Below are 60,948 nucleotides of genomic sequence, written 5' to 3'. Positions count from 1 at the left end.
CGTAGAAGATCTGGCACTATCCTACTTTTGGTCGCAATCGGTTTATTCAAGCTTCAGTTGACAACATTGGAAGCTTTTGTCAGAAACTTTCCAGACTGAGAATATCAACTTCGTAGCAGCTAATCGCCACGTCAAATGGATTGTTAATTCTTTAACTTAATTCAAATAAAAAAAAGCTGTTCAAGAAGGAAAGTATTCGTTTGATGAAGTTTGTTACTTCCAGGACTTGAGTCCTGGAAGTACAAAAAACTACTCCTTTAAAGGCATAACGTTGGACCAGTTCAAAGCTCGACGTAGGCCTAGAAACTGTCCTTCTTTTGGCCGCAATCGGTTTATTCAAGCTTCAGTTGACAACATTGGAAGCAGGATGGTTGACACCAACAATGAAAATTCTGTGAAGAGCTTGGAAATTATTGTACCAGAGTTATGGCCGCTGTAATTGAAGTTCCATGGCAAAAAGGGGAGCAGATATTACGGAAAAGAGGAGAGATTTCATGTCACCACTCTTATTTCCGATTTTCGATTGTACGTTAACAATCCTTGCCATATAGCCTACCAGATACGATAAAGTTGCTCAAGAATGTACTGTAGTACTAAACATGATTGATATAAGTTCTGCTGAAGCCGAACGTGGATTTTCGCAAATGAACTTGGTCATCACACCGCTACGATCACGGCTGACCAAATCACTTGTTTCAGTAATGTTGTTCATCAGCATCAATGGACCACCTCCTCATATATGGAATGGCACTGCGGCAACTCAGAAGTGGTTGCGGACTCATCGTCCGGCTGTAAATACTCAAGTTAAGCATTCTAAGCTGCCCACATTGAATGAACTGAGATCTGTGCAAAAACTATTGGCTATGCTGGCTAAAATCAAAGACTGTCGTGGTGTTTATAACTTAGCCCATAAAACCAAAGACCAAAGTTAAGCATTCTAAGCTGCCCACATTGAATGAACTGAGATCTGTGCAAAAACTATTGGCTATGCTGGCTAAAATCAAAGACTGTCGTGGTGTTTATAACTTAGCCCATAAAACCAAAGACCTGGCAGATAGGCTATTTGTTTTGTAGCCCATGATCTTGTTTGTACCAACTTGGAATATGCTTTTTCTGTATTTGGAGTTGTACTGTTCGTTAATAGCTAAATGAGATTTTAGTGTAACTGTCACATTGGCAGCTTATTGGTTCTTACTCGCAAAGCTGCAAACACAAGCGCTCATTGCAGGAGATGCATTTCCTCACTTTCCTACATTCAATTTTTTTGCAAGTTTGCTTAAAATTGGCTCATTCAAATAAGTAGCTTGCGATTGGAATTCGCTCACATAAAAAGCGAGTTTCAAGTGTAAGCCTACGCACTAAAGCAGGGGCGAGTTAAATTATGATTAAAAGAGCGAGTTTTGCCAATAGCCTACCAAACATCTCAGCCAGGAATTAACAACAAGAAAACATAGAGACTTAGCTTTATTTCCGAAAAATGCCGAAGAAAACATGATCTTATCCTTTTGCTATGCCACCTGACAGCACCATTTTACAGGAATATTCATACTCACATTTTTGTTGAAAATGCTCTCAGAATGCACCAAACTCAAAGTAATTTTTCAAAATTTTCTGGGGGAGGCCCCCCAGACCCCCCGCCGCTGGGTGTCGTCTTAAGCGAAAACGCCGTCGGGCTTCGCCCGCCGGTCGTCAAAAACTCTCCTTTCAAAATTCCTGGCTACGCTACACTCAATGCCCCCCCCCCCCTTGAGAAAATCCTGCGTACGCCACTGACGGAATGGTACTTTCTTTTTTGTGCTGAATTCGTAGGGAAAAAGCGTTATATGGGGGAGGGGAGGATTGAAAAAAGCGTTACGTTGGCGTTACATGGGGGAGGGGGGGTTCAAAAATTCGAAAAAAAAGCGTTACGTAATATTTGAACGTTCCCTAAGGCTAAATAAACAACTTAATTGAAATATTTTTTTGTAAATGCCATTTAACGATCAAGCATAATAAAAAATAATTTAACACAGTCAGAGCATAATGACCGGTTCGTTTGCATAATCTGTTTAATAAATAATTACTGTAGTAGCAGAAAAACTAGAAACCATCACCACTTTAATTCATCATCAGTATAGGCTATGCCTTACTTACTGTATACTTACTCATTTTCAATACTTGAATAGGCTATACCTTAACCTTTCAAAAAAATGATTAAAATATAACTGTTTCTGATAAAATTGGTTCTTTCTATTATTATTACCCTATAATCAGCAGGTCTATGAAGTTTTTAGATGGTTTACAGAATCAGTTGCTTACACCGTAGGCTACTATGCTGTTGGTACTATGTACTGACTAAGCTAAAAGACTTCACTAATTAGGCTACTCGGCAATAGTCCCGAAACCCGGTTCAACTCATAGAACCACCCTGTCTAGTGTCTACAGCTAACACATTCTCTACTTAGTAATTAAAACGGATATAGTTCAAGCTTTAAGTGATACTTTTATTTGCAATTTACTTAAAATAATACCTTCTAAACCGGTCAAAATTTGCAGCCATAAAAAGGGCCAAATAAGGCCAGATTTTCTGGCCTCACATCACAGCAAGCTTTGTGATGTAAGAATGCTGCCTTGCAATTTCGCAATGCGAGGTTTTAAGCACTTACTACCTGCATGGAATTACGGAAATTACAGTACCGTAGTTGTTACTTGATGAAGATTTTGTTGGATATGATTTCAGCTTAATTTAGTATCCAAACGACAATACCAGTCAGCACAACTAAACTACCGTACTCGTAAGCGTTACGTAACGTTTTGCTTGAACCCCCTCCCCCCCGATGTGACGCTAACGTAACGCTTTTCATAAACCCCCCCTCCCCCTCGATAGCGCTACGTAATATTTGAACGGTCCCTAAGTTCGTAATTCACTTCCAAATTTACAAACACAGCTTTGAAATATTGATACTCACCAAATTTTTTTTTTATTGCAAACTAGAAAACTTTCTTAGAGGCAACACTCGCGAGGTGCATCTTCAGATCACACCAAACGATATTATCAATCGACGTGTTCTTTGCCACTCATACCTACCGACGGATCCTTTGAAGATATAATGTACCACAAGAACAAAAAACGCAATGTGAAAATAACACTCAAACCGATTCGACAAATCGAAATTCGCCTTCACTGTTCACAGGAGGAATAACATTTATTGTTGTCTTGTAAAGTAAAGCTCCTCTTGGAAATCCAGTTACAGTTTCTGCCAATTCTTCGCCTTTCTCTGGGATTAATATTTCTTTGGTGAAGCGAACAGTTCCAGTGCATGCAGCAGTGAGCGATCGTTTCCTCCCGCAAAGGACCTGCAATCACAAGACACACGCTTTATACTGTATATAACACTGATGCTTTGGCGCTAATAGAAAGCAGCCAATGACAGCTCTGCTTGATATCAAAAGATTTGCAGCATGATTTGCTGCATCAGCATGGAATCTAGGAATGTGTTGAATGTTTCATGGAACCTGTGTTGTCATCGGCGGGATGCAGATTTCAAATTAGGAAAAGATATTGTTTTCTTCAAACATAGATCTAAACAAATGATGATTGTGTGAATCTGCATTCGCGGACTCCCGGATTCGCGTATTTAGTGGCCTTGAACAAATGACAATAATGCTCTTTCCTAAAGCGTACACCCCGAGAGTTAACCCGTCGTTCCACGATCTTGACATTGCTTCGTTTATAATCGGTCACTTAAAAGAATGAGCTATCGGAGATAATTAATAGTTGTCAACCGCTGAGTATTTTTGTTTTTGGCGAATCACAATATAGCCTACCTAGGTCTACGTACAAGCACTGATAATAAGTGATAATAATAATAATAATAATCAGCCTTTCAGCGTTTTTACTTAGCAACAAAGGTAGTAGCTTAATTAGGTTATTAAATATTGTCAACATTTTTGTTAACTACGGTATAGCCTAATAGGTCAGGTACATGTAAAGAGGAATATGCACTTGCAACATACACCATTTATCAAAGGGATTATTCAAACTAACACGCATCAGTAGCTTACAGACAGAGAAATCAACTGCACTCTAGCCCACGTGGAGTGGCGTAGTCAGGAGAGGTTGTAAGCTAAGATGTGTCAAATGTTGTGAGAACTATATTTACGATGGAGCTGTGACGTTGGCTTTCTCAATCAAGTAAAAACAATTGCATTAGAAAATATTCCAGGGCAGGAAGAAAATGTTCAACAAAGCAACAAATCACTTTTATAAATTCCTGACCATACCACTCACACATGTTTATTCTACCCAACAAGATCAATGATTGACTGCATTGTGAAGTGTTTGGCAAAGATTTTATAGCCGCATGCACTTGCTGACGCCAACCCCAGTTATAAGCCGGAATGGCCCGTTTCGGTGAGTCCGATTCGGCGAGTTCCCTATTCGGCGACAGCCTTTTTCGGCGAGTTCTCTATTCGGCGAGTTTTTGAAACTCCAACGACGCCTTCTGTTTATTTAGAGAATTTTGTATTTCATTCCACAATATCGTTTCTTTGGCATTCCGACAAAGAAAAATAAATTAAAATGATATTTAGCAAAAAATGTTTGAACTATTAAATTAAAATGTTTGCTCACATAAAATTGACATGTATCCTACATCATCCACCTTCTTTGCGTCATGTTTATGTTATTAGTCATGTCATTCATTTTTTAAATAAGCTATTTGTTGATTTTATATGATATTTCAAATATATTTTTCATCAAAACAACCTTTTTCACAAAACGATGCTGTAACTCAAAACAGTCAAAGAATTTTTGATGTCAACAAAAACTTTTGAATGTAATGTAAAGGCAATTACATCGTTTTAACGTCGCCAGACGTTGAAATCGTGTACAAAAGGGAACTTTTGCTGACCAGGCATAGGTTGTACCTGAGAAACATTTACAAAAGCGATTCGATTTGTTGAAAGAACCCAATTAGCCTAACAGTTTGTATTTACATTGATTCAATGTCTGAATATTGAATAATATTCAATCGTTGGATTTACATAAGGCGTCGTTGGATTTTCAAAAAATCGCCGAATAGGGAACTCGTCGAAAAAGGCAGTCGCCGAATAGGGAACTCGCCAAATCGGATTCGTCGAATAGTAGCAGACCCGTTATCTGAGGACCTAGCCTTAGCCTCAAGAGACAAGTCCTTCAAGGCAGAAGGTTGAATGGTTACTTTTCTTAGGGTGCCCATCACTCGACCGAAGTCAGAGCCTCGTTAGTGTAAATAGATTGGGTCCAACTTGAAGGTGAGGTTAACTTGGCAGGTAGAAGCTACATCTTACGCTCACAGCTTGTGTGGTTTTAACACACGCGTCACACATGCCCTTCCCAATCCTATTCTACCCAACAAGATTAAATAATAAACGTTTTTGCTCATTTTACATACATTAGCTCCTGGAAACCAACGGTAACGATGAATTTGTAGTGCAAGTACATAACCGGCATGGACTGTGTCACCTGTCAACAAAAATAGGTTATTGTAATAGTAAAACCATACAATGCAGCCCTATTATCTAATAAACAGAATGTCTGATTTGACTTTGAAAATTTTCAATAGCGGCATTTATATACACAGCTTACAGCAAATAACCAACAAGTATGGAGATTCACAGTTGAAAATAGAAACTTTGGGATCAAGTGCTCATTTTAATCAATAGCAGTTTATGTTAGCACTGGAAAATCAAGATTGAAAGAAATGGCATAAACAATAGCTCCTCAGATTGCAGTTATATCAAGATAGCAATACCCATTTGCATTTACTGTCCTCTCCAAGCAAAAACGATCTTGACAAGCAAATATAAATATTTGATTAATCAGACATATTTCTATTCGTGTCAAAAGTGATTTTAATTGTGTTGGACTGGACTACTACTACTTGGACAAGTTAGGAAGTGTTTTTAGACTGATATATGTTTGAAATTTAAAAAAATGCTTGCAATTAGATTAGCAGTGCAATAAAGTAGACTAGACTCTAGAGCAGTGGTTCCCAACCTTCTTATCCGGTGGACCCTTTTAGTTAATACTCAAATCTAAATTCCCCCCTATAAATTTAGTTTATTAAAAACTCGTTTACATTAATATTTTAATCTAAGTCTTGTAAGATAAACTAAACTTTTACTAGTAATAAGCTTTTTAGACTGTAATATTCCTTTTCATACTAAAATAATTTAATTAATGAAGAACGTTGCTGAAAAGTAATTTATTCAAAGTAGAGATGTACCGATACCAATATTGTGGCTGATACCGATCCCGATACCGATATCACTTTTTTAGGCCGATACCGATACTGATACCGATATTTTGGCCGATACTTTGGTGTTACAAAAAGATGCAATTTTGGTATTTGCAAGGTATTATATCAAATGCTAAGTTTTACCTTATTTGCATAAAACTATTAAAAAAAGCTTTCAATTGGTATAATTTATTAAAGATTCAAGAATCCAATCTCAACCGCATTTTTGTGTCATAATAGTAGGTTTTAGTAATGAAAGGCCACCATAATTGAGGACTAGGGTATAAGGGAAGAAACATTACATCATAATTGGGGTTTCTGAAAAATTAAATAAAGTGTTTGCGCAAACTCTCCAAATAGGCTATCATAATTGATAATAAGATGTAAAATATAAACCAAGTGATTTGTGTAGTCGTACAAAACTATTCGACAAGTAATATGCAACCTAAGGGCGCTTGTCGTTTGGTTGAAAAGCTTTTGCCAGGCCAAGACCACCCAGGCAGCAAAAATGCACAATCCCGCATCGCCCCCACGCTGCTAAACGTTCAAAAAAACTATGCAACCCGGCTGCCCCCAGCAAGCCGGCTCCACCAGTCCGCGACCCAACTTCCACCCCTCGCTGCAACATACCCACCAAGCCCAAACAATTCCACGGCAGAACTAGCAGGCCCAACACGAAAGCAATGGGACCACGAATCCTCACTAAACCAATCAAAACGGTCCTGCCGCGCCCAAGACGACAACCCCATTGCGAAGAAAGGAGCGCCCCTCCCGGCCACCAGCACAAGGCCGAGCACCCACCAGCACAGCGAGCAGCTGCGACTCGCCAACCACAACGGTGCAGCTTCCACACTAGCCATTTCAATTCTTGTCGATGTCAATTCTTGCTGCAAAACGGCTGCCGAGAAACATATAGTTGATTGGATGGTCTAAATGGCTAGCGTGGAAGCCACACCGCTATGGCCAGCGAATTGCAATTTAGCCCGCCACACCAGTGAGTGCCCAGCACCGCGCCGACAGCCGAGAAGAACGCTCCCCCCACAACGAGGCCGCCATCCCAGGTGCAACAAGACCACTTATTGACCAGCCCAGCGAGGACTCGTAGTCTCACCGCTCCCACCCACTCCGCCATGACATTGCCCAAGCTTGGCGAGTCCACCATAACTAAATGCGGAAACCAAATCACAAACCGACAGAACCAGCCCATCAAAAAGAACCAAGTTACACGAGTTACACGAGTCCCCCAAACGTCCAGCAACGCAAAAACGATGCAAAATTATACACATTTCCGCCACCTGGGCAGTCCTGGCCTGGTTTTATCTTCTGTTGAGAGTAAAAAAGAAACACAAACGATAAATATTGGAGAAATTGAGTCTCCTTTACAACTTAAGAATCGAACAACGCAAAACTTCTGAAACAAAACGTTTTGTTTTAGTGAAAGAATTACTGTAAGCAAACAATGCCAAAAGGTGTGCGCATGAAGTCATGGGAGTGTGAGGTATCAAAAATTTGAACAGGTTTTTATTTTTCTACATCAATGTGACGTTAGTTACTACTTTAAAAAATCTATATCTTTGCTTCTGCAGAAAATTCGCAGCAAACGCCTTTTTATTACATGTTTAGTATCGGCCACAGTATCGGCCAAATTTTGCCGATACCGATGCCGATACCGATACTCAAAAAATGGCCGATATCACCGATACCGATGCCAATACCGATATATCGGTACATCTCTAATTCAAAGACAAAAAACAAAAATGAGATACAAAGACTAGCTGAAAGTCTCCCTCAACCATGCAAACATTGATCTGGATTCATGGGAACAACTTGCTAGTGACGAATCACTCTGGAGAAAAAAGAACTAGAGAAGGCACAAAAAATTTCTAAAAAACAGGATACAAAAGGCATATGAAAAACGAAACCCTAGAAAAGAAAGCTAAAACTACCACGTCTCCAACCATCCACAGGCCTCGAAACTGAAGGCGGCCATCGCGGCCATGGCCGCGATTAACCTACAAAAACCGACATTTTGTCCGCCGGGTCTCGCCCTTCCGTCGGCCGCATTTGTCCGCCATGAAGTTCCGAGAAAATTTACGCAAGCGGCCTTGTGAATAAAGTACTTTGCCACTTATAATCACAAAAGATTAGAAAGCAGTCAAAGTATTCGATAAATCACAATACACCCTGTCTATGCTTGAATTGTTAACATTATTGAGTGACCAAGCAGCTGATGTCTGACCTCCGCAGAATGCAAGTGACATCACAATACATTTTATTGATGCGATATATTCAGTCTTCGAAATTAGCGTCGGCAAATGGCGCATTAGCGTCGGCAATAAAAATGCCGAGGCTACACGAGCGCTTGTAAGGTTAGGGTTAGACATTCCTTCCAGTCGTTATGGCACAGCCATAGATTTGTTCCTTAGTCAACACCATGATGGATCTCTATGAAAAAGAAAGAGGCGTGTGGATTGGTATCAAAGCCCGAAAGCCGCAAAACGTGGACGCTTCATTGCGAACGGCAAAGGCGTGATGACGCGACAACCTCGTGCTCCGATACAGCATCTGATGATTCCGATTCTGACAGGTAGTTCTTTATCAAACAGACTTTGTGTTGTTCGCAGTAGCCTATCCCAATTGTGCCGAAATTATGTTAGTGTATAGTATATACGTAAATCGATGCAAACTTCTCGTAGGGAGCTATTAATTTGTTACCGGTACCTGGTTGAGCAATTGACATTATTTTATGATAGTTCAACGTTGCTAGATGTCGAATTAATGTAAAACAAACGTAACTTTCTTATTGGGCATTGTTGTTACGCAATATAACCTGCCGGGAAAATTAAATCGATTTGTGCTGACTCGAACGTTGAATCAACCCAAAATTAACTTACTTTCCCCCGTGAGTTATTTAACGTGAATTACTATAACAGCGTGCGACGTGCGTATCTTGTTGCTCGCTTTATCGCTACTTTTGGCATTATTACATCACAACAAATCAAACAGTGCGGTTGTGATAGACTACTCTAGTATATTTTTCGCTTCTGCCGAAGTGAAAATGTGCTAATTTCGAAGACTGTATGTTGATTGTTGATGCGTGTCGAAGTTCCGATGGCCGCCACGTGCTTGTGATTGGCCGCCGAACAGCTTGCTTCAGTCGGACACGTTTGGCCGCCGGAAAAAAAAAGTTGTTTCGAGGCCTGATCCATACAATGTGATATTTTTCCCACGTCCTTCCCATCATAGACTGAGTCTCTAAAGCCACATATGACATCACCCACCATCCAAAACCAAATTCGATCGGACACGAGCTGGAGCCAACGACATTCAAAATATAAGAGTCAACGCATTTAACAGTCTGTGTGAAGCTTGTGATTTTTTTTGTTTTGACAACTCATGAATGTGGTGGAAGAGTATTGGAAAGAGCACAACGAATATCATTCTTCACGTCTACTCGGTTTCTCTGTTTTTATTTCATCTGCAAAAGTTGAAAAACCTGATTTGCATAGATAAGTGGAAGCAAACGGAAGGATACTTCGAATAGCTTTCTCTGCCACTTTGGGATAGGAATTAAACGTTAATGGCCAAAATCCAGTGATTGATTTTTTCTCTGAATAAATCTCTTGTGCAAGAATCCGTTTTGAGTTCTAAAAGTTCATTCTGCAATTTATCGGGAAGTTTTTCCATCAGCAGTGTGAATAAAGTTCATATTAAATCAAGCTCATCGTCATAAATTTCAGGAATATATTGAATGAATTCCAGTTCTAATGCTGTGAGATGTTGCAAAATCAATTCTTTTTCCAACTCTGGAGAACTTGTTCTTTGCCGTCAACAACCAGCACCGAGGATAGTTCTTTAAATATGGTGATATGTTCAATTGTTCATTCTAACTTTTCTCTTTCAATCATCAAGCTTGCAAGTGAAAGCTTCCAAAGCATCTTTAAATGCTGAGCGGTACTGGCATCTGCTCCTGGAAGGGCCACCAAAGCCAGGCTGGTCGAAGGCGCAGGCCTCGAAATTCCGGCGGTCATGGCGGACATGACCTCCGGAATGACCTCGAATGTCTGCCGAAGCCGACTCATTGGTCGGTCATAAATGACCGCCGCAAAATTCTTGACAAAAATAGAGCTAATGCAGCAAAAATATATTTTAAATTTGAATTGTTACAATTGTTTGTTTAACGCGAACAAATACGGAGCTGAAGCAATAATAGTAGGCTACAGGCAATTGCTTTAAAGATCACATTAGAGTGGCGTGGTTAACGAGCTGATGGCAAAAGTAGCGATTTTTACATCATTTCAACGCCTTGCAATGTTGCCTTGAAGGGTCTGCTGCTATTCGGTGAGTCCGATTCGGTGAGTTCCTAACCTCTAACCCTAACTCCTAACCCCTAACCCTAAAACGGCAATGATAATTAGGCTACGGTACCCGATAATTAAAAAAAAAAATTGAAAAAATCCCCCGTTGAGGGATCGGACTCACCGAATCGGACTCACCGAAACGGGCCATTCCGTGCCTTGAAATACAGTTGTCCGAACTTTTCGGCAGGATATGTATTCTAATTTTAACAATGAAGATTATTGCGTTACATTGATCGTTTGTTAAAAAGAAACGTCACAGAGAAGCAAGTCTCAGCTGGGTTCCGCACGTGCTCAGGCGAATGTGGCGACCTTATTCACGCTGATACTGATAGAAATAGAATTTCTGCACAGAAGGGAGGGTGTTAAACTAACACTATTGTGTTAGTTAGTTAACACTAACACTATTGAGGGCTAACACTATTGAGTCACTAATGCGCATTTGTCTGGACAGTCCTGACATGGAGATTTACGACCCCGCGCTGGCAGTAATCGCTTGGCACAACGATTCTATAACGCAAAAACCACGGAATAAGTGATCGTAGTTGCTTTTGTAATAAGGAAATTTGGATTGTTGTTTTCAATTGTGTTTATTGCGTCATTACACGACTGTCATTAACGCACTGATTTATTTGCAAGCAATCTGCTCCAGTATACTTCAGGGTCGGTTAATTAAGCCATGAACCATTGCAGAGTTATTCTGTTGTAGAAAATCTTCTACAAACACGACTACACAATACTGTAGTGTGATTTTGTGCAAAATCTTCATGCAAAAAATATGTCCGGTTGAGATATTAAATGTCCGCTGAAAGGGCCAGTCCGGTAGGACATGCTTGACCGCTGGAAAAAAGTACAAATTTCGAGGCCTGAAGGCGGAATGGCCCGTTTCAGTGAGTCCGATCCCTTAACGAGGAATTTTTTCAATTTTTTTTTTTTAATTATCGGGTACCGTAGCCTAATTATCATTGCCGTTTTAGGGTTAGGGGTTTGGGGTTAGAGGTTAGGAACTCACCGAATCGGACTCACCGAATAGTAGAAGACCCGGTCGAAGGGTAGGGGCCAGACAAAACATAGTCCCCCGCAATCAGGACAGCGGAGCCTTCTATTACTTTAAGATAATCTCCTAATGACAGTGACATGAATCAATCACACTCTTCCAACTTGCCTTGAGCCAGCATGGAAGCAGTAGGCTACAGTTTGTAAATTCACATGGTATCGATATGTCAATGGCGCATGGATACAGATAACCCATGTTAATGCGCAATCTGCTTCAAACAAAGATAGCGATTGAATATATATTGTACCCTATACTGTTTTTTCCCTTGCATTTTTAGGTTAGTTTATTCAATGGATCAAACATATCAACCAAATAAGCAAGGACTCTAATTCATCTGTCATCATTCAGCAATAAAACAAATTCCAATTTTATTTAAAGGTCAAAAAATAATTTAAGCTCGTCTCTGAGCTCAAACACTTGCTTGGTTACGTTTCCTCCTCAAAGCAATCGAGTATTTGCATTAAAAAGAAGTAGGCCTACGTGATGGTTTGCATCCATGTCAGATTATCAGTGCACAGTTGCTTAAATAATCGGGCTTAAGGGTTCCGATTAAGGATGGGCTAAAATTAAAGATCAGAGTTAAGGGCTCCTCCACTTTAAAGCTCTGGTCTAGGCCAACTTACTAGGCTTAAAAAGCTTTACAATCCTAAAACCAAATTCCCCCCTAGTGGGGAATTCCCCCCCGGTTGGGAACCACTGCTCTAGAGTATCAATATGATAAAGAGTGCTCATAAACAACAGCAACATAGAATAGTATCATCATTACACTAGAATAATTGATACAGTACAACTAAGCCGTTGCGCTTTGAGGTCAATTTTTCAAAAATACAAGTACAGTCGAAATCGGCTAGTCGCATATCGGTTAAGAGCATAAATCGCTTTAGAGCATAGCATTGCATAATCCCAAACCATTCCCATTCACTTGTGAAGAAAATTCAACGGTTAGTCGCATAATGATTAATCGCATAAATCGGCTAAGCGACTAGGAATTCTTGATAGATTTGTAGACTTTTATCACTTAACCGCATATTTCCTTTGGCAAAGTGTTAAGTTGCTCAAGATAACACCTCAAGACAGACAGTTAGCGCCTACATGATTTAAACAATAAAGTAAAACCGCACGAAAAAAGGCCTTCTCTTCTATGATTTGAGTACAGAACTGTACTGTATGAATCACAAGACTACATTTAATTTATGGATTGCTACGTCATAAACAAGTTATCGTTACGTTGAGCACACCGGCGTAGTTCTTGGAAAATCTAAATCGCATGATTAGTGAATTTTCTTTCTTGCTCGCTGAAGCGAATTCGTTACGGTTGGGTGATCACGGCAGCTACCCGAAAGCCACGAGGAACGCGCGTGAACAGTTGTTGCTGCGTCACACTTCGCTGACCAACAGCCAAACAAAGTACAGTAGTACCGTTATTTGGAATTCGGTTGTACAGTACTATTCTAGAATATTCTGTAAATCTCCTAACACTCCGGGTTACGTATTAAGGCTCAATGCCTTCGTTCATCGAAAAAGTCCAGCGGTCTGTTTTCACGCTTTTGCGTTAGATAAACGTTCGGTATTGACGTATAGGATACTGTCAAACAATGTAAACGGTTAAGCGCATATACCGTTTAAGCGCATAAAAAAGCTTGACAAATTGACTATGCGCTTAAACGATTTCGACTGTAATAGGTTTGGCTAGGTGGGAAATCACATAAAACCACTCCAAAAAAAATTTGAGCAAAAAATATCAATGTTTAGGGGTCCCTCCGCCTCCCGGAAAATGTCCGAGCCCCATTTTTCCTTAAAATGGCATAACTTCTAAACCGCTAAATTTTTTCAAGTCATTTCGGACAAATGACCGAAAAGTCTCAACGAAAAAAAAAACCAGCTTCTAATCTGCTTGAGGTAGAAACTTCGTTTTTGGCTCTAAAGACTCAGAAGTCACATGTTCCTATCTGTTCTAAGAGGAATGTGTTCTTTAAAAGTGTTGAGAAAAACAGTTATGAGCCAAAAATGATTTTCAGGGCATTTGAGACTTTGAAAAATCATAGTAACTGCCTAATCATGCATATTTTAAAACAAATGTTTAGTTGCAGAGTAACTTGTGTTGAAAGGTGTTGTGTATACTATAAGTAAACAAAGTAACTGTGGGAAAATATCAAAATAAATGTGAATATTCTAAATTATTCCAAATTGGGGTCATTCTACCGGAAAACATCTTTAGCTCAGGAATGCATTTAAGTTAAAATACAAAAAAATTCAGGTGTATGTTTATGAAATGCATGTGTCAGCTCAGTAACAAAATGAAAAGAACAACGTTAACTAGCAACATACAGTAGCCAAATCCAATTTAGTTCCTAAACTGAGAGAGGAACCTGCTAAAGAATAATGAATGAACACAAACAAACACTGAAAGAATCGTAATGAACACTGTAAACAGCTAAAACTGCTAGTGAACACTGAATGCAACAAATTCACATCACAAGTGTGATACCTTCAAGAAAACATAAAGATACACTGTATTTATCTAAAAATCAAGTAAACCACATCGCGCAAAGTCATGAAGAGAAATAGGCAGTTACCAGACTCAGCAGGAATATATATACGATTATAACAGTTGGGTATATTTCACACGAGCATAGCGAGGCGCAAGCTCTATAGATACACTATCCTGTGAATCAGACAAATGGCTTGCAATGAATTCAGGTCTACAGTCATGGACGTGACATAAGATCTTATGGAGTCGTCAATTTGCTTCATCATGCTGCATGGCATTGCATCGTCACTGTCTTTACTTTTCTGTTCTGAAGGCATTGCGTTACATTCCCGATTAACCGTTCATTAGGCATTTGATTGTTTTTGAATGATAACACTGGTCAACACAAATTTTTTGGCAGACAAAGTTAGAGTAGTTTTTGGGGTTTTGAAAGGCCTGCGCTGACTCCGAATATGGCCTTAGTTTTCCGGAATTGGCTCTAGTTTTGGAGATATTGTATGGGGTCATTTTGACCAAAGTCCCATATTTGAGCCTTATGCGCCAGATCAAAAAAAAAAGTTTAACCATATTAGATAATTCAGAGATGCAATTTAATGGTCAATTGTAAACAATAAAGACAGTTTTAAGTTTAAATACAGCAACATCACGAAATTTTTAGCAATACTAGATTTGTCATATATACTTCAAAACTTGATGTTACCGATGTCATATACACAAAATACACAACCATATACAGTAGTGTAAGTACAATATGTTGCATTAAATCAGTCAATCAACCTTGTATCATAAAATTTAGATAAATGGAACCACATTATTTTTGTCGTTGTAAATTGAAAACAATAGTATGAAATACAAAAAGATTAAAACTATTAACTAATTTGCGACTAAAAAATTTCTCTTGTAAGATTTTCGCTTGAGAGAAACTTTTGGGCAGTTTCTCAACAGGTTCCAGCAATAGTCTGCCTTCATGTGCTCATTCCATCTGCCCTGATATCTTTCTTCCATTGTCTTGGTGGAACCTTTCCCCCTGCTCCTCACTGTAATCACCAAGATTGTCAGAAAAGCTGTCAAGGTGGCTGAATAGGAAGTGAACTTTAATGCTCATGTTAGCTTCAAGTTTTCCAAATGCAGATAACATCTTCCAAACTAATTCTCTGTAATTAGGTGCTTTGTGATTCCCCAAGAAGTTTTGTAGGCTACTACAGTACTACATCCTTGAAGGAGTTCCATGCAGTGAGTTCATTGCTGTCCCGGATTGCTGTTCATGTGACTGGTGAAATTCGAATCTTAAATCAATGTTCGAATCTGACGTCCATCAAAGACACCAGCTTTAAGCTTTTCATCGGAGAGTCCTGGAAATTGACTGCAAATGTACTTGAAGCAATTCTCCTCCTTGATTAATGCTTTGACGAACTGCTTCATTAGCTCTAATTTGATGTGCAGAGGAGGAAATACAATTCTATCCCTGGGAACTAAAGGTTCATTGATTACATTGGCTGTCCCAACTTGAAGACTGGTGCGTTCCGGCCAGTTTTTCTTGTGCCAGTGCTGGGTTCTCGCCCTGCTGTCCCACAAACACAGGAAGCAAGGATACTTGGTATATCCACTTTGTTGACCAATTGGAAAATTGACCATTTTTATGTCAACACAGATGAGCCACTGATGGGTATTGTAGTCAAGCTTTTCAAGGACAAGTTTGATGGCATCATACTCCTCTTTCATCTTGGTAGAATGTCCAATTGGTACAGAAGAAAATTTGTTTCCATTATGCAATTAGTACAATTTTTAGGCTTGCTTTAGAGCTATCTATAAAGAGCCGCCAATCCTCACAGCGATACGGTGATACCCTCATAAGACCAAGAAGTCCAACAACATCATCGCAGTAAACAAGATCATCTTCTTTGGAAAAGAACTTAAGCAAGCTGCCTTCCCGTGTTCTGTGAAGTGTTACTTTAGTACCAGAATCCAGCATGTTTTTTTTCTTGGAGTCGCGATGCAAGAACTTCAGACTGCTCTTTTGACAAGCAAAGATCTCGGACTAAGTCATTAAGTTCAGATTGATTGAATAACTGAGGACCAAATGAGGGTTCTTCATAATTGCTGCAGTTAACACTCGGTACGGCATGTTGATCTGACGAAGGAATCTCCTCTTCTTTTACATCAGATCAATGTCATAAAAGCTAGTGAAAACAGGCACCGGTAGGTCCTCGGAGTGCGCTACAGGTCTTATAGCAGATTCCAGGTTTGGGAACTGCCAAGTATTCTTCTTGTTTTTGTTGAACCCTTTCATGTAGGACTTTACAATAATTTTTAAATTATCTTTCGTTACTAATTATTATGTTATATCAAACAAAAATTGATAAGATTTACGTCCTTCTTGGTGAGATGTTTAAGGGGTTAATACAGGTAAATACACTAATTTGGGCTAATCTAGGGGTATAGGTATCTTCTAAACTAGAGTCAATCTGGCAAAACCAATGTCATATTCGTAATCAGAGACCTTGAAAACCCCAGAAAACACTCTTAGATGTCCTGCCAAAAAATTTTTTTCTCATTTTGTTGACCAGTGTAACCAGTCTCCTTTCTCACCATGTGTTAAGCATGGGGAGCACTGGCTTGTTGCATCAAAGAATGCAGCCAATGGCCGATTGCTCCATGCAAGCTTCTTGGTGTGTACATCTGTAGACATCTGTAGACACCAAGAACCTTGCATGGAGCAATCAGCCATTGGCTGCACTCTTTGATGCAAAAGGCCAGTGCTCCCCATGCTTAACACATGGTGAGAAAAGAGACTGGCTATCATTCAAAAACAATCAATTGCCTAATGAACGGTTAATCGGGAATGTAATGCAATGCCTTCAGAACAGAAAAGTTAAAGACAGTGACGATGCAATGCCAAGCAGCATGATGAAGCAAATTGACGACTCCATAAGATCTTATGTCACGTCCATGACTGTAGACCTGAATTCATTGCAAGCCATTTGTCTGATTCACAGGATAGTGTATCTATCGAGCTTGCGCCTCGCTATGCTCGTGTGAAATATACCCAACTGTTATAATCGTATATATATTCCTGCTGAGTCTGGTAACTGCCTATTTCTCTTCATGACTTTGCGCGATGTGGCTTACTTGATTTCTAGATACAGTGTATCTTTATGTTTTCTTGAAGGTATCACACTTGTGATGTGAATTTGTTGCATTCAGTGTTCGCTAGCAGTTTTAGCTGTTTACAGTGTTCATTACGATTCCTTCAGTGTTTGTTTGTGTTCATTCAATATTCTTTAGCAGGTTCCTCTCTCAGTTTAGGAATTAAATTGGATTTGGCTACTGTATATTGCTAGTTAACGTTGTTCTTTTCATTTTGTTACTGAGCTGACACATGCATTTCATAAACATACACCTGAATTTTTTTGTATTTTAACTTAAATGCATTCCTGAGCTAAAGATGTTTTCCGGTAGAATGACCCCAATTTGGAATAATTTAGAATATTCACATTTATTTTGATATTTTCCCACAGTTACTTTGTTTACTTATAGTATACACAACACCTTTCAACACAAGTTACTCTGCAACTAAACATTTGTTTTAAAATATGCATGATTAGGCAGTTACTATGATTTTTCAAAGTCTCAAATGCCCTGAAAATCATTTTTGGCTCATAACTGTTTTTCTCAACACTTTTAAAGAACACATTCCTCTTAGAACAGATAGGAACATGTGACTTCTGAGTCTTTAGAGCCAAAAACGAAGTTTCTACCTCAAGCAGATTAGAAGCTGGTTTTTTTTTTCGTTGAGACTTTTCGGTCATTTGTCCGAAATGACTTGAAAAAATTCAGTCATTTTTTATTTATTTCGGTCATTTTTTCTGATGAAAATATTTCCTTTCAAGTAGCTGATACAAACCGAAATTTGCACTTCCTGACCAGCTACAACATGAAGTTTCGCTGAGAAACGTGTTATATCTGAGAAAGGTTAGAACAGACAAACGTTTCTTCAACGTTCATCAGCAAAACTCAACCTTGCAACACCCGACCGCAGACATCTTTTATTGCACAACGGAAAGGAATAAAAACAAGTAAGAATGACCAAATAAAAAACACGTTACGCTCTAAGTCTAATGGTTCGCATTTACAAAGTGATTTAACTCGTCAACAATTTCACCGCTCACGTTGTAACGTGCTCGCTTCGGGTTGCCATGCCAGTGTGCGTATGTCGCGTCATAATTGAATGTTTTGTATGATGCAGCATTCAACCTCAAACGCATACGCGCCGACTTCCGAGGGCGGCGCCCCCCGTAAATTTATGGTTGAGGGGCAACAAAAATGGTTATTACAAGTGGTGTTTCAAAGATAAAACACTTTGCGAAAGAGATTTAGATAATTTAAACTGACTTAAAGAATGCCGAAAGCAAAAAAACAGCCCACGTTGCTCTTGCCCGCAAAACAGCAGCTGATCGCATGGCTTTCTCATATAGTATGGAAATTTCAAAGTAGATGGTAGAGTAACTTGCACTGCTGGAATAGTCACAAAACTATTCACTGCAATATTAAGTAAACCAGCTAAATTAGACGCGCTATTTTCAACGAGGTTTTCCCGCTGTGAGACAATTATGATTCAACAGAACGCATTGTATTCTTCGCAATGTGTGAGAATTAAATCGAAAACCGATAAAAGAAAAGATGTTTAATGGTCTTGATCGCAGATATTGCCTGCATTAACGACGTCTTTTACCGCTATTTATCACCTAGCTAACCTGACATCATTGTTTTATGCGGCCGCTAAGGTTTCACATCGACTTCAACGATCATGGAATGTTACGAAATAAGAACGATTACAACCTACACGCAAAAATTAAAAAAATGATCTCTTAAAATAACTCTTTCTGCAGTTTTGTCTCGTGAGCTTTGCATATTGCTCAACAAATGCATAAAGTTTAGAATTGAAAAGAAATCATTAAATTTGAAAATTAAGTTTGAATCACTGCAAATAAACGTATTAAAACTTTTACTTAGGCCGACACGATTTCACACTCCGTAATCTACGTCGACAATGATTTTAAGTGCGTTCATTTTGAAAACTGCCGAGCTGGAGACAACAGTTTGTCCTGTGTTAGTTGAACTTGTCTTTTTGAGGTGAAAATCACTTGCGAACATCTCGACCTATACTCGAGTATATAGCCTACTGTATTCAATAAAAGACTATAAAGACTTTCGATAAAAAACAAAAGAGAAAACACTTCGCCGTTGTTAACGCTTTGAAGGTAAGTAATTGGCAAAACGAGCGAAACGAAGTTAATAAAACTGATGGCGGGTTTTCACTCTGCTTGAGATCATGATTTTTTGCGTTTTTATTCGACAACTTCACTGTCTCTGATCATTGTTATTCACTCGCACGAAAAGGAAATGAATCGGCTTGTTTTCCAACTGTTCCAATTATGAGCTAACGATATCAAAATTTTTACAACTAGGTACTACGTACTGCATGCGTAAAACTAATCGTTTCAAGCAGCGATTGTAATAAATTCGGTTTGCGACCTAGGTGTCAATATAAACAAGACACTAAGCTTAATCAAAGACTATTTTAATTGAGTAAAGTTGCGTTATGGTTATGACGTCATTACCTTTCTCGCCCCCCAAGGTTTTTTGAAAAGTCGGTGCCTATGCGTCAAACGCATAAGTTTATCTGCAGTTGAACATTGAACAACGCAAGCAATTTCTTGCTGGAGTTTGCAACCGAGAAAGCAAACTGAATCCACTTTCTGCGGTTGCGATCTCTTCATTAAAAGTCAGCAAAGCATTAGCAATTAGCTGCCAAACTTGGTCAATCTATGTCACGCTTCGCAGCTATTGTTAAAACTTTCCGCCAATTGTCACCTGGTTCGCAATTACACATTACTTCAAATTTAAAATTTTTAATGGAGTGGAGTACGACGTTGCAAAAACCATCACACAAAATCATCATCTATCGATGTGGAGTCAAACATTTCACAGAGGTTATCACCAGCTCCAAAGTTAACAACATTATGCAATATGCTGGGATAACTTCCCGACTGACAGATCAATCTTTTCCACGACTCGAAGGAAAGATTTGAAAACACAGTGGCATTTCAAGAAAGTTGAACTCTTTGAGTGTGTTACTTTCATGTTTGCGTTTATCACAAGCAATGGGACATTGGATCAACGTACAAAGGGATACTTCGTTGTTTATCAAGGTCTGGTCAATAACATTTCGAAAGGGTTGACCACCAGCTCAAAAATTGATAATATAATTATGCAACATGCTGACAAAATATCCCGATTGACAGAACGGACCGATCAATCTCTACCAAGCAGTTTGACCTTTCCAAGGCAACGCAACATTGCGGCACACTTGAAAGCACCACGTCAGTCACGTTTGGGAAATGTTACTTCTGTATTTGCGTTATCACATATATTATAATAAGACATTGGATCAACGTTCAAACACTAAGTCTATATCTTGTATTTCCGATTGACAAAAAGTCGTAGAGTGGCGCAAGAAGCTTCTTTGCAATCACTGAAATCGGTTTGCGCGGGTGGACTACATATTTTTTCGGACATTTTGACCGAATTGACTATATTTTTTTCGGACATTTTGCTAAAAATTGGTCAATGACCAACAAATGACCGAAAAAAAACCCCAGATTAGAAGTTATGCAATTTTAAAGAAAAATGGGTCTCGGACATTTTCGGGGAGGCGGAGGGACCCCTAAACATTGATATTTTTTGCTCAAAATTTTTTTGGGGTGGTTTTATGTGATTTCCCACCTAGCCAAACCTATTACTTGTATTTTTGAAAAATTGATCTCAAAACGCAACAGCCTAACGTGTACCCTCACACTTGTTTACTGGCATGCGCTATATCCTGATAGCATTGCATATAAATATAAAGTGTTGGACCATTCAACCTTGCAATCAATAACTACACTTCACAATGAATTCAGTAATCACATTTTTGTTTTGTCTGTGTAAACCTCACATACCATCTTGAACCTTCCATCCACGTCTTCTGTTTTTATTAGATCGGTTTACATTCTTTGTGTTACCCTTTTTACCTGTTGACGCACAACAGGAAAGAATGTTGTGATCCAAAATACATTCTGAAAAAAAAAAACAGATTTTGAGTATTTTGATTCATCGACAATAGATTTAAACTTAACTAAAAATAATTCCTGAGTTTTTACGTATAAAACCATAATCAAATGAAAACAAGGAACACATTCTTATCATGATGCCAAAAAATGAAAGTGTTTTCAACTCTATATAAGTAATGATCCAGTTAGCACCACCAATTTGAAAGGTTGATTTGCATTGAACTAATATACAATAAGAAATGTGACCAAGCAAATACAATTGTATAATAATTACAATTTGTTTATTATTTCTCCAGCACTTTTGGTAAGTGCATTGTAATACAGTAACAATAATAATTTTTACATAGCGCTGTTTCCATCGCAGAATGCGTAGCTCCCCAGACCCCAGCACTTTACAAAGCGTACAGTGTCAGGCAGCCATATAGAGGCGCAATTGAGTACATTATTACCCAAATTCATTCCATTGCTCAGTACGAAGCAGGAATTAGATTCAGTACTATTTTTAAAAAGTCTTAGTAGTAATCCAGTGATGTCTGCAATCTGCATTACTGATAAAAATAATGTAAAGCCGAAAAGGTGTTGGCGTAGGACCTAGAGAGTATTTTCGAATACAACTCATAAAAACTAGAACTATAGTCAAGTGGAAGTGGGGTAAAAAAAATTTTTTTTAGAAAAGTTGTCCTATATTTTTAACATTATCAAGTATATATGACCACTAAAGTTGGTCACAATATAGAGAGCATGTATGTCTATTGTCTATCCTCCCATAATGAAATTTTTTAAATCCTTTAACTGGTTTGAAAATTATGCACAAAATACCTGATTTTTTTTACCCCTGTTAGTACAGCAGCTTCCTCTTCTTTATTATCATAATATTGATTTCATATGTAGTGTAAATGAAAATGATTCTCCACTAGAGGAAAGAAGCTTTGTGTAATTCATATATCAAGGACTGTGAGAGATGCTGAACCAATAATCGAAACCGACGATCATGATGATGATGACAAACGATTTTGTACACAATTTTTGTATGCACTTTTGATTAAAATACACATTGTGAAATCGCAAAGTCTCATTTCTGTAATAAAACAGCAGCAAGACAAAAAATTGTGTCTAGTATACTTATGCACGTCATCCTGAATTTTAACTGCAGCTCTAGTTTGAATGTGCAAGTGGGCGATCAAATTTCGCGGATCGCAAAAAATCAATCAGCAATTTGTGAATAAACATACAACTAAAAAACAACAGACAGGAAATCAATCAACAGTTTGTGCATAACACATACAATCATACATACACAATCACCAGGCCTGGAAAAAATGGGGAATCCGGGAATGACATTTCCGGGAAATTTGCCGGTTTATGGGAAATTTTTACCGTAAAAATCACGTTACTAACGTCTTCATACAAGCGTCGCAAATGCGCATTTACAAGAAACGTTATTTACGAATTAAATTTTGGTATTGTGATGTCATAATTGTAAATTCCAGTATACCAATGGTAGGCCTACTGCTATTTTGCATTCATCAAAATATGCTGGCGCTTGCACAACGGGAAAAAAATTCAGCAGTCAATGGATGCTTTTAGCGGATTAGCCTTCGCGGTGAAAGTGTTAATTTAATTTCTCAGCGGGAAGTTTTTCCCTTCTATCCACTTAGGGTCGGCATTTTCGCTTACGTCATGGTGCCATGCCAACAGCGTTTTTTTTTGCAAAAGTTTTTGTTGGCGTTTCGGCTGTAATATGAATTCAACGTGTCCAGGCCTTGAATCAACTAGGAAAGACTCATTGAATAGCCGGTTTGAACTGAATTTCTCAAACCTGCTTGTAAACACACCAGCTTTTTCCTTACAAAGCAAAACCACAACGATGATTTATTGAACCCAAACAATAGAGGGATTCCACGGTGAACCAACAGACCGTGACGGGTTGAAGCTTGCGCTGAAAGTCTAGACAAACTACAGTACTGCACACTGCACAGATTGTTCTGTTCATATTAAAACCAGTTTAACACCATCTTCTGATTTATTTTTAAGTCATGAACACAGAATAGGTTACATAACCACATTATCACCATAAAAACAATTACCGTATTTTACGGACCATAAGGCGCACTTTAAATTCTTTTTTTTCCTCATAAATTGATCGTGCGCCTTATGGTCCGATGCGCCTTATGTATGGATCAAGTGCGGTAGTGCTTTATTGCCTACACTCAAAACCAGTACCGATATACTATTATATATGGTCCGGTGCGCCTTATAGTCCGGTGCGCCTTATGTATGAACAAAAAACTAATCAAAGCAATTTATTGACAGTGCGCCTTATAGTCCGGTGCGCCTTATGGTCCGTAAAATACGGTATTCAGCCAAATATGGTAACTCAAAACTAAAATAAAAGTTTGCAAGGGAAGGTACCATTTTTGCAGTCCAGAACATTATATCGAAGTGTAGGCTATTCGCTCAATAAATAAAGACTTTGAAGTATAGACAACTAAGTCACACCAAGGCAGACCACTGAGGGCTATTTTCCCCTGAATTTGATAAAAGTAGTTGTGTGTACTTTTCAGTTTTAGTTCATCAACAACGAAATGGAGACAAAAGTCATCATAATTGACACTTCACTTACAAGAGTCAAAAATTTTTCCCGGTTTTGTACTTGTCAAACACTTTTCCATCTGGGGAAGCTCCAAAAAAATTTAACCCAGGATTGACTATTAGGCCGCTGTCAAAAATCTCCACGTCTCTGTTTAGTTGTTTTTCCATCTCTTCGCGATATAACCGAACTGCATGCTTCTCCTTTGTCAAACCGTGGCGAACAGCTGGAACATGGTGTAACATTGGTGGTTTAAAAATTGACCTTAAAAAGGAAGTAGTCTTCCGCTTAATAATTTTTCCAAAATTTGAGGAGGTTAGTTGTCATTTTCGGCTATTGAGCCATAAAACTGATTGAGGCCGCAAAGTTGTTGCCTCCTCAAGAGCATGTAATAATAATAATAGTCATGTTTTTATTTGCGCCCATTGCGATAACATACAGTACACTGCGATCACAGATGCGATACAACAGACGACAGGAAGCAGCGAAGTGACATAAAGTCTTCGAGTCAGCTGCTTCCTTTATTTTGGCTTGCCACTAAGTGTCTTTGCCGAGACACAGCCGCGTGCTCTGGAGCGGTGTCGAACTCACATCCTTTCGAACATCGCACAGACGTTCTCACCACTCGGCTACGCAGCCGACGATGTGCTTCCTGTAAGCCCATGTACAAGCATGTCTTCATTTGATGCATCATGATGTTTCAAAAGGTACGAAAATGGTGCATTTGAAGCAGAGCATGCTGCAAAGGCTTCAATTTTGCTTTCAAGCAAGGGACGTTTAAGGTCATTGCATCTGGCATCAAATCTGCGTGATGTGATGGTGCTTTTCACCCTCCGTTTGGTCCGGGCGGTCTCCGCTCTTGTAAAGATGTAATTTGTGACTGGTTCTGCAAAAATGGCGTCGCCTCTTGGTTTGTGCCACTGTTGCTCTGTGCTGATGCAGGATAAAGCTCCTGGGATCATTTTTACATCACAAATGTGAAAATGGTCCATCTTGAATAGCAATGCAGTAATGTGACTGCATCTACCACCAAGTCTGCAACACAAAGAAATGCAAATTAATACCAAACAAAAGTTTATGCACGGTAACAGAACAAAGTATAGGACTATGTAACTAAACGTGATAGGCCTAGTTTTAGTTATCCATGGTAGTAGCATAAACTGCTTCATATTACTATACAGTAGGTAGGCTATACATAAACCGCATATAGGCTTAGCTGTAATATCAAATGGCTTATGCTACAAGCAGCAGTAGCAATAATATGGTTAATAAAAACAATAATCCTCAAAAGTGTAAAAAGACTAGTTTGCAACTACATTACAATTTAATATCACCCATCCAAACTTTTACATGACATAGAAAGAAATGTTTATAGCATTATAGATTGCCAATCATTTACTTACCCTGCCGTACAAGAGCACTTTGCTTTCTGTATTACTAGAGTCGATTGCTTCATCCGAAGTGTGAGTTCATGCTCTCTGACTTGGCCAACATTTTGCCTTGCAGATAAAACTTTGAGAGTCTCCACGTTTAGTAAAAATTTCACGCAAATAATCTTCAATGAAAAACTGATAACCTCCTTTGAGAGGTCTTGCAGATGGTCCAATCCAGTCTGATATTGATCTTATATTAAACGATGGTAAATATTGTAAAGATTATGACCAGTTATTCACATCCATCGTAGATATTTAGCATCGAAACAAATAACTTGATTGGTAACAGAGGGTTTCGCAATACAGTACCTGGTTTCCATGCAACGCTTCAACCTCTCAGTGCGCATTGAAGTATAACGTGGAATCCCTCTATTGCTGATAGATAACAAAAGCTTTAGGGAATTCACTGAAGCGATACAAGCTGTATACAACCGCAAACGTTGTTCCAAAGTTAAGCAACAAAAACTTGCGTGTATAGACGCTTGCCCGGTGACGCAAGCAAAACGCGTCAGCGTCTATCAACGCTTGCCGATGCTAAGCGGCTATTCGACTGCCCGTGTTGGCGTTATTATTACTATTTGCATAACTCAAGTTAGCCCTATATTCAGTTCAGCGTGTATTTTCAGTAATTCTTGGTGATAAAATAATGACAGCTACGCCAACGTTTTAATCAAAGCTTCCGATTTTAATCAAAGCTTCCGATTAGGTGTGGCTATTGCAGAGTGTCTATGCGAAGGGACAGGCTTAGCGAACATACCCGTCAGCAACATCGAGGTTTTCCTATTAAAGAATATGGTCAAATAAGTCTAATGGAAATGTTTTCCTCATCCACTCGGAAAAGACCACATCCCCAAGACGAGGAGAACAATCAAGAACAACAACAAAAAAACAAACGAAACAGGTGTTATTGCTAGTAGTAAAGAAGTCGAAGACAGTGACGTCGAGTTATTGGAAGCGCAACATCCACAAATAAAAAAGATATTAAAGACATTAGCGACGAGCTGCTCATTCACTGGAATGGGCCACACATAAGCAAGTGTAACAGCATCGTGAAACAGGCTCTTGATCTATATTTCAAAGGAAAACCATGGCATTTTATTACCAGTGACGTTTGCTCAAAAATGTACAAAGTATCTGCTGTGGTAGATAGACTAAACAACGAGAAATCGTCACTATCTTTTATGTCCAAGTAGTGTATTGTATTATTTGTAGTAATTTCGCATGGACGAAACTTGCTTGCGGTTTCTTTGATTTAAAAAAACAGCTGTTTTAGCGTTGTAATTTTGATTTTGTTGTCAAGTTAATGGCGTTTCATTCTCCGTGTAGCGGACTGGATATTTTGTAAACGTTATAGTAGTAATTTTTGCTATGTCTTGCGTTTGTCAGCGAAAATTGTTGTGCATTGATTTGTTCATCCGCTTGGCCGTTTTTTTGTGCTATATGCCTAATGCCTATATCAGTTTTTCTAATTGGTTATGCTATCCATGCACATAGTATACAAACTATCAACCCGTTCGAGCATGAAGTGTTGTTATTGTCAACTTGTCAAGTACGTAACAAGCGGCTCGTGATGTCGTATTGTTTCATGACATTCACACGGTGGTGGGTGACTGGGTGAGTCAGTGGATCTAATTTGTAAGCATGTGGCGTTTAATTTATTAAGCCTACCGTAAAACGCCCTAACTTTAGCCGTTTTTTTAACTGCTTTATCAATTATTTCAACAATAGTCCTTGAATAAACAAAAATTCTATGCTAAAAACATGAGACTGGTTTATTCTTCACAATCATGGTATTTTAAGACTGATCACAGTTTTCCAGGTCCCTTTTTTTTAAAAAAGCCTTGGGTGGCTAAAGTTAGGAATGAAATCCTAACTTTAGCCGCATAAATTAAACTGCTTTCATTAGCCATTTATGGCTGCTATCTTTAACTTTAGCCATCAGGAAAGTTTTAAAAAACATGGAACATGATTTCTACTGACACTTTAGCTGTGTTTTGCATGTAATTAAGGGGGGGCGTGAGGGGGGGGATCACTGAACTGAACCATAGGGGAGGATCACTGAACCATACGAATATGGATTAAGTGGTGGCTAAAGTTAGGGTATTTCGTCTGAAGTTGAGGTCCTTACTTTGGCCACCCATAATATTTTTAGTTGAAGTTGGAGTAAGCTCATCAAATTTTAACATGGGACTCTCTGCCATATTACAAATCTTTCTAACTCACTGATTTTTTTCTGGATACTTAGAAAGTACATGAACCGGAGTCAGTTTTCCAGGGTGCATTTTTCCCGGTTTTAGCAAGTTTTAAAAATTGTTGATTAGTAGTCCCCCATATAGCTGGAGATTTCACCAAACACCTTTAAACAATCCACATAGTCCCTACTGAAGTGTATATGCAATATGAATGTGATAAGCAAAGCAGTTCTGCTCCAGTACCCTTTGACATCACAAATCCGGTTTCGGCTAAAGTTAGGGCGTTTTACGGTATTGTTGTTCCAATTTATTCAGATCAACGTGGGCATATCAGGCACAAACAGTGCGCCATGCCTGCTTACGAATAAAATACGATACCAAGATTGTTTATTGGAACTATGAAGCTACAGATGGCCGTAGATAATATATTTTTGCGTGAGGTTTTTTGCCAGAAAACGTGTAAATGTGTAATTATGACGTCATTATCGTGATTGTAAACCACGAGAAATTTTTTCACAAAAAACAAATTCCCGGGAAGCCAAGCATTTTTTCCAGCCCTGCACAATCACTGCACTATCGACCGATGGACCACTCTGTGCTCTTAATCTATGCTATTGATCGACTAACCCGTAACACTAATCTTAACCTCGGACCCCCAATTCCAACTACATCAATTGATCATGAATAACACGTCATACATACATTGGCACTGATGCATCCAGAAGTTTGTTTTTGTATCATTTGGTGACATACTGCTTGGCAGTTGATGTAACACCAATACGAAGCCAAAACATTTCATAAAATGCACTGGTTTTTCTTACCCCAAATCAACAAAATTTATTGGAGTAAAAAAACATGTCAATAATAATCTACACAAACATTTGGAGGCCCCAGTCTTTGTTGCATCAAGTAGCCTCACAACATAGTACTCACAATATAACATTTAAACATTCATACTTCCAATCACTAAAACTGAGCAAAAACCTTTAATTAATTCCTCCAAACCTTTTTTTGCACCTTTTGCTGGCCATATTTACTCTATTAAACATATCTCTTCTTTGTCAAATCCAATTTTTTTCCTCTACACCTCAAAGTATTCACCAGAGACCACTTAAACAGTAACTAAAAAATTTGAATGAATATCTACTCATTTTAGATGTAAAATGGTGTTTTTTTTATCCCAATACCCCCACTGTTTTTTTACCCCACTTGACTATAACTCCTAAAATACAGACACTAAATTCATGGTTTAGAAAATATTTTCAACTTTAAAAAAACTTTGGTTGAAACAAAATTATAAATTATTTTCCTTTTAAAAAATCTATTGCTTGGTGTATATACATGGAAAGCATGTATTGCTTTCATTGGGTAGGTTAGCCTACAGTATGTAATAACTGCATACACAGAATTTCGAAAAACGAATCTCTGTACTTTCCATAAAGTAAAATGCTATTAACACCAATACTGCAAATTGGGCAACTGACCTATATAAACTTATAAAGCTACACTTAATCTGCAAATGTACAGTGCCGAACAGACGTTTAGGTAAGATATATACATTAAAACACCGTAATTCTTGAATTTTTTTAATCTACCACATAATAAACATAATACAAAACAAACCTCTTTTAAGCAAGAGGTTACTCAATCGAGTTAAAGAAAAGCAATTCATCTGTATTTGTTGAAATCTTCTACAAATGTTGGAGAAAGCTGCCAAGCAATGCTAGAGTTTTACAACATACTCTAATTTGTATAGTAACCTACCAAATAAGTATCACACTGCAATTGAAGAAAAATTATCACAATTACTGAACACTGAACAGGAGCCAGACATGGAATAATCAATCATACCAGTACTGTAAGTGCCAGCCGATGTAAATTAGCACTTCGGATTAACACTTTGTTAAAATAAACATCGGGAATTGCAAACAAGACTTACAGCGCTGGTGATCGCAGCTGTATATTTTATTCAATACAACAGTAGTGACTATGATGCGCTGACCTAATTCTGCGTCACTCTTTGATACTACATATTTTCAACATTTAATCCACGATCATTCTATTGCAAAATTAAATAATTGGCTAGAAGAAACCGGCGGCCAAATTTGGCCGACGGAGGAGGTAGCACAGGCGGTCATTCAAGCACTACTTAGCGGCCATGGCCCCTGGATGCTTTAAGGCTTGAACTAGGTTGCATCCCTTGTTTCCTAATCAAACCTTTGACAAGGTGATTGTGAGCATTGATTATTCCAGAACAATATTACAAAAAATATAGGAATTTTTTTCTCCTTTTTTAAATGCAGATCAACTTTGGTTTGTCAAAAGGGGATGTGCCGATATTTTCTGAATGAAATTACATGCAATCTTTATTATATATTTTATTCAATACAACAGTAGTGACTATGATGCGCTGACCTAATTCTGCGTCACTCTTTGATACTACATATTTTCAACATTTAATCCACGATCATTCTATTGCAAAATTAAATAATTGGCTAGAAGAAACCGGCGGCCAAATTTGGCCGACGGAGGAGGTAGCACAGGCGGTCATTCAAGCACTACTTAGCGGCCATGGCCCCTGGATGCTTTAAGGCTTGAACTAGGTTGCATCCCTTGTTTCCTAATCAAACCTTTGACAAGGTGATTGTGAGCATTGATTATTCCAGAACAATATTACAAAAAATATAGGAATTTTTTCCTCCTTTTTTAAATGCAGATCAACTTTGGTTTGTCAAAAGGGGATGTGCCGATATTTTCTGAATGAAATTACATGCAATCTTTATTATATAGTTGTTTCCTTTAACTTTAAATTTCCATCTTTTAAATTTTAATGCAGTTATTAATTAGTCTAGCTTGGGATAATGACTGATCGTAAGCACATTATTACTAAAGTGAGTAGGGAAAAAAATGCATTCTGACAAAACTAATTCACAGTATGTATAACCCACCCAGAACAGAACTACCTCAGACAAAATGAGTGAAACTTAATCACTTAAATACTTGTCGCTTCTTTGCAAATATTGTGCTATTCCTGGCACTCCTTGGCGGTCCCACGAATTACCCATAAGTACCCATAAGCACCATAAGTACCCATAAGCCCCATAAGTCGCGTCGAATTACCCATAAGTACCCATAAGTCGCGTCGAATTACCCATAAGCCCCATAAGTCGCGTCGAATTACCCATAAGCCCCATAAGTCGCGTCGAATTACCCATAAGCCTCGTAAGTCGCGTCGAATTACCCATAAGCCCCATAAGTCGCGTCGAATTACCCATAGGCACCATAAGTAGCATTGAATTACATAGAAGTAACGTCGAATTACCCATAAGCCTGTATAGTGTAGTCTATAGCCGTCTAGAAGCCTAGTAGTCGGCTGCATAGCCGAGTGGTGAGGAGCACTGGCTGGGCGTTCCAAAATATAGTTCGACACCGCTCAAGAGCAGGACACTTGAAGGCATGCCTAAAGGTGGACACAAAGATTGGCTTCGTTGCCTTCCCGTCCGCTTATGTGTAATCTGCAGTTTGCTGCAGCAGATGGAGTGTTTTGTCCGATAAAACACCTTAACATTGGACAATTTTCCCTATGAACCAGGTGACTGCAGCATAGCAATCGTTCTCGCACTCAGCCAGAGACTTAATTCTTGCTTTAAACTTGATAAAGAAAAAAAGAATAATGGCAAGGGTGGGAATCAAACCCGTGTCACCAAATTCAATAGCCTTTGCCTTAACCACTCAGCCACGCAAGCGCTCAGGAAATCTTCGCTTAATTTGTTTATATGGGTAATGTTTCGAGAACGCTCACAATATTATCAGTTTAGTTTGTTTTTATTTCTGACCATCATAACGAAAAAACAATACACGACAAACTTAGCACAGATCTATAAAAGGTAGAAGCGACAAAACGCGGACGTAATAACGTGCACGATACCAAAGCCTGCAGATTACATAAACGCTGACATGAGGCGTAAGTAATTCCACGTTGCTTATGGGTAATTCGACGCGACTTATGGGGCATTTGGGTAATTCGACGCGACTTACGGGGCTTATGGGTAATTCGACGCGACTTATGGGGCTTATGGGTAATTCGACTCTCGTCGAATTACCCATAAGCAACGTGGAATTACTTACGCCTTCATGTCAGCGTATATGTAATCTGCAAGTCGCTGTTGCGACTTGCGATCGTGTCACTTCAATCAATCAATCATTGTCCTGCTTTGGTATCATGCACGTTATAACGTCCGCATTTTGTCGCTTCTACCTTTTATAGACCTCTGCTAAGTTTGTCGTATATTGTTTTTCGTTGTGATGGTCAGAAATAAAAACAAACTAAACTGATAATATTGTGAACGTTCTCGAAACATTACCCATATAAACCAAATTAAGCGAAGATTTCACGAGCTCTTGCGTGGCTGAGTGGTTGAGGCAAAGGCTATTGAACTTGGTGGCACGGGTTTGATTCCCACCCTTGCCATTATTCTTTTTTTCTTTAATTATCAAGTTTAAAGCAAGAATTAAGTCTCTAGCTGAGTGCGAGAACGATTGCTATGCTGCAGTCACCTGGTTCATAGGTCTATAGAAGGTAGAAGCGACAAAACGCGGACGTTATAACGTGCATGATACCAAAGCAGGACAATGATTGATTGATTGAAGTGACACGATCGCAAGTCGCAACAGCGACTTGCAGATTACATATACGCTGACATGAAGGCGTAAGTAATTCCACGTTGCTTATGGGTAATTCGACGCGACTTATGGGTAATTCGACGCGAGTCGAATTACCCATAAGCCCCATAAGTCGCGTCGAATTACCCATAAGCTCCATAAGTCGCGTTGAATTACCCAAATGCCCCATAAGTCGCGTCGAATTACCCATAAGCAACGTGGAATTACTTACGCCTCATGTCAGCGTATATGTAATCTGCAGGCTTTGGTATTGTGCACGTTATAACGTCCGCGTTTTGTCGCTTCTACCTTTTATAGATCTGTGCTAAGTTTGTCGTGTATTGTTTTTTCGTTATGATGGTCAGAAATAAAAACAAACTAAACTGATAATATTGTGAGCGTTCTCGAAACATTACCCATATAAACAAATTAAGCGAAGATTTCCTGAGCGCTTGCGTGGCTGAGTGGTTAAGGCAAAGGCTATTGAATTTGGTGACACGGGTTTGATTCCCACCCTTGCCATTATTCTTTTTTTTCTTTAATTATCAAGTTCAAAGCAAGAATTAAGTCTCTAGCTGAGTGCGAGAACGATTGCTATGCTGCTGTCACCTGGTTCATAGGGAAAATTGCCCAATGTTAAGGTGTTTTATCGGACAAAACACTCCATCTGCTGCAGCAAACTGCAGATTACACATAAGTGGACGGGAAGGCAACGAAGCCAATCTTTGTGTCCACCTTTAGGCATGCCTTCAAGTGTCCTGCTCTTGAGCGGTGTCGAACTATATTTTGGAACGCCCAGCCAGTGCTCCTCACCACTCGGCTATGCAGCCGACTACTAGGCTTCTAGACGGCTATAGACTACACTCTACACTATACAGGCTTATGGGTAATTCGACGTTACTTCTATGTAATTCAATGCTACTTATGGTGCCTATGGGTAATTCGACGCAACTTATGGGGCTTATGGGTAATTCGACGCGACTTACGAGGCTTATGGGTAATTCGACGCGACTTACGGGGCTTATGGGTAATTCGACGCGACTTATGGGGCTTATGGGTAATTCGACGCGACTTATGGGGCTTATGGGTAATTCGACGCTACTTATGGTGCTTATGGGTAATTCGACGCGACTTATGGGGCTTATGGGTAATTCGACGCGACTTATGGGTAATTCGACGCGACTTATGGTGCTTATGGGTACTTATGGGTACTTATGGGGCTTATGGGTAATTCGTGGGACCCCTCCTTGGACCTAAATAGCGCACACTCCCGCTCCTTCTGCACGCTATTTTTGTCACAAAACTGACATTAGAAAGTTCAAGTATCTTGTGGGGTCCACGTTTTTTAGGCGCAGACAGTTAGGCGCCCGCTCATTTAGGTGCTATTCCTAGTAAAGTCTGCAGATTGTATCAGCTTGGCTGGTAGGGCAATGCTTTTCACACAAAATATTATATTGAACAGAAAAATATGTTGTTTTGTTAATGTGCGTGCATTTATTTATTGTTTACTCATGGCTTCAGTGAGTGAAGCTGATTTATCCGGCAATGCTTTTCACACAAAATGTTATATATTAAACAGAAAAACATATTGTTTTTTTAATTTTTTTTATTTATTTGTGTCAGACAAGGTTGTCCATATTACAACCAAAACACAAAAAGACAAGACGTAAGGAGTCACTTGGATGACATGTGCAACATGATGTTATCATTGTGGTGCTTAAAATATGTCCTTTTATAGAAGAAAGCGTCTGAGGACATTAATGCTATGATAAGAGAATTGAGAGATTTGTAACAACATTGCACAAAGGCATAATCTGTTTTTCGCAATAAAGCATCAAAAGTTATAACATTTGCATTAACTTGAGATTCACGTGCACTAGTAAAGCGAGGCATATTGTGTAGAATTCAAAATGAGTCATTATATGTAATTCTAATCCAATTGATCGAAAAATGGCGATAATTGTGCCAAAGTTGACAAGCATAAAGAGATGTACAGTAAGAACGAAACAACACATTTTTTATTCTTTGTGAACATTTGCTATATATATTTATTTTTTAATTTGTTTACAGTACAATAAAGAGATTTAACTTGTCACAGTATATCCTTGTCATCTGATAATGAGGACGTGATATGCACACCTAAATACTTAATACTTTCAACAAACTCGATCGGTTCTTGGTCAACAATAATCCTTGGGGAAGCAGACAGATCGAAATGTTTGGGATTAAATACACCCCAAAGGATTTTCTACAGTTAAACGTATTGTCATGTTGCTTAGCAAAGATCAATTCACGTAAACCAACAAGGCTGGGACAAAAGCAGCAAAAGTCATCAGCAAACATAATGTGATTTAGCAATGCATTCCCTACATAGCAACCCACTTTAGACATGTTAAGCTTTTTGGATAGATCATCAACATAGAGGGCAAAGAGGTATGGACTCAAAACCCCACCCTGCCTCACCCCATTTGAAACATGAAAAAGCTGAGAGAGGTGGCCACCCCATTTTACACGCATAGTTTGATGACTGTACCAATACTGTAACAAACGGACCAATTGCATAGGCACTCTTCTTTCAATCATTTTTTTAAACAATGTGTGATGATTAATTTTATCAAAAGCTTTAGTTAGAGGCATCTCAAAACATGGAAAAGACAGGTGTATCATGCGACGTATATGAATATGCAGTTTGTTTGAGAAAAATTAGCAGTAGTTTGCAAAAATGACAATACATGAGACAAAATGTATTGAGCTCAAACAGTTTTGAAAGGACTGTTGCAACTGCTATTGGCCTATAATTTTCAGGCTCAGCTGTAGGCTATCTCTGTTGAATTTTTAACAATAGGAACTATGAAAGTATCAATACAGGACAATGGTAGGATTCCATGCATAAAGCTAGAGATGTACACACTGGCGCCGACTTACGGGGTTGCGGGGTGGCCACGCCACCCCGTAACCGATGTGGCAGCCACCCCGTTTAGGTTACATTATTTACTGCAAATAAATGTAATTTGAACGGACGTTTAAACCTTTTTTTGATCATTGGTTTTCGCTTCAAGTCAACGTAAAGCAAGAGGTGAACCAATACAGTATTGCAAAGAAAATGATTGTTTTTGTCACAAGCATGATACTCGAGTAACATCAAGCAAGCTACGTGAAGATTACGCAACACGTGGCAGGGTGGCTACGAGTTTTTTTTCCTTGTTGTTGTTGCGATCATTTTATTTGTTACTTGTCATAAGTCATTGTTACATTTGTTAGTTTACAATGGGATTTATTAATCAATAAAATACAATCTTTCCATTGCCTCCCTCAAAAATCTTTTTTAAAATTTTTTAAACTGCTCATAATATCGCTATTCGCTATAAATTATGACAGCTATAAAATACTTGGAAATAAAATTATCTCGATGATTGATAGCTCCACTCCCTAAATGAATATCTATTTTCAAATTTCATTAAAAAAACGTAATTTTTGAAACTTTTGAGTTTTATTTAAAAAGTGCACTTAGTAAAGTAGCAGTTTTAACATTCTGCAAATTTACACGTTTACATGATTCTATTCGAGGAAAGCTACACCCCTTGCCAATTCCCAATAATAATTAAGCAACCTTTTTCAACTACTCAAGATTTTGCATTTTGAATTATTTTCAGATTGCAATTGTAGTGTACTGTCATCTACGGTACTTCATGCTTTAATTTCTACTTTGTTATCTACTTCATGCAATAATATTGCGTGACAAACTGTGAGGCGGGAATTTAATGGTCTGACATAGGAGTTGCTTGTTACATCATAGAAAAAATTACGAAAAGTCGTCCAGTAAACGTTTTTGCCGACATTCCAGTTTTATTCAGCTTAAAGATGCCACCGTAAAAGCGTTCAAAATTGGCAGTGGCTATTTGACCGGCTCCGGTCTTTGAATCTGAAACACTATTTGACCGGTCATGACATCACTACATAAGCGCTTTTTTCTTTTTCTCTTTCAAAGCAACAGACGAGAAGCGCCGATATAAGTTTTAACTTCAACACGTATTCTTCAACTTAGTCCGTGGCGCGTGCGATACGTCTCCGGCTGCCAGTCTAGAGGGGATGAGTTCGATACTATCCGGAAGCATTTTTTTTTTTATCTAAATTTTGACCCGAAGCGCATTTTTGTGGTCAATTTTTAATTTGAGTAGCCTACAGCCCATTTTTTATGTCTTTTCAAATGTGAGTAATAATGTTAGAGTTTTTTTTATTTGCTGGAATTTGAGAATTTCTCTTGGTAATTTTCCGATCGTCATAAGTGAACGTGTGTTGCCGAACGACCCTACATTTTTCTCTCAAGTTAGTTATATACAATATCATACTTCTTTAAAAAATGGTTTTACCATTATCATTTCTTTTAAAAGAAGTATTGTATATAACTAACTTGAGACCTATTAACTAACTTGGACTGTAGGCTACTCAAATTAAAAATTGACCACATAAATGCGCTTCGGGTCAAAATTTAGATAAAAAAAAAAATTAAAAAAGGATGCTTCCGGATAGTATCGAACTCATCCCCTCTAGATTGGCAGCCGGAGACGAACCCTACACGCCACGGACTGAGTTGAAGAATACGTGTTGAATTTAGAACTTATGTCGGCGCTTCTCGTCTTTTGCTTTGAAAGAGAAAAAGAAAAAAGTGCTTATGCAGTGACGTCATGACCGGTCAAATAGTGTTTCAGATTCAAAGACCGGAGCCGGTCAAATAGCCACTGCCTTCAAAATTGCAGCCCTCCATTGAGTCATTTTTTGTTGTGTCTAGTCAGGATTTCAGCCAGCATGAAAGTGACCAAACGCCTGAACGAAACGAAAGTGTGCCACTGCCAAAAGGCGTTAGCATGATCAGGGAGGTTGAATATTATTTATCGTTGCCTTCCACCACCTGCAAGGCGGAGCGATCGTTTAGTGCACTCAGGAGTATAAAAACCTGCTTGCGATCTACCATGACGCAACAGCGATTGAACCACGTCCTAATTTTAAATGTTCATCAGCTGAAGCTTCACGGTTACAACTTGACCAGTTGATTAACAGTTGGATTGACAGAGCTGCTGTTCGCAAAAATACTTTTGCCAAATGTTAAGTGTCAGAGCAGCAACGTAACAATAAAATTCACGACATACCGGTACCTCCTGTGCTTTGTTTTAAAGTTGCTTTGTAAATTATCAAGCTACAAATCAGGTGTGAAAAGACAATTGCATCTACGAAAAACGCTTAGTAAAAATCAAACAAAAACATGCAGTTTGAAAGTTTTTAGGTTGCCATGTTGTGCTATCCGCCATCCCGTGCATGCGCCTATGAATGTACAGATACTAATATTGTGGCCGATACCGATATCACTTTTTTAGGTCGATACCGATATTTTGGCCGATACGTTAGTGTTACAAAAGCAATTTTGGTATTTGCAAAGAATTATATCAAATGCTAAGTTTTACCTTATTTGCATAAAACTATTTAAAAAAAAGCTTTGAATTGGCATATAATGCCAATGGCATATGCCAATTCAAAGCTTTTTTTAATAGTTTTATGCAAATAAGGTAAAACTTAAAGCACAAGATCAAAAGTAAAACCAGAGTCATGGCACCATCGCGACCAACAGTGACAAATTACTTGAATGAAAGTTGAACTTGAAATTAGTCTAAAACCAAAAAATCCCCTAAATTCAAAATTAGTTGTGTTCAAGTTTGGCGCTTACAATAAATGAATTCCATAATACGCCACAAAACCAACCAACTGTGGGAATTTATAGAAGAGCAAGGGGAACTTCAAATGGGCAACATTAAGTGCCCAAGAGGGCATTTTTACGTCATTATGAGTGACAATGGACAGATTTAGAAGTCCTTGGCTTTCAAGAATTCAATCTCAAACGCATTGTTGTGTCATAGGGCTGGGGTATATGGGAAGAAACAGTACATCATAACTGGGGTTTCTGAAAAATTAATAAAGGGTTTGCGCAAACTCTCCAAATAAGCAGAGGTGGGCACCAGCTACTTTTAAAGTAGCGCGCTACCCGCTACCGCTACTTGGTACAAAGTAGCGCGCGCTACCGCCGCTACCCGCTACCAATTTACAAAAGTAGCGCGCTACCCGCTACCGCTACTCGGACCAAAGTAGCGCGCGCTACCGCTACTTCTTCCGCTACTTTTGTCTAAAATGACACTAGGAAACACTCAAGTCCCTATAGTGACGCAAAAATGACCTTGAAAACGAATGGAATCATTCGTTTACGCTGTCATTTTAACGTCGTTAACTCGTTATAGAAAACACATTCTAAGGGAAACTTATTGTTAAGCATCTTTCAAAAACACGAGCATTTCAAAATGAGAGTCACTATAAGTCCTGCCGCTTTCGCTTAAGCACATCTTTTCCAACAGAGAAAAGTCTCTCCCCACCGCAGCACTGGAAGGAACCGGGGTGTTGTAGGCTATTTAATGAACAGATGTTTTAACTCGGTATTCGAAAAGCTCAAGGACTTGCTCTTGTCCGAAAAAAAGGCGTCCACAATTGCTGCTTCCTTCTTCACCTACGTTTTACGGGATGGCGCAAACACTCCAAAAAATACATCCTCGGAGTCATGACTGGTGTTGGTGTCACTCTTCTCGGTATTAACCTGGCTTGATGTCTCCGCAACAGTCGAATTACATTTGTCTTGACTTTTTCTCGCAGTGCGTCAGCATCATCCGTGAAAACGTAGTGCAGAAATTGTAGCCACGACGTCTTGAAGGAGGGATGAAGACATGATGGCATAACGCATTTCATGTCGTTGAAGCACTTGTTGAATGTTGAATCGTTTCTTCACCCCTTCAAGGACTTTCACTTTCAACTCCTCACAGGTCAAAAGATCACTGATCTCGGTCAACTTCTTCCGGCAAATTGTGATGGTTGGAAGCAAGACTCGTAATACGCCTTGGACTCGCCCAGGAGAATGTCTAAAGCCTGGCAGATAGGCTTTAGACATTCACGGAGATATTCGCCGAAGAAGTTGACGTCAGCTAGAAAAGGCCGAAACTTTGCAACCAAACCGATAATATAGCTGCTTGACTACGCCAGTATTGCAAAAAAAACAAGCATTTTTTCAATTCAAATTAAAAAGTAGCGGGTAGCGGGAGTGCGACTAAAAAAAAGTAGCGCCTCTCCCGATACCGATAGCCTACTTTGCAAAGAAAATAGCGCCGCTACTGCAGCCGATACTCCAACTAAAAAGTAGCGCAAAAGTAGCGCTCTACTGCCCACCTCTGCTAATAGGCTATCATAATTGATAACACTGGTCTACAAAAAAAGATTTTTTTTCTGCTGTTTGGACTTTGAAAACTGATTGAAGGTAATTTTGGGGTGCTGAGTCCGAATTGGTCACAGCGGTAAACCATAATCTCCTCGTGGGAAAATTGTAACATAAAGTTCCCGGATCCGTTCGTCTGCATGCAATGACCGAAAGAAAACACTCCTTGGAAAACGTCTATTCGAAAATTGTATTTTTGTAAAAAATAGCCACTGGCTGTCGAAATTGGAATGCAACGCGATACACCACTAAACTTGTCACTACAATGCAAATTACTTGGATAAAGACGAAAATTTCGTCCAGCTGGTATAAGCACTAAGCAAACAGTTAAATATTCGACCACTCTTCAAGCAACAATTTTAAACAATGATGAGAATAGCTTGCAATATTTCAAACGCACGTAGGCAGCTACTGTGACGTAATAATGATAAGCAATGATAAGTTATTCAAACACCTGTTCAAGTTTGGCTTACACCTGTTCAAGTAATTAAAGATTGATTGATTGATTGAATCTTTATCCTCGGACTGGGAAAGCTTCTTGCAGAGCTTAATCCTGGCAGTTTCGCATACTTGTAGAAGCTTCGGATCACTGACGCAGGCCCGGTCACTGAGATTGACAGAGTGAAGTTTCCGATTGATGAAGTCTTGTTGCCGGGGAACTATTCCATCTTTAACGATGATGTAATGCCATGCCGCAGCTGCAATGCCTCACAGGTCCTGCAAACGATCGTGCAATCTGCTCACCTTTTAGAAATATTCCATTACGTAATACGCTAAGATTCAATAGACCTGAACGGTTTTATATGACGTTTGATTTGGTGAACAATTGTCTGAAACACGAATTTGAACTCAGATTTTCGCTATCACATTTTTTAGAGATATGATATAACAAAAATGCCTTATTTTGCCAAAAGTGGAAGATTTGGAGTTGTGTTTACCACCAGCATATGCAGTGCTACATATCAAAAGGTTAGTGTTAGACAGGCCAAAACAGCCTTAATAAGGTTACTGGACAAGCATTGCCATAAGCGTGCTTAAATCTTTGAGGTTTCATGCAAAACATTGACGGAGGAGGGGGGCGGGCGGTCAGTTATACCTTTAGCCTCCTTTTTAGCTTGTTATTACTACCTAGTTAATAATGTTGTTTAGAAAACAAATTGGTATCAAAATTATAGTTTGTGGATGTATTTCAGCTATTTATGCAAAACATGACCTGGATTTCGGGATATAGCACAATGTGTATGTGTGATAAACGCAATGTCAAATTTTCCACTTTTGACAAAAGTGAAAATTTGTTGTTATCGTATCTCACAAACCGGACGTGATAGGATAAATCTGAGGTTAGATTCGGATTCAGCACCCCAAAATTACTCTAAATCAGTTCTAAAAGTTGATACAGCAAAAATCGTGTAGACCAGTGTAATAAGATGTAAAATGTAAACCAAGTCATTTGTGTAGTCGTACAAAAAATATTCGACAAGTAATGTGCAACCTAAGGTCAGTAGGCACTTCAACATACTGATATCCCATTGAATCACGAACCATCAACCAATCAGAAGCTACGCTGTTCATGACGTCATCGAGGTTGCGTTTCTCGGAACAAAGGAAAAATGCAACTTCCCACCACTGCTATTGCTCTTGTTTTTTGTGTAATTACCAAAAAAAGTTTAAAGTGAGAATCAACTCTCAGGCTGAATGCTGAAATGGTCACAATTGGACGGACAACCTAACATCTGATGGTTCGTGGTTGGGGTTCGTTCAATTGAATATCAGTAGCCTATGTTAAAGACTTAAAATTCCTACTCCTAAGTGCGCTTGTGGTTTGGTTGAGAAGCTTTTGCCAGGCCAAGACTACCTAGGTAGCAAAAATGTATAATTTTGCATCGTTTTTACGTTGCTAAACGTTTAAAAAAAACCATATTACTTGGTTGTTTTTAGTAAGCTGGTTCTATCAGTTTGTGATTTAATTTCCACCTTTTGTTGTAATAAACTCATCAAGCTTAAATAATGTCAGAGTAAGTAGGCTGCGCAACGAACTCCCACAGCCACAGTTATCACCACTTGCTGCTGACAAGTCAAAGAACATCAATGTCTTTTGATGTTGCAGATCTGCGTCACATTTTTGCGTTTTTTTTTATAGTGATACTTGCTCTTTGCTATTTCTGTTACGTTTAGATGATGTCACGTCATTGTGCCGATTTGAGTTATAATTTAATTCATGACGTTGTATGGATGAAAAACTTTTACAAGTTTTATACTCTGCTGAGAGTAAAATAGAAACACAAATGATAAATATTGGAGAAATTGAATCTCCTTGGACAACTTAAGAATCGAACAACGCAAAACTGCTGAAACAAAACGTTTTGTTTAAGTGAAAGAATCACTGTAGGCAACCAATGTTAAAACGTGCGCGCAAGAAGTCATGGGAGTGTGACGCATCAAACATTTGAAATGGTTGTTATTTTTCTACATCAATGTGACGTTATTTACAACTTTAGAAAATCTATATCTTTGCTTCTGTAGAAAATCCGCAGCAAACGCCTTTTTTTACGCGTTGGTATCGGCCACAGTATCGATCAAATTTTGCCGATACCGATACTCAAAAAATGGCCGATAACACCGATACCGATATATCGGTACATCTCTACTTAAAGCACATATTAAACAACACACTCAAGTAAAAATTAATATTATAATCGCAAAATGCAAGATGTTCAGCACATACACTGTCACTGCCTGCAGAACAATTCAATGGAAGCTTCATCAATAAAGGCCCAATAGAACTAACATCACAAAGTTTGTATGAGGTATCATAATGAGCAACTGAAGGTAGGAGTCAACAAAAATTTTATCATGATCACTCAAGTTAGAGTTGAGAATTTTACTATAATGAGACCTCCACATCTCTGAGACATTCACAGTACGGTACCTTTGCACCACCAACTGTCAATGGTAATGCCATTGATTTATGCTTCGATTTTGCCTTTTGCCAGAATAATTTACCAGAGTTATCAGAGTGAAGAGCTGTTGCTAGAGCATTGGCTTCATGTTCTTCAGTTTTACTTTTACATTTAAGTAGAGCCTGCTTGAAAGATTTTCTTGAAGATTTCATGCGTTTATATATGACACCATATCGTGGTTTGTGGTCACAGCGGTAAACCATAATCTCTTCGTGGGAAAATTGTAACATAAGATTCGCGGATCCGTTCGTCTGTATGTAATGACTGAAAAAAACACTCTTTTGAAACCGTCTATTCAAAATTGTATTTCTGTAAAATTAGCCACCTGGCTGTCGAAATTGGGATGCAACACCGTACACCACTAAAACTTGTCACTACAACAAACTACTTAGATAAAAGACGGAAATTTTGTCCAGCTGGCCAGCACTAAGCAAACAGTTAAATATGCAGCCAACTTTCAAGCAACCATTTTACGAATGAGAGAATAAATTTCAATATCTCAAACTCACGTACGCAGTTACTGTGACGTAATAGTGAAACATTGTGAAGTAATTCTTTAAAACCTGCAAGTTTTGAAGAAATTTACAGATTTATTAAATCTTTGAAACCAAAGTTAAGTTGTGGTACCGATGGCATTCCAGGCAAAATTTTAAAGCATACCCCCGATAACATAATAAAAGTATTAACACATATTTTTAACTTATCTTTGGTACATGGTGACTTCATAAAAGCATTTAAAATCGGTAAAGTAGTGCCAATCTATAAAAAAGGAGACCCAAGCAATTGCAGTAACTATAGACCTGTTAGTATTTTGTCTTGCTTCTCAAAAATCTTAGAAAAAGTCATGTAGGCTACTCAAGATTATACTATTTCCTTGATCAGCGTAATTTCTTTTACACCCAGCAGTTTGGTTTTAGACATAACCACTCCACGAACCAGGCTACTACACTGCTAACCAACAAGGTCTACAAAGCAATGGAAAATAAAGAAGCAACCCTTGGCATCTTTCTAGGTTTATCAAAGGCTTTTGACACAGTAGCCTAAATCATGAAATAGGGGAGATGTGGGACCTATCGGACAAAATTGACCTAACTCCTATTATTTCTAATTTTCAAAGCGGTGTTGAATGTTCTTATGTGTTTTTGTTTACTTACATTTATAAGGAACTCATACTGACCCGTAGACAGCGGTTTCCAATAATAACAGTAATTTTATTTACATATGAAAAAGAAGACTCAAATGTTCCGAATAATTTTTTATTCAGGCACGTTTTAAACCTTTCAAGGTTTTGCCACCTTTTCCCGTTCGTTAACGTGCTGGTAGGTTTATATCGATTTTTGTAGTTGGTATCTTTTTCGTCCCGGACGCGTTAATGACGAAAAATAAAATGATTGATTGATTGATCTTTCTGGTTGAGTGTTGTTGAGGAATAGCCTACCCATTGCTATCGCAAAAGGCAACTAAATTTTTATTGCCTTTTGCCACGACCTACTTGTGTAAGACAGCATTTTCAGCTCGTACCAACATGAAGACAAAATATAGGTCCGGAATTTCCGAGGAAACTGACTTTGCCTTTCACAAATAACTTCGAGGATTGATGACTTATGCAATAAGAAGCAATCCCATCCGTCCCATTGATGTCAGTTTTTTAAATAAACAAAATTAGGTCTTATTCATTTTTACCTTTGTATTGGGGGTCCGCGAATAAACAGATTCACAAATAATGGTCCTTGGCCCAAAAAAGTTTGGGAAACCCTGAATTAAAACACATGAAATTCACAGTAATTGGATGATGATTGATGATTGGAGGTGATGTAATCATACAAAACTGACATGCTAGTTATCGATTGATGAACAGCCGCAGAACATAGACAGTGGTCTAACCAACTGGTTGACCCATGAGCTTCACTGAAGTAAGTGAATGTATCCTTGGGAAGCAGGATCTTATCAGATATGAATAAATCATGTTCTTGAGAGAAGCCAAATAGCAATGCACCAAATGAGTTGGATTCAGAAGCATTGAAGTTTCCCAGAATGCATGTTAGTTGTATCTAGCTCCTCACTAAAGCTTTGTATTTTAGCCAAATATTGTAGATATTCATCTGTATTGGTAGGACTACAGTATGGCAAATAAACATTTGCAGTACCACCATATGGCCTGCCAATATGAATGCCTTGTTCATGATCAACTGAGGCAACACCAGCACCAGAATGATTTGAACTTAGGCTACGTTTACATGACGTTTCATTGCGCCCGAAATGAAAGATTTCCATTTCGGTTCGTTTGGCGGACGCGTAATCTGTTTACACGCGGCGACCGAAGTGAGATTCATGGCGGTCTGGATTTCACATCGGTAGTTTTGACAGAAATGAAACCGATGTCAACTGGTTGCGGCTATGTAAACACGCCGCAATGAGATCCTAGCAATGACATTAGCCCTAGTAGTTTGATTATAGTCAGTCAACTGGTAGTGTAGTAATTGATAGTGTAGCACGTTAAAAGAACTTGAACATAACATAAATAAAATAGTTTTGTTTTTGAAGTCATAATTATAGAATTTTACCACTGGTCTAGAATGTTGGTTGTGCTTTAGAACCAGCTATCTAGCCTACAACCAATCATCCCAATTTTCTTAAAGATATGCTGCAAAGTGTATTAGGAAAGGAGAACTTGAGCATTACATCAGTACAATAAGCATAGCCTTATATTTGTAAAGTCATAATGATATACATTTTCAACTGGGACTAGTCTAGAATGTTGGCTGTTTTTTTAGACTGAGCACAAAAACTTATTGTCAATGTCATCTGTAATCATTTAAGACATGCATTGGACTGGTGCACTAGTAAAGAGCAAATAATTAGCCAATAAATTAAGCTAGTCCATTCTTGAAGAACACAAGTAAATTTGCTCTGAACTTGTGATGTCAGTCTATTAACCTAAATGAATTTTGAAAGCACTTCTGCTGTTTCAGTACTGGTTAATGTACCCTTTGGAATTGCATGTTTTATTGTAGAATCTATGTTGTTTTTGTTTGGTAGGAGAACTAACTTTATTTTCAGCGTACTCAGTAGCCTAGTTACAGGCGCGAAAATCACTCATGCGTAGAGGATGTATTCCTTTCACCCGAAAGCAAAAGCAGCCGCTATGAGATGGCATGTGAACAAAACCTTTTTCACGCCGCTTTGAGATTTCATTTCGGTCATTTTCATTTCGCCTATCATGTAAACGTAGCCTTACTGAAGAAAGATAGTCAAGTTCTTGTTTGGCCAACCAAGTTTCTTGCAGTAAGACAATATCAAAAATACAGTCGAAATCGGCTAGTCGCATATCGGTTAAGAGCATAAATCGCTTTAGAGCATAGCATTGCATAATCCCAAACCATTCTCATTTACTTGTGAAGAAAATTCAACGGTTAGTCGCATAATGATTAATCGCATAAATCGGCTAAGCAACTAGGAATTCTTGATAGATTTGTAGACTTTTATCACTTAACCGCATATTTCCTTTGGCAAAGCAAAGTTGCTCAAGATAACACCTCAAGACAGACAGTTAGCGCCTACATGATTTAAACAATAAAGTAAAACCGCACAAAAAAAGGCCTTCTCTTCTATGATTTGAGTACAGTGCTGTATGAATCACAAGACCACATTTCATTTATGGATTGTTACATCATAAACAAGTATCATTACGTCGCAGTACGAACTGTAGAACCACAAGACTAAGGAAAATCTAAATCGCATGATTAGTGAACTTTCTTTCTTGCTCGCTGAAGCGAATTCGTTACGGTTGGGTGATCACGGCAGCTACCCGAAAGCCACGAGGAACGCGCGTGAACAGTTGTTGCTGCGTCACACTTCGCTGACCAACAGCCAAACAAAGTAGTACCGTTATTTGGAATTCGGTTGTACAGTACTATTCTAGAATATTCTGTAAATCTCCTAACACTCCGGGTTACGTATTAAGGCTCAATGCCTTCGTTCATCGAAAAAGTCCAGCGGTCTGTTTTCACGCTTTTGCGTTAGATAAACGTTCGGTATTGACGTATAGGATACTGTCAAGCAATGTAAACGGTTAAGCGCATATACCGTTTAAGCGCATAAAAAAGCTTGACAAATTGACTATGCGCTTAAACGATTTCGACTGTATTTCTTTCTATTTCGCATAGGCTACAACAATTTTGCTGTATTATTGTAACTACATTTTGTCAATTTTTTTTTGTTAAACTATCGTATGTCCATATTCATTTTTCTAACGTTCAATTTTTGCAAAAAAGAATTATCTTTTTTTTCTACAGCAAAGCTCCACGAAAAGCAATGTTTAGTTTTTATGTTTTTTCGTTCGAAAACTTTTAGAAAGATCAAACAATGTACAGCAAACACAGCGTGAACTTTAAAATTCAATTTTCTCAAAACTGTATTTTTGGAGTTACGATAGTTCAGCTTATTAGCGACGACATTTGGTCACAGCGGTAAACCATAATATCTTCGTGGGAAAGTTGTAACATAAATTTCCCGGATCCTTTCGTCTGTATGTGATAACACCGAAAAAATATTCTTTTGGAAACGTCTTTCAAGAATTGTATTTCAGCAAAAAATAGCCACTGGCTGTCAAAAATGAGGTGCAACGCGATACGCCACTAAAAACTTGTCACCACAATACAAATTACTGAGATAAAAGACAGAAATTTCATCTAGTTGGTAAGCACAAACAGTTTCAATATTCGACCAACTTTTCAAAACGACAAAATTTTCTAAATGACGAAACTGACTTGAGATATTTCAAACGCAATTAACCAGCTTCTGTGACGTAACAGTGATAAGCATTATGAAGCAGATCCAGTACCAGGTAAATTTGGCTTATGTAAGATTTCGCAATTCAAGATTTAAAATGATGAAATATTTCACAGGTGTTTCAAATGATGGTTAAATCTGTGTTCATTTTTTAGAAATATTCCATGACGTAAGACGCCAGCTAGATTAAGTAGACCATAACGGTTTTATGTGACGTTTGATTTGGTGAACGGTTGTCCGGAACAACATTATTATTGGGCTTAAAAATACACAAAAAGCGAACAAAACAAAGTTTATTTTGTTAATTATCTAGGGTCAGACGTCTTGCTACAATTGTATCTTTTCCACACCTAAATTTTTCATTGCTAACGGTATTTAATCTTGCAAGTTTTGACTTTTAAATATCTGTTGCCTTCCCCCAATTTTTTTCTACATCCGCCACTGGTCCCATTCAGCTTGTAATTGTCTAAATTGGGTACCGGTACATATTAGAAGATATTGTGTAAGTCTCATAAAAATTAATTGGAACTGGAGCTGTCTATCCAGCTCCAAAGCTCTGGTATTATTGCAAAAGTTTTCTAGTGGGTATGTATAATTGTATATATGTCATATATGTCATCCGTCTGCAAGTGGTTAAAACGCGAGATTGTTTGTCAGTAGTCATTACTAAAAGGTCAAAGTTATAATATAACAACTGTGCAGTGTGCAATTATGCATGACTACCTAGTACCTATATTTTCAAAATATACAGTTTAGTCACTTTTAGTTTGGTCAAAAGAACTTATGTGTACAGTTAAATATTTAAAGATCACTTTGGAGCTCAGACAGTAAATGCTATTGATACTACAAAAAGCGCTCAATGTCAAGCAGAGCGAATTACATCAAAATTAGTTACGAGTTCACTAAAAACCGTTAACAGTTTGTTTCACCTTAATAGGATCATCAAAAGCAACTTATTTTTATTTGAATAAGTTCCTTCTGATGATTCTATTAACTGAAACAGGCTGTTGAGGTTTTTAGTGAACTAGTAACTAACTTTGAAGAAACACGTGTCTTTAGATTGAATACATTGTTTATACAGAAACTAGATGTCTGTGAAAATTATACGTCTGTGAAAATTGATGATTAAGGCTATTATGCACAAGAAGGATAAAACCAGCGACAAGCCTCAACTGAAGTCATATTTTGCAGTAAAGCAGACATGGGATCCATTTTATACTGGTGGAAGTGTTGAAGTGTCAAAAGATGGAAAGCATTTATTGTGCATGTGTGGTGAAGATGTTAAAGTTCTACAAGTTGACAGTGGGTCAGTTGAAAAAGTGCTGAAACATGATGAGGGTGAAGTCTCCTGCTTTGGTATAAGTCCAGATAATCTTACTGTAGTTACTGCCACTCGTTCATTATTGCTGAAACAGTGGGAGTGGACAAAAGATGTGGTCTGTGTTCGCACATGGAAATCCATTCATACTTCTTCAATTATATCTATGGCTTTTGACTCCACATCCACCCTCCTTGCTACTGGTGGAAGTGATGGCACTGTGAAAGTGTGGGATCTGATACGACGATATTGCACTCATAATCTCAGAGGTTCTCCCGGGATCATCAGTACAGTGTGCTTTCACCCCTCCAATTTAACACTATACTCCGCAGCTGATGACTACAATATTCGTGTATGGAATCTTAATACCAGCCAGTGTGTTGCGATCATGGAAAGTCATGTCAGCGCAGTTACTTGTATTCGATTTCCCACGGACCATGTCATGATAAGTGGTTCTCGAGATAATGTTGTGTCGATTTGGAATATTCCTGCCATACCCTGCCCGAGAAATCTTAAACCTTTCAAAAGTATTCCGGTGTTTGAAAGTGTTGAAGATGTAGTTGTTCTTTCCAAAGATCAGTCTTACCCTAAAATGGGACTGGAAAGTATTGATGATAATGACGATGATAGTCAATTTCACTTCATTACAGCAGGAAGCAAAGGGATCTTGCGTGTTTGGAATAGTAAAACTGGTGCATGTGTGTTTAACAATGAAAAATCTATCACCGTTAATGATTCCAAGAACGCGGCTGGATATATTCATATACGAATGCTCTCTTTAGATACGATTGTGTCTATCACAAACGACCATCACTTCGACTTTTTAGAAGTTGATGGCTTTCACCTTCAGAAGCATTTGGTTGGATATAATGACGACGTTCTTGATGTAAAATTTCTTGGTGAGGCTGAAACTCACATGCTTGTCGTCACCAATAGTTCAGATCTAAAAGTGTTTCAACTCTCATCATCGGCTTGTCATATTCTTCGTGGTCATACTGACACTGTAATGTCTGTTGATGTCTTTTCAAACAAGATATGCTTCGTTAGTTGTTCCAAAGATAACTCTATTCGAGTTTGGAGATTTGATCCGGAGAATTTCTTATTTACTTGTTTGGCAAAAGCCGAGGGTCACACTCACATTGTTGGTTCTGTTGCAACTTGTAATATGGGTACGAACTTATTTGTCTCAGGGAGTGAAGATAACACTTTGAAGATATGGGATTTGAAAATACAAAAAGATGATGATACAAAGGTTCAAGTTCTTCACACTATGCTTGCACATGAAAAGTCTATTAATTCTGTCACAGTATCGCCTAATGACAAAGTTATTGCAACTGGATCTCAAGACAAACTGGCAAAGTTGTGGTCTACTCGCGATGGGCGACAGCTTGGTATCTTTCGCGGACATAAGCGAGGCATCTGGTGCATACAGTTTAGTCCAATGGATCAAATTCTGGCGACAGCGTCATCAGACGGCACAGTCAAATTATGGAGCTTGGCAGACTATAGTTGTGTGAAGACATTAGAAGCTCATGACGCGTCGGTATTAAAGTTAATATTTATTGTCTCTGGGACTCAAGTACTCACCGCTGGTTCGGACGGCCTTATTAAGTTGTGGACGATTAAAAGTTCTGAATGCGTTCAAACTATTGATCACCATTCCGATAAAGTATGGGCGCTTTGTGCCGGTAGTGATGATACTATTGTGTTATCTGGGTCTGCAGATTCTCGGATTGTTTGCTTGGAAGACATGACCGAAAAACAAAAAGCAGAGCAGGATGAAACCCATGAAAACAACGTTCTACATCATCAAGAGCTGCAGAATCTTGTCCATGAACGAAGGTATGCGAAAGCTTTGTTGCTTGCCATCAAATTGGAACAACCATTCACTGCACTCAAGGTTGTAAAGGAAATACTTTGGGAAGATGATGGTAAGACAATGTTGGAAGAAAACCTTTCGAATTTAAGACCTGACCAAAAACAAGTTTTATTTAAATTTGTCATATCGTGGAATAGTAATTCCCGTAACTGCCACGAAGCACAGGCGGTTCTACGTGTTCTTCTATCCAATACATCTCCAGATGAAATTGAAAAGTACCCGAACTCTCAATCAATCATAGAGTCACTTTTGCCTTTTACCGAACGCCATTTTCAGCGCCTATCCCGGATAGCTCAACAGGCAACGTTTCTTGATTATACTTGGACTGTTATGAAAATGATGCCACAATGATATTGATATCTTTTTAATACTTGGTTGTCAGTGTTCTGGTGGACCAGAAAGTTATGTTTCCAAACTACTTGCTTTCATATGGACGGTAATATAGAATAAACGCGTTTTCACGTAATGCAGGGCGTTCTATATACTTGTAATTGCGACTGAAATATTTCGTAGAATAAATAAATGTGAGTACACGACATTCTGTCGCAAAGACACCTTACCGCGAGATTACTTGACGCGAATTCTACTTCACGGTATTCTTGCCTTGTGCAGACGTCATCGTCTACTCTAGACTTCTGTTGACCTTACTAATCCAATTAGCACCTCCTTATCGCAGCATGTCGGATTGTCGGTGGCTTGTTTGACTGGAATCTTGGACAATGGACGTCTGTTGATCTATTTTAGAAAACAGCAACATGGTAATCTTAAAACTTCTGACTCCAATACTGGTTGATTGCTGATGTTCTTTATATTTTACTAGTGATTAAAAATATAAGAAGCCCCCGAATCTAAACCGCACAAATGATGAGAAATAAACACTTTGCAAGACACGGTTTACAGTTGTTTCATTTAATCTGTGTACAATTGTTTCATTCAATCTGTAATCTGTGTACAGAGGTGGGCATCTGCTACTTTAAAAATAGCGCGCTACCGCTATTTTTGATCTAACTTAAATTGACACAGGAATCACTTTGTGACGTCAAAATGACCTTGAAAACGAATGATATCATTCGTTTGCACTGCCATTTCAACGTCGTTATGGAAAACACGTGCTAAGTGAAATATATGATTACGCATCTTTCATAGACACCGGCATTTCGAAATGCGCGTCGCTGAGTCATCCCCACTTTGGTTTCGGCATGTGTTTTTCTGCAGAAAAAAATCTCTTCACCGCAACACTGGCAGGTATAGACTATAGAGTGTTGTATTTATAATAAAGAGACGTTAAAATCGGCACTAGGAAAGCTTAAGGACTTGCTTCTGTCTGAAAAAAGCCTCCACAATTGACTTTGCGATTGCACCACCACACCAAAAAATTCATTCTCGGAATCGTGACTGGTGTTGGCGTCATTCTTGTCGGTAACGTGGCTTGATGTTTCCCACAAATTGTCGAATGATTTCTGCTTTGATTTTTTCACGCATTGTTTCAATAAAAAGTCTCCAAAAACAAGGAATTTTTTTACTTCAAATTGGAAAGTAGCTGGAGTGCGACTGAAAAAAAATGTAGCACGCTACTGTCCACCTCTGTCTATGTATGACTTTTTTTTAGTTTATCTGTGGCAATGCAATTCACTCAGTAAAAAATGATTCAAAATGTGACCAAGCCAGTTATCTCTCATAGTACGGTATCTCGTCTCGCCCTTTACTGTACATTTAATAAAACAATTATGAGTTTTGTGGCTCCAGCTCCGTTATGAACGCTTGGCATCATAGGCTTAGGAGCCAGGGGTGCAACTGCACCCCCAAACTTTTCAATTAATCGAAAATTTGGGCAAAAACGTTCAGCATATTTCATTAGAATTGAACTTATTTTTTGCTCAAATAATGGTTATAAAAATGTCAAATAAAGTTCAACCGCGTCCCTACACTATTCAATTAAACTTAGTCGAAAATTAGATAAAAGTTTAGGCAAGAAATTTCAGCACGTTTCAAAATTTTTATAACCTTGAACTTTTTTTTATCAATTAATCAAAATTATATTTTTATGATGAATTTAATGCATGTAAAATTAAAAAAATCCACTAAAATTGAGCATGATTTAAGTTGTGAGAATGAAGAAATAAACAGTATCTAATACAATATAATAGAAGATATAATACAATATCAACATGCTCAGCTGAAATTGTAGCTTGCAAGCTTAGTTCATAAGATTTGAAATAACTTTTCAACTTATTTTCAGCATCTGAAAATATCTGGATCAGCGTTTCTTAACCGGGGGTGCTGGAACAGATTGTAGGGGGTGTTAAATGCATGCAGAATAATATCAAAAAATGCCATTTTACTTTTCTGCATTTTTTCGTCTTTCTGCCAGTATCAGCAGTTGTCATATCAATAATTGCTGTTTCGAAGTAGCCTACGCCCTACATGATTTGCTATTATTGTAGTCATCTCCCAGTCAAGTACGCAAATTGATCCTGAGTAGATTGTGCGAACTTACCTGGTGGGTGCTATTGTTGCTCACCTCTCGCTTCTAGAAATCACTCATATCCAGAGTGGATACAGCAGCCCTTTTTGGCAGACATGAGTGATGATAATAGACTAAAGGAGGAGCTGATTGACATCCAGGTGAATCAGAGTTGTTGGACAAAATTTCGTCCTTCCGCTTGCTGATTTCTGGTTTGATCAGTTGACAGAATATCCTGCATTATCACGAGCAGCATTGGAATTGGTCGTTCCATTTCCGACCACCTACCTGTGTGAAAAGGCGTTTTCCACCATGCTCCAAATCAAAACAATTGGCCGTAACCGCCTTTAACATGGGTTGCTCCACGATATGAGAGTGGCTTTGACCAATACGAAGCCTCGAATAGAGAAATTGGTCACACATAGGCTAAGCAACAACAGAAATCACATTGATACATGTGTAACTAGTTACCCAGCTGGGTAACTTAAGTAGCCTATGCTTAAGTTTGTTCATGTCCTTTCACTATTCTCGGGTTTTCCTATTTCTTTTATCACCAATGACGACAGTAGTTTTGAAAAATAAACAAAATGATTAATTTGTACATCGCTTTCCTTTCAATAGAGCAGGCCAAAGTTTAATGGCGGCGCCGAAATTTTGACATGCTTTTTGATCGCTTGCGGTATATTTTGTATTTTTTTGTCGCCTAACAAACTGTGCTGTTGTTTTAAGAGAGTTGATTCACTTACATATGGTTATAATTGAATTTCTGTTGGTGAATGAAAGCCAAAATCCTGAATCAACTTCGTTAAAACAACTGCACAGTTTGTTAAACAACAAGAGACTTCATTACAAAATATATCGCCGGCGATCTGAAGGCATGTCAAAATTGCAGCCTCTATGAAACTTTTGGTCGGCACTGTAGTAGTCGTATGTCAACGATAGTTAGGGGGTGCTAGACTGTTCAGGCCAGTTTACAGGGGTGCTAGAGTCAGAAAAAGTTAAGAAACGCTGATCTAGATGCTTGCAAATTTTATAAAAAATACATCCTTCTTGAGATGTGCCAACATTGACTATGAAACTGATGCTTTTGTATTTGCATCAGACTCAAAATGGTCTATATTGTAATCACACATAAAAAGTAAAATCAAAGCAAATACTCAACCCCGAAGAGCTGAGTCATAATTTACCGGAAACAAAGATTGAGAGTAACAGTCCGTTTGCATTAGTTCATAAATCCATTGGTTGGAAGATAACTTACAACGTGTTACAAACTGATATATAGCGTAATTTTTTTTACTTAAGGAAGCTTTAAACACGTAGCCTAACTTACAATATCAAATGGTTCAGTTGAAAGTGTAGTCTAGCTTACAAGTTTAGTTTATGAAATTTTAGAAATAATTTCTAACTTAAGATTTTATGACAATTTGTATTTTAATCGTTAATCGCAGATCGTTATGACAATTTGTATTTTAAAGTAGATGTAGGCCTATGATTACGGTATCTTATTGATATGAAATGCTTTTTCTGTATTGTTAAGGTGCTTTCACATTAGGCCTAGCCTACTTGAGCGACAATTTACAGTAGGCCTATACACCAGACTATTGGGAGCAGTGTAGAAGTTTTAATTAGGTGGTCTATACTTTGTCGCAAAAAATATTTGGGCGCATTTAATTATAGTTGGACAAGAATTTTTTCGCACCCCCAAAAACTAACTTTCCCCTACGCCTATGCTTGGCTCCGCACTCTTGATTGCAAGTTTCATTTCGCTGATTTGTGAAAAGCCAAATAACGTTTGTGTCACAACGAGGCCGTTGCAAATTTTGAATTAACATCTGTCAAGAAAACCTTGGAAACTAAATTTTTAACTTTAAAAGAAAGCCTGCGATAGGGACAAGGCATAAAAGTGGAGAAAATCAAAAACTCCAACTAGGTTATGGAAAATTATTAGCCTATTATGAAGCTGCAAAGTCATAGCCCTGAGTCAAAGAATAGCTTGAAGTGAAAAAATCTATTGCATGCTAATTGTAACTGATTGCATTTGTTCGAGGTCAATTCCACAAAAATGCGTCTTTTGCCGTGCGCAACAAGTTTTTTTTTTTGGCCATTGCCGAATCCCAGTCATTTGCGCATTGTTTTATTTAAACAACAGTTGTCAACGTTAGATAACTTCAGTAGGCTACCGGTACGTTAAGTTTCTGCTTCTTGGAGTGGTTTATTTTTTCGTTCAGATCGATACAAATGATGAAAACGAAAGTAGCTATCACGATGCACACAAATCTTGAGGACCATTTTTGATCCATGGACCCGAACTTCTACAGTATATCGTTCCCCTGATGTAACTTGTTTTAAATTCGGAAATTATTTTCGTTTGACGTTACATTCGCTTGGCTTTACTTGCCAGTAACATATGATTTTGTTAAAAGCGATAGGCTTAGATTTTATATACGATATTTGTTTGACGATAATAATTAATAGTCCAGTCGTTGAAGGGTTTTACCTTGACTTAATTGGTGTAAAGCTGAAATTTTGCACATTGGTTCTGTTCATTATGTACAATGACCAAAAAAAAATCCCCGTCAAAATTTTTTGGTGAAAAAAAGTTATCCGCTATTTTCGAAATTCCGCCATTTTTTTCAAAATGGCGGATATACAATTACTGAATTATTCAATTTTTATGAAATTATAGTTAGTGTTGGTGCTCATTTAAAAGTAAATTTTATACTGCAATTATTTCACACTGGCAAAGTTTTGGTCCACCGTGATTGCCGGAGGAAGTTTACGGATACACGGAAAAAGAGTTCAGAAAAAATGCCTGCAAAGAAATTACCGTCTGTGACAAGGAAATTCAAGCTTCTGGAGCCTCCAGTAGGCTATACTGCGTCAAAAAGGTGCTGATAGGATTAATGCTGCTAGTACTAATAGAGGGGACAATACTGTTGCGACAGCTGGTCGAAAAGTAGCCTACACATAGACTGTCGTAAACGTTATACCAACCCAATCGATATACACTGCAGCTTAAGACGAACAGAGAGGAAAGTGGGTCCTGCCTCACGGGGAAACAAAGTGTTCGAATTTTTGATGGCAATTTCCACAGTAAGACTCATTGTTTGTTTTGTGGGACTGGAGTTCTCACGGACAGACCTGGCTTTAGTTTTGTTAAAACAGATGTTTTTGCAAGGACTATATTAGAGTGTTGTGAGAGACGTTCTGACAATTGGTCATGCGCCATGAAAGGTCGTATTGAATATTACGGTAGCGATTTGCATGCTGCAGACTGTTTATACCATCATTCTTGTAGTGTTAATTTTATATGTGGATTTAACGTACCCTTGCAATGCGGCAGAGTACCTGAGGCAAAACGTCTAAAATCTGGGCGACCTAAGGATGAGGAACAGGACCAGGCATTTCTAAAGATGTGTTCCCATCTTGAACGGAATGATGAAGAACAGTTAACGATATCAGACCTCAGATCTAAAATGAAGGAGTTTTTAGCAAATGATGATTGCCTTCCTTAAGGATCAAAATATCTGAAGACCCAATTATAGAAACAGTGTGGTGAATCTATTTATATAGCTGAAGGTCAGGGCCTTCATTGCATTGTCACTATGAGAGAGAAGACATCCGAAATCCTCCGATCTCATTACCTAAAAACAAGACATGAGGCTGATGAAAAGTCACAAAAGAGAGAAATAGTTAAAACTGCGGCAAGGCTCATCAATAATGGTGTTCCAACTGTTAATGATCACTATCCAAGCACAGACGCACTCCTAAATAATAATAATAATCGTGTTTCATTTGCGCCCAAGGCGATACATAACATACACTGCGATCACAGATGTGATAGCCTACAACAGACGACAGGAGGCAGCGAAGTGACATATAGGCTTAGTCTTCGAGTCAGCTTCTCTCCTTATTTTGGGTTGCCATTAAGTGTCTGTGTCTAGACACAGTCGCGTGCTCTGGAGCGGTGTCGAACCCACATCCTTTCGAACGTCGCGCAGACGTTCTCACCACTTCGCTACGCAACCGACACTCAATCTCGGTCCTGAAGACGCAGAAGACATCCTGAAGCGCAGAAGGCATCCTGAAGCGCAGAATACATCACTGGCTGGTTATGTACCTTTTTCTCAGGATCAAACCCTGAGGAATATTGTAAATGGTGTTGTGGCCGAGAATGACGTTAATGTAGGCATAAACAAACGAAAAATGATCGACTTGATCAGTAAAACACTTCGGGGTAGTCAAAAGGCTGCAAAGTGATCAATGTCCCAGGGGATGCTGATGTTCCGATTGTGAAGGCTACTGTTGTTAATGTAATGTCATACTCGACAACGTTGATTGAAGAGGACACAGATCTGTTGGTCCTGCTTCTTCATTATGCGCAACAAGCAAACAAAGATCTATATTTCCGTTCCGACAAGGAAAATGCTGACAAAGTGTATCAAATAAACGAACTGAAAATGGTGATGGGTGAAGAATTATGTTCCCAATTACTTTTTCTACATGCCTACACTGGATGTGACACAGCATCAAGAATCTTTGGTGTTGATAAGCAATTTGTCTTTCACAAGCTGGTAAAGGGTGCTGCTACTCTGAAAGACTGTGCCAATTACTTCCTTCTTCCAAAGCAGACAGCAGCATCCATTGTGAACAAAGATTGTCAAGCAATGGTTGTGATTTTTGGGGGCACGCTGACGGATTCCCTCTCGTCATTGCTACAGATTACTAATAAAAAAGTAGTCTCTTCCCAATCATTTGTGACGCCTACCAGAACGCCCAGAACGCCTACCACCTACTGAGTCATCGACAAAATTTCACTGTCTAAGGGTTTACTACCAAATAATGGTCTGGCTAGGACAGGAGGTGATATGGAAACTTACGGGTGGGGTTGGAAACTGGAAGGCAGTCAGTTTGTGACAACAGAGTCGGACATGGATGCTGACCCAGATTCCCTCTTATAGAACCTACAGCAACTGTACAACTGGCTGTAGCACTGCCAGGTGGAGCTGTAGGCAGAATAATCTACCCTGTACCGCATCATGTGGACAGTGCAACTTGATGCCTGTAACAATACGTACAATCAGTCATTACTGGATGAAGATGATGACCAGGACTAATTGATGGAGGTTTTTACGTAATTTAACGTGGAAAGTAACCGCTCACACATCATTGGCCAGTTGTTCAATTTTAAGTTATCTGTTATTTTTTCTTGCCTTCAACCGCACTACAGTATATAACCTTGTGAAGTTTTATTTTGAATGTTATTCGCTCTGAGGATGCGCGTTCTCATGGTGCGCGAAACGTCAGTAAAGCAATAAACCATCCTGTTTGTTGTAGCTTTTACTTTCAATTTCATCAGATGAACGTTGCAACTAGTACTAGAAGCGATAATTGTCCTAATGAACACCCAAACTTTTCAGTATTCAACTGAATGTAAATAACTTAATAAGTGGTCTGCCATTCCTGTACAGCCAATGTTTCACGTTATTGGTTTTGTTTCATATAAGTCTTTCCATTAAACTAATGAGTTAATTTCATTTTCAATTGTTTTAATGAATTCTTTACCACCTTAAGCTTAGGGATAGACGCCAGAATTAAAGCTCTAGCGTGAATATTAAGTGAATTATTGTCATTACACTGTTTTGTCGGCCATCTTGAAAATGACAACTTTCCGGTGCTCTGATTCTCCTAGATTTTTAATATATTATTCTTGATGGTAGCCTAAATAGGCCTACTAGAAAAAACTTTTTGGAAAACCTTTTGTAGAAAATTTTTTTTTTGTTTTTAAATTTTTGTTTGAAAAGTTTGTTTATCCGCCAGTTTGAGAAAAAAATTGGCGGATTTTCAAAAAAAGCGGATAACTTTTTTTCACCAAAAGATTTTCACGGGGATTTTTTTTTGGTCAATGTACATAATCAACAGAAGCAATGTGCAAAGTTTCAGCTTTACACCAATTAAGTCAAGGTTCGACCCTTTTTTTCGCTTCAACGACTGGACTATAAGTATTAGCCTATGTCTGTAGCTTCACTTTAACAATCACAACTCCAGATTAAACCGTAGCCTAAATTGGTAAAATTTAGCCTATAAGTTTTTAAACTTTAGTCACTTTTCCATAAAGAGAAAGCGATAAAACTCGAGTCACCCTTTCTTGTTTGCGTTGTTGTAGCGAGTTTATTATTATCTGATAACCGCTCTTTGTTTGTCCTCTCGCCCGTATTGACTTAACTTCTACGACTGCGTGTATCCAAGCTGCAGTTACCAATAAGACTGTCGCTTGAATGACAAATTACCTAAGCAGATGAGACAAGAGGACACAAAAGATGGAACTCTGCTGGGAGCGATCACTTTTTCAACAAACAAAATTAATAATGAACTTTATTAAAAACATAACACTAAAAATTGTCACAAAACTTTGTCTTGTAAACATAGATATTGCTAACTTATAGGCTATGGGCTAACTAAATTTACTGATCTACAATGAAAAAAGAATTCCACAACCTTTGCAGTTTGTACGGTTACAAATGCAGAGAAAGTTCACGAAGTCCTGCTTTATTTGAATCTCATTACCATACGCGCCGACTTCTGGGGGGCAGCGCCCCGCATGGTTGAGGGGCAACAAAAAGCAAAGTGGTGTTTCAAAGACAAAATAGATACTTTGCGAAAGAGATGTAGATCATTTAAACGGACAGAATGCCGAAAGCGAAAAACAGCCTACGTTGCTCTTGGCCACAAAACAGCAGCTGATCGCACGGCTTTCTCTGGAAAGTGAATTACTATTGAGATGCGCAAGGCACGCAGGCTCACAGTCACACACTGCTTATGTTCCCGCGCATGAGGAGCAACTTCAACGTCAAAATGCGTGGTAGCGAAAAAGGAATGCGAGGTTGAATGTTTATTCTCATTTCACGAGTTATCCAAACGTCCGTTAGATTTTTTGTGAATTTAAACATGAAATCGATTTTAGCAAACTTTATCTAGTTGAAACTACGACACAACTAACGACCTTCGATAAAAACAGTTGTTAACGCTTTGAAGGTAAGTAATTAGCAAAACGAGATTAATAAAACTGATAGCGGGTTTCCATTCTGCTTGAGATCATGATTTTTTGCGTTTTATTTCGATAACTTCACTGTCTCCATGGTCGTCTCGTCGTCACCCTGTCGGCATGGGAACTTGTGTAACTTTTGCATTGTGTATATTACTTGCATATTTCAAACATGTACCTATGTTCCTGTTACTGACAAATAAAACATTGATTGATCGTTGTTATTCACTCGCACGAAAAGGAAATGAATCGGCTTGTTTTCCAACTGTTCCAATTATGAGCTAGCAATATCAAAATTTTTACGACTGGGCGTACTGCATGCGTAAAACTAATCGTTTCAAGCAACAGTTCTAATAAAGTCGGTTTGCGACCTAGGTGTCAATATAAACAAAACAGTAAGCTTAATCAAAGACTTTCAATTGAGTAAAATAGCGTTTATGGTTATGACGTCATCACCGTTCTCACCCCCCCCCCCAAGATTTATAGAAAAGTCGGCGCCTATGCTCATTACAGTGCGCGACTTCTACAACACCCTGTGTATCACTGAATAAGTTAGTAGCCTACAATACGAACAAGCAAACCGCTTTGAAATAAACCTAACCAATGCCTCATGTGGGGCATTTTGCATGCAAAGGAGAGAGCCAGGGGCGCCGGAAGCGGGGAGGCAAGGGGGGCGGATGCCCCCTGCCTCCAATTTTTATGTGGATTAGGGGGGGGGCAGAGGGGGCAATGGTGCCCTTTTAAGGTCATGTAAGCTACTGCATATTTTGCAATATAACAATTTCTGCTACAGGTGTTCGCTTTTAGCCTAATTATAATCTTTCATTTTTGCCTTAAAAGAATATTCACGACACAAAATTCTGTATCACAGTAGGTTACATCATTATAACATAGCTTGATGCCCTTCCGTGCCATTGTTCTTTGTATACCGGACACTTGTATCATTACTCTATACTGAGCTGATAAATGAGCATTATAGCTAGCCTATATCTTATCTTAAAACTTAAAAAAATGGCCTTTCAGCAATAAAAGT

The 60,948-nt window shown here is 38.5% G+C and overlaps 3 protein-coding genes across 3 annotated transcripts in view; 1 reads left to right on the top strand and 2 right to left on the bottom strand.

The window, feature by feature from the left end:
- Positions 1–2,462: 2,462 nt before the first annotated feature.
- LOC145770772 (large ribosomal subunit protein bL27m-like) lies at positions 2,463–29,268 on the bottom strand. Its single transcript, XM_082582489.1, has 4 exons — positions 29,117–29,268; positions 21,168–21,284; positions 5,415–5,485; positions 2,463–3,336 (listed from the first exon to the last, which is right to left on the bottom strand). The coding sequence occupies exons 1-4, from the start codon at positions 29,163–29,165 to the stop codon at positions 3,130–3,132; spliced, it is 444 nt and encodes a 147-aa protein (XP_082438615.1). The 5' UTR covers positions 29,166–29,268; the 3' UTR covers positions 2,463–3,129.
- A 19,026-nt stretch (positions 29,269–48,294) lies between these two features.
- LOC145770549 (transducin beta-like protein 3) lies at positions 48,295–52,139 on the top strand. Its single transcript, XM_082582228.1, has one exon. The coding sequence runs from the start codon at positions 48,331–48,333 to the stop codon at positions 50,755–50,757; it is 2,427 nt and encodes an 808-aa protein (XP_082438354.1). The 5' UTR covers positions 48,295–48,330; the 3' UTR covers positions 50,758–52,139.
- A 7,093-nt stretch (positions 52,140–59,232) lies between these two features.
- The window catches only part of LOC145770377 (uncharacterized), a 16,519-nt gene continuing 14,803 nt past the window's right edge, over positions 59,233–60,948 (bottom strand). Inside the window, exon 10 of the mRNA XM_082582009.1 lies at positions 59,233–60,948. This exon is cut by the window's right edge and continues 409 nt beyond it. The gene's annotated coding sequence lies outside the window, so the exon portion shown is untranslated.

Source organism: Aplidium turbinatum, chromosome 5 (assembly GCF_918807975.1).
Source record: "Aplidium turbinatum chromosome 5, kaAplTurb1.1, whole genome shotgun sequence".
In the NCBI taxonomy this organism is placed as follows: domain Eukaryota; kingdom Metazoa; phylum Chordata; class Ascidiacea; order Aplousobranchia; family Polyclinidae; genus Aplidium; species Aplidium turbinatum.
Note: the sequence above shows the minus strand (reverse complement) of the source record. Positions and strands in the feature narration are given on the sequence as shown.

Coding starts and splice junctions, on each gene's coding strand:
- LOC145770772 (XM_082582489.1), bottom strand. CDS start 29,165: ATGAATTGCTTTTCTTTAACTCGATTGAGTAACCTCTTGCTTAAAAGA. Junction 21,285..29,116: donor TAACCTCTTGCTTAAAAGAG/GTTTGTTTTGTA, acceptor TTTTTTTTTCAG/AATGTATTTTGGATCACAAC. Junction 5,486..21,167: donor TGGATGGAAGGTTCAAGATG/GTATGTGAGGTT, acceptor TTTTGTTGACAG/GTGACACAGTCCATGCCGGT.
- LOC145770549 (XM_082582228.1), top strand. CDS start 48,331: ATGATTAAGGCTATTATGCACAAGAAGGATAAAACCAGCGACAAGCCT.